Below are 72,089 nucleotides of genomic sequence, written 5' to 3' on the forward strand. Positions count from 1 at the left end.
CCAGGACTAGGTAAACTCAGCTGAGAGCTGCACCAGCAAAATGGTGTAGCCACTAAGCCAGGGAACAGACACTGCTATCTCTCTTACCACTGTGGCAGAAAAATATTGCCAGCAGGACTGTGCTTGACAGCAAGATGTGGAAGTGTAGACACAACCTTTTTCCGTCTTCCCAAGCTGTGTGGGTATATCTGCTTGGTGGAAGGTAGGGCATACAGGGACACCAAGCTCCATGAATATTAGTCTTCAGCTCTTCATCATACCAAATGCCACAGGGGATTGGAATCAAATTGTGAACCAATATACCATAGTAGACCTAAAAACTGATTTCAACTTCATCCTTTCTGATTTGATGTTTTCTAAGGTTTTCAGCATTGGGCATATATTTGTGATTGGATAAATAATATAATAATAATAATATAATAATATTAATATAATTATATAATTATAATTAATATAATTATAATTAATATAATTATATAATTATAATTATAATTATAATATAATTATAATTAATATAATAATATAATATATTTTTAATATAATATAAATTTTTAATATAATATAATATATATTTAAATATATATAATTATATATAATATAATTAATATAATATAATATAATATATTATATAATAATAATATAATTATAATATAATTATAATATAATAATATATAATAATATATTTGTGATGGATAAATAATAAAATTTTATGTTAGGAAGTTTCACTGTTAGTGCACAGTTTTAATACCCATCACATTTTTGTTTGTTTGTTTGTTTGTTTTAGGTAGGTTTCACCCCCAGTGCCAAGCCCAATCCAGGGCCTGAACTCACAGACCTGAGATAAAGACCTGAGCTGAGATCACATCAGACACTTAACCAACTGAGCCACCCAACACACCCCAGTAACTATCACTTCAAAAAATTTTTTTCAATGTTTATTTATTTTTGAGAGACAGAGAGACAGAGTTGTGAGCCGGAGAGGGCAGAGAGAGGGGGAGACACAGAATTCGAAGCAGACTCCAGGCTCTGAGCTGTTAGCACAGAGCCCGATGTGGGGCTCAAACTCACGAACTATGAGATCATGACCTGAGCCGAAGTCGGATGCTTAACCGACTGAGCCACCCAGGTGTCCCCCAATAACAATCACTTTTAATAGCTACTTGCTTGGTTCTCAACTGAAAAAAGAAATTCCCATGCTTTCCTTCTGCAGAGTGAGGTCCAGTTCTAAATAGTTTCTGTGTTGACATAAAGTTACTGAAAGTATTCAAACCTGTATGAAATGCAAAGCAAAAAACAGACTCATAGAAGACAAAAACTTGTGACATGTAGAATGAGGATAAAGTGCATACATGTATTTAGGGGAAAAAAGCAAACGACTGTTTTTCATCTTGATGCAACAGTGACACAATTCTACCTTGTTGGCCAACTTACAACATGACAAATAAAAATTCTTCCTCATAACTTTCTTATGAAGACTAAAAAAAAAATGTATCTAGAAAGTGAATCCTTTCGAGTCAATCATGTAAGATTCTGCCTGTCAAACAGGGCAGATTTAGGTTGGAAATGCTTGTGGCGTCTCTACCAAGAGAGACCAGCTTGAACATATAAATAGTTTTGTGCTCTAGGGAGGAATGTTATTTCTTTCCTTGTGATATGCATCTGCAGACTCATCTATATCCAGAATACCAATTCTTTTTTATTTTATTGCCTTCTATTCTGTATTTTTGAGATGTCTGCTGGGTGCCAACCAATGTGCGATGTGACACAGAAATTCAACAGTAGGATTCGGGTCTCTGGTTCTTGGAAAACTTTTTTTTTTAGAACAATGAGTTGAGATACCCACATTTAAATAATGTGAAAAACTGCAAAATACTAAAATTTATAGTTGGTCTTTAGATAGAAAATAATTTCATGGCGGATTGCTCCTTCATTTTCATTTCATCTTCCAAGCCTGGCAAATTAAAAAAAAAAAAATACAGCTCCATGAGTCTTACTCTGAGAATCTGATTCAGTAAAATGAGTATGTGACTAAGGAGTTTGTATTTTTAAAAAGCTTTTGTGGAGTTTTGCTAATCATCTAGATATTGACCACTGGACAACAGGACGCAAATGAGACCTGATGTCATCTGCTTTGACACACCTGCATCACACAAATCTCTTAATATCAGTCATTGAGAAAAACTACAGAGGCAATTTTATTGGTAATATAGATAAAGAAAGAAATGACATCAACTACCCATGGGTTTTCTCTCCTATTTTTCCTCCCATATGCAAATATTCACCCCCAAAGGGGCTGTGACCAACTCTGAATGCTTTCTAAAAGCCCTTCTTTCATTGTGATCTGATGGCACTGGATGTCTACTGAGGCTTGTGTCTAGAGGGAAGGAATGGACTTTTCAATCACGGTAGTTGCTCCTCATGTTCAGATCTCAGGACTCATGGTGCTTCCTTTATTTACTTCTATTTACCAAAGCATATCCGTGTGTGATCGGTCCATCTTCCCCAGGACTGCTGCATTGTAAGTAGGGGCTCAGTTTTTATTGAGGCATTCATTGTATGCAGCACTCGAAGAAGCACATGTCTTGTTTTGTTTTTTTAATTTTTAAAAAAATGTTAAATGTTTATTTATTTTTGAAAGAGAGAGAGAGAGTGGGGGAGGGGTAGTGAGAGAGGGAAACATAGAATCGGAAGCAGGCTCCAGGCTTCGAGCTGTCAGCACAGAGCCCAGTGCAGGGCTCAAACCCATGAACCATGAGATCATGACCTGAGCCAAAGTCGGATGCTCAACCGACTGAGCCACCCAGGTGCCCCGAAGCACGTGGTTTTAATTGAAGGATGGAGGGGGCAATCAATCTTTCTCCTGTTTATCTTCACCATTTCTCATTCTCATTACTTCCATGGCTTCTCCTCTGAACAACACCTATCCCATTGGAGGTGAGCAGGCCAATGGGGCAAACCCCCAGCAGTGTTACAAAAAGAGATAAGAATCTGATCCTTTAGTTATCTTAAAATTGTCCACTGGCTCCTCCTTTCCCTCAGAATGAAGCACAAACTACTTTAACATGGCTTACAAAGGCCATCCATACCATGTCTACACGGAGAGACAGCAATACACATTAAATATTCCACCTGCTCCCCTACATCTCTATTTCCTTGCAGTCACTGGGGCAGGAGACATGTAACCAGCGCTAGACAATGAGCCATGGGTGTATGTGATGTGTGTCTCTTCTAGGCTGAAATATATAAAAGACACTCATATGTCTCCTTCCCTGTTGGGGTGACGAAGAAAGACAGATATTCCTAGTACTGCAGCCGCATGATGACCTGTCCATCATCCTAGATCCATCCCTAAGTGACTGTGTGCACTGGACCACACCACTCCCAGCCTGCCTCCAACTTACACTGCATACATATCTCTCATGAGGCCTGACTATCATTGTGTCAAATCACTGATATTTTGGTATTTATTTGTTACTTGAGTGTAACCTGGATGATCCAGGCTAATACACATATCTTGCCTACCCTTCTCATTTCATTTTTTGCTATCTTTCTTACACTCATAGCTGCAGCCAGACTGAATTTCAAGTTCCCCGAACCTGCCTACCTCTGAAATGTTCCATTTCTAGGTTGCTTTTCCAGTTCTTCCTCATTTGTCTAAGTTTTCATCCTCTTTTTCTCAATCAGGACATCACCTCCTGCAGGAAACTTTTTTTGATCTTTCAAGTCTGCAGTAGATGCCCTTTCTATAGCAACTTAAATTTCCTTTCTGCTTATCACACGATGAAGTAATTCCTTGCTTATTCTTTTTTTTTTTTTTTCTTTGAGAGAGAGGCCTCAAGTGAGCAATGTGCAGAGAGAAAGAGAGAATCCCATGACGGGCAGAGAGAGTGAAACAGAGAGGGAGAGAGAGAAGTGGGGCTCACCCAAATCAGGGCTTGTGTTTTACCTAAAGTGGGGCTCAAGCTCACATCAAGTGGGCCTGGAGCTCGCCTGATGTGGGGCTCAAATTCATGAACCATGAGATCATGACCTGGGCCAAAGTCAGGTGTTTAATGACTGGGCCACACAGGCAGCCATTGCTTAGTTATTCTTATGTTCCATATCTAACCGTATATTTCTTGACCATTATTATATTCCCAACAGGAAGAATAGTTCTGGCCACATGGTGAGTTCTCAATAAATATTTGTTGAATGAATGATTGCATGAACAAATGCACCCAGGCTGAGTTCAGAGAGCTAGGGCAAAAAGCAGAGTGAGGGAGGCAGCTTAGCAGCAATCGTAAGACTGCTGAACACTTGCCTTCGGGGCACACAGATGATGGTTATCCATCTCTGCCCTACTGCCTGCTCGATTGCTGGGACTATTGCATCCGTCCTGACGCTGCTCTCTCCCTGTTGGCTTGCCATAGTTTATCAAAGATCTGCTAGTGTCTATTGCCAAAGATTAAAAAAATCCAACTGGCTCCTGAATACCAAGTGGCAAATGTTTACTATAAGCCAGATGAAGACAGGCTGTTCCCTTAGCAGTATTTAGCTTCTATGTGAGAGGAAAATTAGTCTAAAATTTGATTGCTGTAATGTCAAAGAGGATCAGTGCATATGTGACTGCTTCGTTTTGAAGTAGCCCTTGCAATCCCAGTAATTTTGTTAAAATGGAAGCAGTCTATCCCAGATTAGAAAAGCTGAAGGCAGGCACCCTACATAGTATGTTTTTCTTTTGTTTCTGTTTTCTTCTGGGTTTGGCAACAGGAACACTTCTTTCTGCTGCGTGATGTTAGGGTAAAACTAATGGCCATTTGTGAATGTATACCATTGTTAATATGCACCCTGTATGTTTTAATGAAAGTTATTCACTGAGAAATCTTATTCCAGCTAGCAAACTGATTCAGACGTGGAGAGTGGATGACCTGATGCAAATAAAATACCAATCTCCCACTTTCCTCTTCATTTTAAGCCTATTTGCTAATTTTCCATTCTCATATTTACAATTCTACTGGGCTCAAGTAAAAGGCAGATAATTAGAAAAGAAATTAAAGAGAAATGCGATGGATGAATGTTTTTTAGAAGCTCAGAAAAGGCTGAGTGTATCCTTTGCCATTTGCTCGGGTCTATTAGGGAGTTATAGTGCAGAATAATGAATCCAAGCATTGTGATTTTTCTAGATGTCGGCATTAGTAGCCAGAGGGCTTGCTCTTCATCAAGACAATCTTCACCCTTCATAAACTTGGGCCTGAATAAATAGAAAGTATTGATTAAGAGAAGTGAGGGTGGGGAATATTTTTGATGTTTCTTCGGTCTCAAATAGTACTCTTGGGTGTTTGTTATTTGCATTGCTGTCTGCTGAGAACCCCAAGGGTGTCTCTCAGAAATGCTCTGTGGTCTGCCTTTAGTAGTAAGCCCTTTGGGTAAGTAAAACAGAAAGAGAAAGCTTCTTCCCTGCCTTTGAGAAGTATATCAATGGTCAGAGAGACAATACACAGAAAATTCAAGCATAATTAGAAAGCAGCAAGGGAATATGGGCCAGATAAACTGGTACAAAGTAGAGTCTGTGGAATAAGGAATCATACATTGTGGGGAGAGACCATGGGATCTGGACTGCTTGGGTTCAAATCCCTTCAGCGCTATTTATATTTAATGTGTGACTTTAGGGAAGTCACTTAACCTCTGGGCAAAATAAGGATACAATGTTCACCTCATTTGGTTCTCAAGATGAAGTGAGACATAACAGAGGACTCTTATTCACAGTATCTCTTTTGCATGATAAATGTAACAGGAGTAGTAGCATAATCAGAGACTTTCAGTCACAAAATTGCCTCATCATCTGTATGAGTTATGTACACATAATTCTTAAAGTCAACAACTCAAGGAAGATGCAGGTTGGAGAGGATCCTCCAGACATCAATGACCATAAGCATAGATTAAAGGGCTTCATCCTGAAAATGAAGACATTTGGGAATACTGTATTTATTCGGCAAAGGAAAGACTAAGGGGAAGATGTGTTTGGTGCTGTAAAAATATGAACTAGGAATAAGCAGTACTTTAACCACACTACTCTCAGGGCCTCTACTTTTCTCCTACCCCTACCACCCTGGACACGAGAAATTACCTTGCCCAATTATAAGGCTTAATAAGACTAAGTGTCATTAGCATTGTCTCAGCAATCCAAATAATTCCATATTTGGCTAATATGTCTTTAGACTCATAAAACATGTATTGTTTTGGGTGCTGGTTCTCATTTATAGGTGCATGTAGGAAAAAAAAATGTTGGTGACTACTTTGGCAGCTGCAGTGAACAGAGAACAATTACTTCCTTCTCTTCTTGGCTCTTTTGAGTTCTTAGGAGGTACAGCAGCAAAATCATCACCAGATGGCTCTAAAGAAGATTGTATTGATTTTTCATCTATGTCCTATTTCTAAAAAAGAAGTTAAGGTAGCTCAAAGTCTCAAATCATTTGCAGAGCAGAAACTTCTTATTATTCTGATGTAAGTCTCCCTAGAGGAAAATGTCATTTTCATTGATTTACAAAGCAAATCTTGTGGTCCAGTGGTTTAGAGATGTTTAGTTCTTGCATGATGAAGTCCTATGAGTTTAATTGCTGTGGCAGGGACCCACCTTAGTCCTGTTGCAAAACACCTAGAAAATAGAAATTATTAGGAGAAAAACATCCAAAATATGTTCTAGATTATGCTCTAAGCTCTTAGAAAAATCTTAGATAGAGACATGCCCACCAATAGTTAACAACGTGCATCGTTGAAAGGGAACAACACGTTGACAAGGATGAGGACAACCAACAAGGAGAAGTTTGCTAGGTTTTCCACTCTGACAGAGCCAGTCTATTTGCCTCATGTTTTCTTTCTGTCGTATGCACAAGAGCTATGTATGATAAAAATCTATGTCTCACAAGTTGGGGCAGCTATATTATTTGTAGGGCCCAATTCGAAATGGAAATGTGGGCTTCTTGTTCAAAAAGCAAGAAAAACAGGGGCACCTGGGTGGCTCAGTCGGTTAAGCATCCGACTTCAGCTCAGGTCATGATCTCATGGTTTGTGAGTCCAAGCTGCACATCAGGCTCTGTGCTGACAGCTTGGAACCTGGAGCCTGCTTTGGATTCTGTGTCTTCCTCTCTCTCTGCCCTCCCCTGTTGCACTTTTTCTCTCTTAAAAAATAAATGAACATTAAAAAAAGTTAAAAAAAAAAAAGCAAGAAAAACACTTTTTCTTCTTTTCCAAGGTTTCTTTCTCTACCTGTCAAAGCTATTTGGAAACTTGCTCCCCCTGGCATGGAGTTACTTGCAGGGCAAGTGTAGACCCTCAGAGGAGCTCAGGGCCCTGCCCTGTGACTTGGCAGGCAAGGCATTTACATCTGAATCCAAGCCATTCCCAGGCTCAGGTGCGGGTGGGAGGCCACAGTGGTTGCTCGTGGGTGAGGAGAGCATCCTTGAGAACTCTTCCTGGAGAGATGGGTAGGTAGGGCCCTATGTGATCCCACCGCCAAGGCTCTAGTGGCTACTCTGTTGTCCCATAAGACCTCGTTTACCAAAGTCAAAATCAAAGACAAAATTATCAAAAGGTTCAAGACAGTGACCACAAAGCAATAAAATTGCAAACAAAAGGCCCATCTGAGTGTGGGACCCCTGGAGACTCTACTGGTCACACGGCCTATTCACAAGTCTTTTTGAGGCAGGTTTTGTTATCTTTATTTGGTAGATAAAGAAGTTAAACTCTGAATGTTCACACCTGCTAAACGACAGAATTGGGCATTAAACCCAGGTTGGTTTGACTTCTATGCCTGTGCCTGGGACACCATGCAAGTAAACCTTGTTACTCTCTTCTGGGATCTACCTTAGGGCACTCACAGCAGTTTGATCCAACTTTGCAATGCGATTTCTTACTTGAGGGAATGTCACAAACAGTTCAAATATGTTTATCATAAACTGAAATTATTGTATTTCCACTATCATAAATGATAATGCCTATAAATCTCCCTGTTGTAAATACCTGGAAGAGAAATGTGGCCTTTGCCTCTTTTTCTTGACCCTTTTTGAAGACCCTATTCCTATTAGTACAGTGTGCTTCTGGGAACAATTCTGTAAACTCGATATACAAGTCTAACAATTTCCTTGGTCATCTCCCAGAGAATAGTTCTTTACTGCATTGACTCTACCTGCACATTAGAATCACCTTGGAAGCGTAAGAAAACACTTGGTCCTACCCTTCACTATTTAAAACCGAATGTCTAGGGGTGAGGATTAGGCATCCGTGCTTGCAAATCTTCCCAGGTGATTCTAGTTTGCAAATAGGGTCAAGAATCCACTGCTCTGCTTATAACCCTAAGCAGCCTGATGTGAACTACATTCTTTTACTCTGGGAGTCTTTTCATTATCAGAATAAATTTTAAGTCACCTAGCATCATTTCCACTTCTTATGTAACATATATCTACATATGAATATGGCCAAGCTAATGCCAAATTGTTTCTCCCATATGTACTTACTAATCGTAATGGACCTCTATTTACATTTTAAGAAGCAGCACGTATGTGTGCAAGTCACACGACTTATTCCATCTACAGATCATGCTGGATGTTTGGTGAAATTACTGGTGGAACTCCCTGAGCCAACCTCTCCAAGTTTTATCTGTGTATGAATTCGTTCAGTATAAAATAGTGTACTTGAGCTGAGCTTCCATTCCTTATTGAGATTTAAAGACACATCCTTGCCTTTTATGAAGACAAATATGAGCAACACCAAATTGAGGGAATGTCTTTGAATTTCCCACAACTATAATTAAAGATAGTGCTCCGTGTTAATTCAGATGTGGCCCACCTGGGACAAGCTGTCAACACTCCCTTAGCACAAATAGAGGGGCTGCTAATTGTGAGTTTAAATGATCATTCTTCAAACATTCATTTTGCAGTTATTCTGTGCAAGGCATGCTTCTCACTCTAGAGGACACTGCAGTAAATAAAAAAGATACAAATTTCTGCTTTTATGAATTTTACATTCCAACAGTAGGAAACAGACAATAAACAAAATAAATGAGTTAAAAAAAAAAGAGGTGACGCTATGAGATTTGGAGAAAAATAATGCAAAGAAAGGGAATAAGGACACTGAGGTGGGAACATGGTGCCCATGAGAAGGTGACATTTTCATAAATATTTGAAGGAGCTGAAGCAGCCAGCCAAGAATGTATCTGGAGAACAGCAAGTGTAGTGCCTGGTGTTTTCCAGGAAAAGCAGCAATACTGCATTGTTGGAGTAGAGGGAGTGAGGGCCAGAGAAATTCTAGTAGATGGTGAAGTTGGAGGTTTTGTGAATGTTGTTAAAGGTGTTGACACACAAGTTAGTGCCTAAATTAAGGACAGTCTTATAAAAGATTCACTATCAGATGAATACTTGGACCAGATAACTTTTATGGGTTCCAATGAGCTCTTACAACTGTTGATTTCCACAAAGATGCACTTTATTCTTATAGGGCAGTTTTCTTCAAATTCCAAACCAGTGGTGGAGGGAGGGTGAAAAGTCAAATTCAGTTTTGCTTTTATTGAAATGTAAACTCATTGAAGGCAAAGAGTTGTACAATTTTATTTACTGCTTTGTCCCCAGGCACAAGAAATGTGTAAAATGAATATTTAGGGTAAAATAAATATCTGTTTAAAGAATAATAATTTAAGTTTACAATCAATCAGTATCCCCACTATTCTTGCTAAAGATAAGTTAACTGAAAAACATCAACTTGTTCAGAGTTAAAAAGAATGATTTGTGGTTGTAATATTTCTTTTACAATCGTGAAAATCTTTTAAAGAACGAAGACGAGGGTCACTTAAAGTTCTTATTTTCAGGAGCAGATATCTCTTCTTTCATTTACCTGCATGCTCCGATTTCTCAATTCTTTGTTCAAATCTCATTTTATTCAAATGTCATTTTCTGTGACCACCTTATCTAAACATGCCTTCCCCCCACCTTTGCCACCTTCAATTTATTTTGTTCTGTTTCTTTTTTTTTTTTTTTCACTGTATAGGTTATGAGTTGAATTGTGTCCCCACCAACAGGTGTGCTGAGGCACTAACTCCCAACACCTCAGACTGTGACCTTATTTATATATGGGGTCTTTGTAGATGTAGCCAAGTTAAAATGAGGTTGTTTAGGTGGGTCTTAGTCCAATATGACTAGTGTCCTTATAAAAAGGGGACATTTGGGCATAGACATAGACATATATGGGAAGAAGGGTGTATGAAGAGACATGAGGAGAGTACCATGTGAACACAGAGAATGGAAGTGATGTATCTACAAGCCAAGGAACGACAAAGATCAATGGACAACCACCAAAAGCTAGGGAAACGGCAAAGAAGATTGCAGAGAGACATGGCCCTACAGATAACTTGATTTTGGATTTCTATTCTCCAGAACTGTGAGACAATAGATTTCTGTTGTTTTAACTCATATTACTTGTAGCATGTTGTTGTAGCAGCTCTAGGAAATGAATATACCACTCAACATTTACCATTTATTTAACTTCTGTCTGCCCCTGGCAGATTCCAAGTTCCATGAGGAAAGAGGCATGGTGTATTTTGTTTATTACGTACCCCACATACTTAGAACAGTCCCTGGCACTCAATAAATATTTGCCAAGTGTAGGGATAAGAAATTTTATTTTTTCCTATTCTTTTCTTTGCTACTATTTAGTCTTTCTTATCTTATAAATCCAGGTCCAGGATTGGAGAGGTAGGAAAAAATGTCAATAACTGTAGAGGAGTATAGAGGAAAAAACTTTACTTCATATTCTATTATGGTTCCCTAAAAAATACTCTGTTGTAGGAATTGATTCTCTGGTAAGGAGAGTCTTAAATATCTCTGAGGATGTCCAGGAAGGGGCTATGACCAAGATGGAGACACCGTCTGCCCAGGAGACTCTGTAGGGTACTTAGGATTAGGATATCCTATGTGTTGTCAGCCTCTTGCCTGTTGTGCAACTCAAAGAAAGTGACAGCAAGTTCTGGCAGGATTGCTCCATTTCCCTTCCCCTTTGCTGTCACTGACCTCTGCTGATGCAAAGCAGCGCCTTCTGCTCACCTTCAAGAGCTGCATTTTCATTGTTCACCAGGAAAACATTCAGTAACAAATCTCATCATTCTGGAAAATAAAAATAACCCCAGGCGTCAAAGGCCACAGTGACTTCCACCATTTATCTCCTAAAATGGCTTCTGAGGTTTGGAAACTTGTCTGTGAGAACTGCACACAGGGTCACAGGTCTTCAACCTTCAGTGTTACCCAGAGAGTAAAGAGAAAAGGAAACTTGATGCAGCTTCCGCCTTCCCTTGACCACTAGATGTGCCTCCTGCAGCAACTTGCTGCAAACTCTAGTTACTGAGGTGACGCTATGGCTTTTTTTTTTTAAAACATGAAATAAAGAGTCCATGCTTCCATTAATCCTCACTCTTATCTAATTCTACCACCTCATCTGGCCAACTCATGGGAGGAAAAAAATATTCTATCCCTTTATTTAGATGAACAATCTAATATGCCTCACAAAGAAAACATTAAGATTAATGATCTCAGTGAAGTCCTTCTGATAAGGCAGCAGCATGATATTCTAAAATAGAAAGAATAAAAACAAAGAATACGTTCATGCATAAACATCCCTCTTAATACATGAGTTTTGGAAAGTCCCATATTTCATGAATCATTAGCCTGTTTTATCTCCGTGTTATACAATCATTTCCAAAACAAGACTGTGGTGATGTTGCCACCTACTGTTTGCCTGGAAATATACTAGTATAATTCACTTTATATAACCATACTCTTTCCTCTAACTGCATTTCTCTTTCTGCAAAGACCATTTTTATCTCAATTCCTTCTTCTTTTAAAATTGTTTATTTAATCACTTACTGTTAAGTACTCTACAAAGTTATCACAAGAAATTCTTCCACTGATATACTAGGAAATCTGGAGGAAGTGGCCTAATTTTCCTTAAATCTTCCGCAATATATTGAAATAATTTTTAGGTTCGAAAAGATATATAGTATGTGTAATTGAAACCCCATTTTATTTATTTATTTATTATTATTTTTTGATCTTTTAAATGTTTATTTATTTTTGAGAGAGAGAGAGAGAGAGAGAGACAGGGAGCATGAGTAGGGCAGGGGCAGAGAGAGAGAGAGATTGGGAGACACAGAATCTGAAGCAGGCTCTAGGCTCCCAGCTGTCAGCATAGAGTCCAATGTGGGCTGGAACCCATGAACTGTGAGATCATGACCTGAGCCAATGTCAGACGCTTAACTGAGCCAACCAGTTTCCTCTGAAACACCGTTTAAAAAATACATTAGTCTCCAATCTAATTCAAAGGAGTTAAGATTACTGGATTGCTGTTAGTTTTAAGATTCAAATAGAAGATATTTATAAGGCAAATATCTGCTTTCCCCCTCCTGTAAATATATTTAGATGTCAGCGATTGTCCATTCTTTTTATTAGGATAAAATACCAATTCTTCTACTAACCAATGTCTACTTTGTAGTTCCTACTACTTTGTAGTAGGTGCGTGTAGCACTATTTTAAGTAGGATGTTGATTCAAACTGGAAATAAAGTGAAAAATTTTAAATCTTCTCAACCCTATTTCAGGCTAATTTAAATTCACTGAGATAATCTGTGGCTTACAGACAAATAACTATTCTAGACCTAGTAATAATCTTAATTAAAATCTGTGAACTGTTTTACAGTATGTAATTTTTTTGTATATTTTAGTAAATTTGGTCCTAGTAACAATACTGTAGAGTAATTAGTATAGTAATTGTTTCCATATTACAGATAAAGGAAGTAAGACTGGAAGAAATCAAGGTACCCGTTGAATACTGCATGGCCCAAATAACTACAAATCCAATTCTCTTAACTCCTGAGCTTATTCACTTATTATTTGTTATAAGTAGGTTTAATTAATTTACAAGATAGGTACTCAACACCTTTTCAACTTTTGCTTGTTGAGTAATTAATTTTAAAGTATTTGCAAAAATCATGTAATTCACCTCCAAATCTTTGGGCAAGTCTGTAACTAACAACTGAAATTTACTGAAATGTATTCTTGTCCTATGAAGCTGACCTGGACAAGCAGGTCCGTAAACACTGCCTTCCCTAAGTATGTGCTGAATACTTGGTTTGGTAAAGAGCAGATCTTTTAAAATGGTAGAAAGTACTATATTTCATTACTTGTGCTGTTTCTATTGCTGCTAGCAAATTACCACAAACTTAGAGGCTTAAAATAACACAAATATGTGATATCACCACTTCTGTAGGTCAGACGTCTTGGCATGAGGTGAGTGAATTTTAGGCTGAAGGTATCACAAGGCTGAAAGCAAGGTATTGGCCAGGCTGAGTTTTTGTGTGGAGACTCTAGGGAATGAGCCACTTCCAAACTTATTCAAATTGTGGACAGAATTCAGTTCCTTTTGTTGTGAGACTGAAGTCCCCATTTTCTTGCTGGCTGTTGACCAGGAGCCAATTTTAGCTCCCAGAGGTCACTGACCTTCCTTGCCATAAAGAGCCTCCTCCGTCTTCAAAGCCAGTAATGGAAACATTTTCCCTTGTTGAGCTCCTCTCATGCTTTGGCTCTTTCTAACTTCCCTGTCTCTGGCCTCGAGGCACACATATATTGAAGGGACTTGTGATTAGGTCAGGTATTCCTGGATGATTTGTCTTTTTAAATTTTTAAAATTTTTAATTTTTTTAATCTTTATTTATCCTTGAGAGGGTGACAGAGTGTGAGCAGGGGAGGAGCGTAGAGAGAGGGAGACACAGAATCGGAAGCAGGCTCCAGGCTCCGAGCTCTCAGCACAGAGCCTGACGCGGGGCCTGAAACCACAAACCGCGAGATCATGACCTGAGCCAAAGTCGGTCCCTCAACTGACTGAGCCACCCAGGCACCCCTGATTTCTTTGTCTGTTAAGGTCAGTTGATTTGGGACCTTAATTACATCCCCAAATCCATTCACAGCAACACCTCGATTAATATTTTTTTTTAAATTTTTTTTTAAAGTTTTATTTATTTTTGAGACAGGGAGAGACAGAGCATGAGCAGGGGAGGGGCAGAGAGAGAGCAAGACACAGAATCTGAAACAGGCTCCAGGCTCCGAGCTGTCAGCACAGAGCCCGACGCGGGGCTCGAACTCACGGACCGCGAGATCATGACCTGAGCCGAAGTCGGCCGCTTAACCGACTGAGCCACCCAGGCGCCCCACCTCGATTAATATTTTGCTGAATAACTGGGAGAAGGTGTGCATATATCAAGGGCTGGGAATTTTGAGGGTCTTTTTAGAATTTTACTGACCATGCTTGTCATCTGTGCAGCTACAAACATTTTCTAATTTGGCTTTTAATACTCCCATAAATTCACATTACAAAATAGGACCCTCAGTGAATCTTGCTTAAATTGATAATAAAACAACCCACACTTTGAAGGTCCCTCATTGTAAGTAAGGGCACTGAAAATCAAGATCTGTGTCACCTGTTTCTCTCTACTTTCCTTCACGCATCATTAAATCGAGAATTCACCCTGTGTGTCCAGTATATGGCAAGCTCAGTGCTTTGACTTCTCCCTCTTTTCCTTGCCCTAATCTTTACAAATCTTAAATGTTGTTTCAAGGCAGCATTCCAATGCTAACTCCTTCAAAGAGCTTTGCATTAACCTTTTCTCCTTTGAATGCTTTTGTTTTATTTTTTTGAAGTTTATATCTCTAGTGTGGTGAGGGCTCCACCTTGGGTTAGGGTAAGTAACAAACTGTAAGGAATAATTGCTCCTACTGAATGGAGAATTCTTCCAGGCCAGATCTGGATTTGGTTCATCTTTGTCTCTCTAAAACACGTGGTAGTACCTTGTAGAGATTTTATGTTGCCTAATGGTTGTTGAGTCATTAACTCAAAATAAAAATAGAAACCAGAGTGGGTCAAGAATTCATAGATCTTCTGGGACGCCTGGGTGGCTCAGTTGGTTAAGTGTCGGATTCTTGACTTCCGGCACAGATCATGATCTCATAGTTCTTGAGTTCCAGCTCCACATCAGGCTCTGCACTAACAGCATGGAGCCTGCTTGGGATTCTGTCTCCTTCTCTTTTTACCCCTCCCCTGATTGTGCTCTCTCTTAAAATAAATAAAAATAAACTTAAAAAAAAAAGAATTCATAGATCTTCATTGTGAGTGCTTAATTACATTTCCACATGTTTGGCAGTTCAGGCTGATAGTCTGTTCTTTTGTGGCAACTATTTTTCAACGTCATTGACTCCAGAGCTGTGGTTTCTCAGTTAGACTATATTCTTCAAATGCCTACCTAATATTGAATGTTCAACTCATTTGTGTTTTCAATTATTATAAATAAATGTTTTTGATATACTGGATAAAAATGTTTTTCTGTTGAAATTTAAGAAAACTTACAAGAGCTAGAGAGAGACTTAGTCTTCTACCTTATTATCTCATTCACAGAATTTACTGTTTTTTAATATTAGTAATATTTCTTTACAAGTCATTCCTTGACTAGTGGACTCTGTTATATGAGTCATGCATGACTCAGCGATTATTTTGGATTTTAAATGAGTTACCATTTATTTAAGCAGGCTTCACAAACATGATTAGTCATTCTGCGATTCAGCTTGCACAGTTCCAGTTATGATTAATTAAAAATAAGAACAGAACAGATATTTACTTGGTAACTTTTCTGAATTTTCAAAGGACTTTGGCATTAATTATTTAATTTTATTTCATAAAGCATGTATGTCATCATCAGCTGTGAAAAATAGTACCTTACCTTAGAGATCCCTTTTAGAACATACTGAAATAAGTGATTTTGGAAAAAAAAAATGAATTAACTTATGAATGGAAAAGTGAATGAACTTATGGAAAAATGACAGATTACAAAATAAACGGAAGCAGAGAAAAATGGACTTTAAGTTGCACATTTGAGAAAATAATCAAAACCTTACAACTTAACTAAAGAACACAAAAAAGACCTAAATAAATAATCATGTCATTGTAATAACAACACTGTGAATAAATATGTCAATTTTCCCCAAATATTCTACAATTGATGTGAATCCAAAGAATCAAATGGATTTTTTTTCTTGTTTGTTTTGGTCTTGTAATTCATCTGTAATGGAAAATGCACACAACTATTAAAATTTTGAAAAGGGAACAATGAAGGAAGATTTGCCCTGCTGCATATGTTTTATTTAATATAATTCATTGTCACATTGGCTTCCATGCAACACCCAGTTCTCATCCCAATAAGTGCCCTCCTCAAAGCCCATCACCCATTTTCCCTTTCCCCCATGCCCCCATCCACCCTTAGTTTGTTCTCTGTATTTAAGAGTCTCTTATGGTTTGCCTCCCTCCCTCTCTGTAGCCCCACTGCATATCTAAAGTATACTTTAAATTTGTTGTAAGTAAAACAGTGCAGAATTAGTGTAAGAATCAACAAATAGGTCACATACTGTAATATGGAATTCAGAAACATACCATTTAGTTCTGGAAATTGAAGTGGGGCCAGAGATTGCTAGTTGGTCCATTCTTCTCTGCTACTTTCGTTATAGAACCCATGATTTCCAGCTCAGAATATGGCTGCCCACAGTAAAGACCATACTTTCCGGCGTCCCTTCCAGTAGGGTGGCTATGTGATTAATTCCAGATTGATGGGCAATGGGCTGGAAGCATGAAGGTTGTACTGTGATCTCAAAGTAAAAGACATAGGCACCTTTGCCTTTCACCCTTCCTGCTGGTTGAAACAAGCACAATATCTGATATCTTTCTTTTTATGGTTATTTATTTTTGAGAGAGAGAGAGAGAGAGTGAGCAGGGGAGGGGCAGAGAGAGAGGGAGACAGAATCCAAAGCAGGCTCCAGGCTCTGAGCTGTCAGTACAGAGCCCGGCACCGGGCTCAAACTAGCCAACCCTGAGATCATGACCTGAGCTGAAGTCAGACCCTTAATGGACTGAGCCACCCAGGCTCACCTATCTGCTATCTTAAAACAGTCTTGGCCCATGTGGAAAAAGCCATGCCTGTAGTTGGCAGAGAAATAAGATAGAGGGGACCGGGATCCATGACACTACGAGTGCCGGCTCGCCTATCTTTAAATCTTATTTTTGGAGGAATATACAATTCTATTTTGTTTGTGCCTCTCTTATTTTGGGTTTCCTGTTATCTCTAGATGAACCCTATTCTATCTGTCACAGATATAAGACTATTGATTACACATTTAAGAAATAAATTTAAAGTTTACAAAAAAGTGGAAAAAAAGAAGAAATAAAAAAGAAACCACCTTACTAAAACATGTTAAAGAGAAAAGAAAGAATCCTCAAGCCCAAGACATATGTTTCTGAGCCTAGATTTTATCTGTCTACTGCTAATGTAATGATTCTTTAAAGGGGTGTCTTTATTTTTGTGGGATAATGGTGTCTGTTCCAAAAGTTAATTTGTAAGTTTCTTGATTAGGATTTGGAATGTATTTTCTCATAGAAGTCAAGTTATGGATGATGGTTGGGTTCCCTATGAACCAGTGCCACAGAGGACAATAGCGGGTTCTGATAAAGACACAAGGACTTGAATCAATATTGATAGTAGTACGTATTTCCAGTCTTCTGTCTTTCTAATGTAATCACATTGTTAAGTTTACAGTATTTTGTGTGTTTATATTATCATGAATATAAATGTTGTGGATGGCTCAGCCAAATATTATACTATGATCATTCTTCCTTTACTTCAACTCTTTGTTTTCCTAGGGATTAATTACAGTTTATTTTCTTCATTTGCTTATGTCTCTATGAACTATCAGTTTGACCCTAAACTCTCAATCAATGGTCTAAACCTCTTCTTAATACATTCAGACCCACCAGGTATTCTTATGGCTCTTCAGATGTGATTCCATCTGGAAGAGTTTCCCTTAGAGCCTTGGACTCTGAGCTTTGGATTGAGAATCCTGGTAGCTCAGCCTGACTGGCTGGGCAGAGGACAAATATCTTTTCCTAGATGAGGTGCATACATGTTAATTGTAGGGGTAGGAATGTGAGAATCTGAGATTTTCACCCTCTGTAGTGAGAGCTGACCTATTGCTTCCACCAAGACTCTCAACATAGGTACTTTTTTCCCCCAAACGCAGGAAGGGTTTTAGATTTTAGGCAGTAAACAACACAAAATAGCACCAGTATCCATAAGGGCTATGAGTAAACAATGTTCACTATTCATCTAATTGAATTGATAAAGCAAGTAGCAAATTGAATAGCTGTACTTTCAACATTCACTGATAATAACATTTAAATGTCCCAGTTTTCAGGTGCCTCTGTGGCTCAGTGTGTTAAGTATCTGACTCTTGATTTCAGCTCAGGTCATGACCTCAGGGTCCCGAAATCAGCCCCTCGGCAGGCTCCACACTGAGTGTGGATTCTCTTTCTCCCTCTCCCTCTACCCCTCCCCCCTCTCAAAATAAATAAACATTATAAAAATAAATTTCCCAGTTTTAATCAGTTTTCTAAAAATTAAATTCCTATATGGGATCTTGAATCATGTTCTGAGATATCTGGGCTATTTCCCTTCAAAATCTTTTGGGTTCTTAAAAAATGATTAGGAGACAGCGAGGGCCTGAGGAGCAGAGTTGCTATGGAGGGATCTGAAGGGCGGCTCTGCCCCTCTCCCCATCAGCTCTGTCACAGTGATATAACAGTGCCCTCAATGCCACCTTATGTTTTGAGATGATTTAAACTTACAGAAGAGTTCCAAAAATAGTACAGAGTCCTAGTATGCTCTTTTTCAAGCTTCCTCTTATGTTTGCATCTTACATAACCACAGAACATTTACCAAAACTAAGAAAAGTAAGAAATTAATCTTGGCACAGTACTACTAATTAGAGAATGTATTTGTATTTCACCAGTTTTTCCAAAAATGTCCTTTATTTATTTCAAATCCCATTTTGCCCTTAGAAACGCCATAGCTTTATTTTTATTTTATTTAATTTATTATGTCAGATAACTCTACACATAGAAATTTTACAGTTCTTCCCTGGCCTAGTCATGCTAGGTGCTTAGTTGGAATTAATTTCCTTGTTTTATTTTAATTTTTTTAACGTTTATTTAATTTTGAGAGAGACAGAGTGTGAGTGGGGAAGGGAGAGAGAGAGGGGGACACAGAATCTGAAGCAGGCTTCAGGCCCTGAGCCGTCAGTACAGAGGCTGACACTGGGCTCGAACCTATGATCCACGAGATCATGACCTGAGCCAAACTGGGATGCTTAACTGACTGAGCCATGCAGGTTTCAACTCCCAGTTGGAGTTAATTTCTAAGATCAGTTTCCTATTATGACAATTACAGCATGGACGTGAAGAGGTTACATTAAACTTGGAATACGCCACAAGGAGCATAAATAAGTGTAGGGGACCATGAGTGTGTCTCCTGTTCTTTAATATTTTACAGAATTACAGAATATTAGAGTTGGGAAGAACCTGAGAGATCATCTTACCCCAATCCTCATTTTGCAAAGGAACCAAGATCTAGAAAATTAAGTGATGTGCCTTCAAGGCTTCATCTGGAACTCGGGTCTTTAATCTGCTGGCTCTTCCCCACTGCAGTAGCAGTTCTCGGTGTGGTCCAGGGACCCAGGGATCCCCACACCCTGTGAGGAGATTATGACATCAAAATTATTTCCATAATAAGATGCTATTTGCCTTTTTCACTCTTATTCTCTCACGAGTATACAGTGGAATTGTCCAGGGGCTGCCTGGCATGTGGTGATGCAGTAGAATGCAGAAGCAGATGTGAGGTTCTAGTGATTTTCAATTTCTAGACACTAACAAGAGTTGCAAAAATATGAAATGGTGTCAAGCCTCTATTACTTTTTTGCGTTTTGGAGAATATGGTTATTTTTCTTTGAAATATATTATTTGTGTTAACATGTACTTTGTTCATTACTATTTTGTTTTGAAATACGGTCAATATTGATTGACATAATCTACATAAATGAAAGGTTTTGGAATTCTCAATAATTTTTAAGCACTGTCCCAGTGTTTGGAAGGATGTCCTTAGTAAGAGAAGAAAACATGGACTGGACAACATTCACTATCAAATTTGTTAAATTAATGGTGCTATAAAAATGTTTTCTGTGACACTCCCCTTCTTTCTCTAAATAGGGCTCTGGCTGTTTGGGAGTAATTTTTTTACTCATTATATGTGATAGCAAGCTCCTTGGAACTAAGATTTCATGCTCCAACATTCATGATTGACTTTATTTAACTTTATGGAGTTTGGCTAAATATATGAATAATGATTGAAAATATTGTATTAAAATGGTTTTGAACTAGTTTTTCATTTTATCAAATCTGCATAACTGTCACCTACTTTTTTCAGGGAGTTGCATTATTTTGTACTTCTTGCCTCATTGAATTTACAGAAGGGGAAGATGACAGGAGAAATTCCCTTTCCAGAGCAAGTGAAGAGGGCAACAACAACAGCAAAATCCTCACATTCCCTGCCAATGTGTGTTTCTTCTCATTCATGAAATCACTAAGCCTCTACACAGCCCCACCCAAACTACTTTTTTTAGTGATAGGTTTAAAATCTCAATCCTGTAAACAGATCTACTGTTTCCTTAGGAAATGAAATGTTTCTAAGCAGAACTAGGGAGAGGTGGGGGCTGGGTAGGTGGAGGGGACTACTGGAAGCTGTTGTAATCAGGAGTTCCAGAACTCCTGAGAGAGCCCAAATATTACTCTTCACAATGCTTGGCCATATTCTCTTCAGTTAAGGGTGTCGATGGCAGTTTTCTGGTTGTCTGTCACAGCTAGACACATATGAAAGAGGAGCAAACCCATGCAGCTTCTAGAACACAAATCTGGAGAAAGATAAAGTGCAAGTATCCTGTCACTGTTGTCATGGCCTTGCACTGACCCTAAACTATGGTTTTGTGATTGATGGAAGTGGTAAGAAAGACTATTCTCTCCTTTGCACTTATCTATTATTCTCACAAATCAGTTAGGCCCTTAGCTCCATTGGGCATGTTCTATCCTATTTCTTCAGCAGTTAGTGTTGGGAAGGCAAGAACTTTGTGTCTTATACATTGTTTTGTAACATGCATACATAAGTGTGAAGTAAAACCAGAATTATTGTGGTTTCATTTTCTTCCACCGTTTCTTGTACAATGAAAGAATAGGTTTAATCTTGTACTTAATTTGCATCCTTTGCTCCTCTAGTCCTGTTAAATAATTCAACAGAAGGCAGTAACTTAGTGGTAAACAACACACTGTTTCCCCTGGTTGGTACTTAGTAAACTTTAGCTCCTGCAATCTGTTCTCAGAGAATGAATCCCATCATTCCGTTAATCATTTTAGTCACTCCTCTCTGGATCCACTCAATTAGAGTACATCTTTTTGGCAAGAGAAGTACTCGAGTTGAACAGTCTTCCCATATGTTGTCTCAGAAGAGTGGTAGGGGAAAGACTTGAATCTTATGTTCATGGCTCAATGACTCTAATCATTTGGCTGATAGAGTCCCTGAATATAGTAGGTATTGAACAAATGCTTGTGAATGAGCAATATTGACTATGGACTTATGACAATTCACTGTTTTTTCCCATCTATCTCTTAAACATTTTACTAACATTCGGTTTCCTGAAAACTGATTTTATAACAGTAAGACTTTTAATGTATCTTGTGCTACTATCACAGATTTGGTTATTTCCATGTATCCACGCACACAAATGATTATGGTAGCTGCATGCATGGTTAGCCTATTTGCCATCCATTGCTGGACTGCAGCAGTATCAATGAAAAGATGAATAAGTGGAATGGCAAATAACCGAGAATTTTCCAAAAGGACGTTAAATATATATACATAAATATGTATAAGTGAAATAATTGACTTTATCATTCATCCAATTTGTTTTTCCTTTAATAGTTTTTAGTTCAAGAGTGAAGTTTAACATTTTATAAATTATTTTCTTCATAGATTTTATTTTATTTTATTTTATTTTTATTTTAGAGAGAGAGAGAGTGAGCATAAGCAGGGGAGAGGAGCAGAGGGAGAGAGAATCTTAAGCAGGCTCCACGCTCATCAAGGAGTCTGAGGTGGGGCTTGATCTCAGGACTCTGGGATTGTGACCTGAGTCAAAATCAAGAGTCAGATGCTTAACCAACTAAACCACCCAGATGCCCCTATAAATGCTTTTTTTTTTTTAATGTTTATTTATTTTGAGAAAGAGTGTGAATGCACAAGAGGGGAGGGGCAGAGAGAGAGCAGGGGAGAGAATCCCAAGCAGGCACTGTGCTGATTGAGCCCAATGCAGGGCTCAGTCTCATAAACCCTGTGATCGTGACCTGAGCTGAATTAAAAGTTGGTCACTTAACTGACTGAACCACCCAGGCACCCCTATAAATTCTTCATATAATAAAATTCCCTGGGTAAAATTACAATTGGTCTTGAAAATTGACTTGATGTCTTGGACTTTAAATAACATATTTTTCAATCAACATTTTAAGGAACAAATCATAAATCATACAAAGGAGGGGTGCCTAGGTGGCTTAGTCAGTTGAGCATCCAACTTTGGCTCAGGTCATGATCTTGTGGTTCATAAGTTTGAGCCCTGCATTGGGCTCACTGCTGTCAGTGTAGAGCCCACTTTGGATCTTCTGTCCCCCTCTTTCTCTGCCCTTTCCCTGTTCACTCTCTCTCTCTCAAAAATAAAAAATAAGCACACACAAAAAGAAAATCACACTGAGGAAAAAAATGTGTATACCTCATAAAAAGATGCAAAGCATATAAGAAGAAAGGAAATTATAGTAAGCAAATAGTGCTTATATTTACTTTTGCTGACCCTAAACAGAATATGAGGCAATGTGCTAAATAAGAATTCTTCCAGAAAATCGGACATTGATGAAAGGAGTTTTTAAAAGCAAAAATATGTTTGTTCCTGTGTCTTATTAAATGTTTTAAGTTTACTTTCAAAATGATATGTGATATATAGAATATATTATTACATATTTTTATTTAAAAGAATGAAAACAGAAAGTCTCTTGAGAGATCACAAAGTATAAATGTGTACATTTGTTGATCAAATTCTCTGTCAGGGGTTGGCAAACTGGTCATATATTGTCTATGGCTGTTGTCATCCTACAGAGGCACAACAATGACCTACAAAGCTTAAAATATTTATTATTTGGATTATGGAAAAAAAGTTTGTTGATCCCCATTCATGGTTAAATACCCAGATTTATTCCTTAAAGTTTATTTATTTAGTTTGAGAGAGAGAGATGTGGGAGGGGCAGAGGTAGAGGGAGAGGGAGAGACAAAGAATCCCAAGTAGGCTCCACATGGATGCGGGGCTGGAACTCACGAACTGTGAGATCATGACCTGAGCAGAAAGCAAGAGTCCAACATTTAACTCATTGAGCCACCCAGGTGCCCCCGCCCTGATTTATCCTTTAAAGTCATCTGTGCATGTTAATTATCTTTCAACAGTTTCTTTTAAACATTCCTTTCCCTACAAGGATTTTCCTTTCTCTGAAAAATTGAGGGAAAAAAAAAATCAAATTAGCAGAAAGGAGAGACAAAAATAATGTGAAAGACCAAATGTTGGTCTCAAATTCTGTGCAAATGCTATTCTAAAATTTTGCCTCTTTCCTCAGCCTTCAACTATCGTACTTTCTACAGATGGAATGGCCTACTTCTACCTATGCAGATTTCCATCTGAAGTCTTCAGTATTTAGGAATGTTAAATATATGATATTAAACCTCACTCCCACAAAGTAAAAAGTACCTGTGCCCTCCTAAAATAGATTGACAATTTAATTTTTGCTGCAAGTAGTCCGATGAGTTCCTACTCACATCAGTCAGTTTTAGAGATCAAAAAATGACGCCAGAGGTGCCTGTGTGGCACGGTCGCTTGAGCGTCCGACTTCAGCTCAGGTCATGATCTCACTGCTCATGGTTTTGAGCCCCACATTGGGCTCTGTGCTGACAGTTCAGAGACTGGAGCCTGCTTCAGATTCTGTCTCCATCTCTCTGCTCATGCTCTGTCTCTCTCACTCTCTCTCTCAAATATAAAATAAAACATTAGAAAAAAATTTAAAAAATGACACCAGCAGAGTTTCCTTTAACCTGTATGGGTCCTGATAGGCTCTTATAAATGCGAAGGGGCAAGGGTTATTGAGTTTCCTGACTTTAGATTTATGCATATGTTTATGCTTTCTTAGGTGCTGTGTTCTTTTAAGCCTGAGTCCTCTCCTGTGTTGCCTTCATGGCTGAGATTGTGGAGTCTGGGCGAGGCTATTAGAGTTCAGATCCTGGTTGTGCCACTTAAGCTGTGGGCTTCCAAAAGATACATAAAGTTTCTGTGCCTCAGTTACTCCATCTGTAAAATGGTGGTAATAATAGCAGTACCTCATTAATTTTGGGGGAGGTTAAATGAGTTCGTATCTGTAAAGCACTTAGACATTCATCTGTACACACTAAGAACTAGGTACGTGTATCTTATTTTATCTATTACAATAATGTAGCAGTGTTAAATATTTGCAAAATTGCTAAAGCTTTTGTCATAATTACAAACTTCTCAAATGGAGTGGAGGAAGCAGTGTCAACACTCCAGCTTCATCTCGGTCACAGTTCCAAAGTAAAGAGATTGCAGCACACGATATAGGCACAAGGCGTTCAGTGAAGAAGCTCAATCAGTGAGCCAAAGAAAGAGATCCTCTTGGACTTTTTTTTTTTTCTCATTTGCTTCCTTTTCTAAAGCATGTTTGCTTAATTAAAGACCCATTACTTTATGGGGCGCCTGGGTGGCGCAGTCGGTTAAGCGTCCGACTTCAGCCAGGTCACGATCTCGCGGTCCGGGAGTTCGAGCCCCACGTCAGGCTCTGTGCTGACAGCTCAGAGCCTGGAGCCTGTTTCAGATTCTGTGTCTCCCTCTCTCTGCCCCTCCCCCGTTCATGCTCTGTCTCTCTCTGTCCCAAAAATGAATAAACGTTGAAAAAAAAAAAAGACCCATTACTTTAAAACTTATGATGCTATCAGAAACGTATTTATTTGTAGTCTGATGTAAAGTATACCAAACAGACATGAAACATATACCATTAGTTTATTACCTACCATCTTTTATAGCGGCCAGCATACAATGGAAATCAAATTTTTCAAATGAGCGTGGGCCCTATTGTTTTAGAGTCTAATATCTTTGTTTTTAAAATATTTTGTGTACAGATGACAATTCTATTTTTTAGAAAACATTGTTCATTAATCATTTAAATTCAAGCAGAAGATACAGCTTATCTTTCTAGGTGGTAAGAATATTGTGTTCAGTTTGTGAATCATTCTTTTTAAAAAATTTTTGAAAATATTTATTTATTTTTGAGAGAGAGCGAGAGAGAGAAAGAGAGTGCGTGAGCGAGCATGAGCTGGAGAGGGGCAGAGAGAGAGGGAGACACAGAATCTGAAGCAGGCTCCAGGCTCTGAGCTGTCAGCACAGAGCCAAATGGGGAGCTCGAACTTACCAACCGTGACATCATGACCTGAGCCAAAGTCGGATGCTTAACTGACTGAGCCACCCAAGCACCCCTGAATCATTCTTTTTTAAAAATTTTATTTTTATTTTTATTTTTTTTAAATGTTTATTTATTTTTGAGAGAGACAGACAGAGTGCAAGTGGGGGAGGGGCAGAGAGAGAGAGGGAGACACAGAATCCAAAGCAGGCTCCAGCCTCTGAGCTGTCAGCACAGAGTCCAATGCAGGGCTCAAACTCACGAACTGCGAGATCATTACCTGAGCCAGAGTTGGAGGCTTAACTGACTGAGTGAACCACGTGCCCCAAGAATCATTCTTAATTGAACAATCTTAGAACGATTTTCAAGAAACCTGAAATAGAAGTAAATAATATACAGTATTTTCTAAAGCAGCAACCTGGTCAGAGAACACTCAAATGTTTGGTATATAAATTATATGAAGGGCTCTGACTTTACCTAAAAAGTAATCATGAATACAAATTGTCACTTCTGGGTGAAGATGTCTGACAGTAGATGTTTTCAGTCCTTTGTCTAATAGAAAGAAAGCACTCATGATAACTTCAGTGGCTATGGTGAGTGACTGCAGCATAGAGGCTATATCACTTGAAACTAAGTCATCATAAAAATTTGATTTAGAATGGCATAAGAGACTATTTGTTTTTTGGCAATATATATTTAATTCTCATAATAGAAGTGTGCCATATTTTTCCTAGATAATAAACTCAGTTTTTCTCATACATCATTCATTCATTTAACAAAAGTATATTGATCTCTTATGAGATAGGCAGTATTCCAGGTACTTGAGTTACAAAATAGAGTCCAAACTCTCTAGGAATTCACAGCTTTGGTGGGAGATATAGAGACAGATAAAATACTCTATGATATGGTAAACACTCTATTAAGTTATGTAAAAGGATTAAGTGGCTAACTGTACATAAAGAAATTACATAAGACCACTTACCAAAAAAAGAAAGAAAGAAACAGAGATCAAGTAAACACAATTGAATGAACTGCTTTTTGAAGAGAGAAATCAACATTTCAACCATCCCCACCCCCACTAACTTTTGTGTTTATTAAAGATATATATGCCCATGGTTTAAAGAGGCAAACAGTTCCTCACTCCACTTCTGTTTCCTCTCCCAAGACATCTAGTCTCAATTTCTTTAGCTGGATCTTTTTGTTTTGACTCAGTTATCTCTAAAAGTTGTACTTACATTACTATTTATTCATCTTTAAGTTTTTGGCATTAACTATTGACTTCTCACATTGGATAAATGAGGATTTAGCTGTCTTTCCTTGCTGAATATACATGTACACTTTCAATTCCCACAGTTGTTCTAATAAAGCATTATAATGTTATTAGGATCAAAACTTAGTATTTACATTATTATGTAAAGCTATTCACAGTTGAGCTGTGTAGTATTATTACATGATTCTTTTTCCTGACCCACATCATTTTTTTCTTTTCCATGATGTTAGCAATTGTCTTTTTTTCCCAGTTGCTTATGTATACGTATCCTATGTAAAATTAGAAATTCAGTCTCAGTTATTCCCCCAAAATTTAGACACAAGAGATGTTTTATTAATTTATTCTTTTTGAAAGTTATTTCTTGAGACTTTGCTCTGAAAATATCTGGCAATACTTTACTTTTGATATTCAGCCGTCATTCTGAGATTTCACCTTATCAGTTTCCTGGTGATTCTCTTTACTCTCCCCCATGTGGATCTCCTGTTACTTGGGCCTGTGGTTTTCTTCTATTTTGGTTTCCTACACTGGAAAACAATATCCTTCATTAGCTTTCTGAGAAAGGGTACATGAGTGGTATGTGAAACATGTCATTAGTTTGTTCATTTGATTGTTAGTTTTGACTCAGTATAGAATAATGGGTTAGGTATTTTTCCACAGAAATTTGAAACCTTTTCTCCATTGTTTTCTATTAAGAAGTCTGGGTTCTTTTGGATTCTTCATACATTGTATATGTTAGTGTTCTGAAATTTTATAATAGTGAGACTAGATATGTATAAATTTTATTCCATTTAGCTAGTTATTCAGTGTAACCTTTCATTCTGAAAACTCATGGCCTTCAATTCTGGGAAATGACTATTTTTGAAGATACCTTCCCCTTTATTTTTCTCTATTATATTTTTCTGAGGCTCTTATTATTCATATATCAAACCTCCTAGATTGGTCATCTTTTTCTTTTTTAGTCTCTTTGACCTTATTTTTTTTACTTTTTGCTTTTTTCTCTTATTTCTGGAAAGTTCTACAGTGCACGCTGCATTGTTTCTTGACTTTTCTCACTGATTACTTAGGATTAGCTTACTGTGGTTTGTTAAAAGTTTGCTACAATTTTTCAACATGCTTTCTACCATCCAAATCTTTTTTCTGTTGTCCTCATTTCCATTTTCTTTTTCCTTTTTCACTTATGCCTTTTAGTTCATTTTTTTTGAAACCAGCAAAAGTAAATGTGTATATTATATCTGACATCTCTCTCCAAAAAGCCTCATCCACTTTTTTTAAAGAAAAGTTTATAAAAATAAAGGAGGTCTTTCATCTTAAACGATCAAGTAAAAAAATATTTGGTTAATCAAGGAAATCAGCTAAAATAAAGTACCATAAGGCATACTTATCTAAATATATATATATATATATATATATATATATATATATATATATTAACTTAAGTCATCTAATTATACACTTATTAGCCAATATATTGATTTTGGATCAATGCCTTGTTTTGAGTATACATCCATTGATTTGAATCTTATATTGGCTCTCTTGCATAAACCATTATCATAGTGCTTCATGTAAGAATAATATAAAATTATTTTAGTTAGTGTTGTAAGATCTTAAAGATGATCACAAGGCAATCCAAAAGAAAATTCTATACTCTAATAAATTATCTTTATTTTCTACAGGCATATTACCTGAACAGTATTTAGCAACAAGTATTATTAGACATATACTGCTATTTACTGAGTCCCCTGTGAATGAGATTAGTACCCTTATAAAAGGGACTCCAGAAAGGTCTATGTGAGGACACAGTGAGGAGACTGCCATTTATGAACCAGGAAGGGGGTCCTCACAAGGCATCGAATCTGCTGGTGTCTTGGTCTTGAACTTCCTAGCCTCCAGAATTGTAAGAAATACATTTTTAATATTTTTATACTACCTAGTCAATGGTATTTTGTTAAGCATAGCAGACTAAGACTTGTATCATTTTTAAATCTTTCTAAAACATTCACCTTAGCTTTTAAGCAATGTTAAATATCTTTCTTTTTATTAGTTTACACAATATTTAATTAAACTGCATATTTGCAAGAACCAGTGCAGTTAGGATAAGCAATTTTGGAAAGAACTACAATTAATTTTTAGTAAGTATACAACTAGAATGGTGGAAGAAGTGGTGGATGGGACTTGTTAAAGTAGCTGATCTCGAGGGTTAGAGTGAGGAGGGTCAAAGATAATTTGATTGGGAGGTGAGAGATGATGGGGTACAGGCTAGTGAGTACAACAGAATTGGAAAGATGCTCAGTGGATAGGTTGTTACTGGAAATTGGAATCTCTGAATTAAGATCTCTCTGACTTACAATGTATGGCTTATGTCACTATTGCAGGTAATACTTCTCTGCATGTGACAGAAAAACTCTTATATATGAATAATGAAGATGTTTTAACAGCCTGGTAAGATTTCATTGTTTATCTTATTTACTCTTCAGAAATGTATCAACTCCCTGTTTCATAATACAACAATATTTTCATTTTATTTTGCTTATTAGAATTAGAATTAATTGTTAATTTGGAGGGTTAAAGAAAGAGGATGAAAACTTCAGCTATAATTTTTTTTACTCTGCCTTTATTTTTAAAATTTTTTAAAGTTTATTGATTAATTTTGAGAAAGAGCAAGCAGGGATCGGGCAGAGAAAGAAGGAGAGGGAGAATCGCAAGCAGGCTCTGTGCTGTGAATGTGGAGACTGACATGGGGCTTGATCTCGAGAACTGTGAGATCATGACCTGAGCTTAAACAAGAGTTAGATGCTCAACCAACTGAGCCACCCAGGCACCCCATGATTTATTAAAGTTTCCAAAGAAAATCAGCATTTGGCTTTGGATTAAATTATGAAAAATCAACCAAAAGTAATTAGGCAAATAGGTCCAGTTTGATTTTTTTTTAAGTTTTAAGAGAGAAATGAAAAACTTTTTAGATATTAAGTTTTGTACTTAAGAACAGAGAACAAAATTTGTCAGCAATATAGAAACTATTATAAACAATGTGTTTGAATTTTATATTATGGTTTGATTAGAAGTAGACACAGAGGGTAAACCGAGAAGACCTTGAAGTTTATAAGGTAGACAAGGGACACAAGGGAGACAGGTGGAAAGATGAGCAAAGAAGCAAAGGAAAAAATAGAGTTGATTACAACAAACATAAAACAATATGCAGTTATGGAAATAGAACAAAAGAGTCAGGCCTGGCTGATGGGCTGGAGTGTTGGCTTGGGCTTCCTCAGTCCAGAGTCCAGAACAGAAGTGATCAGCTATGGAGACTGTACACTCATACATGGAAAATGCTTAGAGAGGATTTGATTTGATTCAGAACACTTCCCTCCTCTCCCCCACCAACACGAAGTCACAATTGAAGGCAACAGAAGCATAATTTCAAACTCTCTTTGAGAAAGCATTCCCTATTCCTCTGAGTGAGTTAGGATTGTTTCTGGACCATGTGGGGGCAACCTGTAGATCATTCTATGTTCCTTGTGGCCAGCTTGGAAGGGCGGGGGTTTGTCAGAGAGTGACATTTGTAAAATTAGAAAGGGTAAATAAAGAAAAATGGTTGTGGCTATATAGCAAAGGACCAGAATTAATTTAGAAGCTAGAAAGGACCCTAGAAAACAAAAGGAGAGGAAAGGAAAGGAAAGGGAAGGGAAGGGAAGGGAAGGGAAGGGAAGGGAAGAGAAGAGAAGAGAAGAGAAGAGAAGAGAAGAGAAGAAAAAAATGGGAATCACAAATGAGTGGATCTTTGCCATTGGTATAAATCTGGGTCACTTACAACTGTATTTTTCCATTTGTGTTTTGTCTGTGGACTGTGATTGCATAGTTGTCTAATAAATGTTTCATCATCTGAGTCTAACAATAGAGTTCATTCTAGAATACAATTGTTATATAACAAAATTCAGTATGTTGGAGAAAAAGTCAATCAACACAGTTTTAAGCTCTGCAATGTCCTTTGTTTGTAGGGAGTCAGGCATAAATGAGCATTTGTCATTCGACTCTTCTAGTGCATTTCCAGCATACTGTGCCTTGGGCATGACACATCAGAGTCTGGTGTTTATCTTTTATTACCTGCCAGACCCCTCTGGAAAAGAGCCTCAATGGAATTCATCATCTGCCGTGTTTGTTTCAGGTATACATATAAATACGTGTTGAACGCATTTGTTGGGGATTGTGGTTTCCAAAGTGGACTTAAATAAAAAAGTGTGAGATGGATGATGAAGGGGACCTTCTACAGGAGGTATGAAGTTAATGGTTAAAATGTTATTTACCAAAATACTGACAGCAAAGCTTTTTATTATTCTATGTGAACTATTTGAGTGCCAGTATGAATAAGGGCAGCATGATTATATTTGTTTTATGTCTGCTTCAGAGAAGTTGGTGAAGACACTCTCTCCTCTACTACACGTTGAGTTTATAAATATAATCAAAACTAAATTCAGAATTTGCATTAGAAAAGCTCATTTAGTTTGAATAATCATTGAAAATAACTTCACTAGGCACTGCATTTAGGAAGCATAAGGATGGTGTAGAATTCTTTTATGCATATTTTGGTTGTTTTTAAGAGCACAATCTTTGTTTTTCTCAAAGCTTTTGTCTCATAATAAAAATGCTTTGAGGTTAAGTGGCTAAAGGTGAGAACCCATTTTCAAATTATAATTGAAATGCATGGCATTTAAATAGTGATAGCCTCTCATCTGCTCTAGAATGTATTAAAATACTCAGTTGTCAACATGTAGCACTTCTCACTAGTTTTTAATGGGTATGTACCCAACTTTTACTCTTGTATTTCTGACAGACCATTCTGGAAGACTGAAAGGTAGACTGGGAGGTGCATTGTGGTCGAATCTTGGAGAATGTGGGTTTTCTTTAGATGGATTTAAGAAAATAAAATACAAGAAGCACATCTACTAAGTGCAAAGCATAGTGGTAGGACAATGCACTGTGTTTGAAATAGAGGCATAGAGAAAATAGACCTGATCCCCCCTCCTCCATCTAGTGGAGAAGACAGCTTGAAGGCTAAGGAAGAGTGGGGTCACTGCTACGTAGAATGAGTGTGAGCTGTGTGCTTTGGGATGGAGACAACAAATGCACTTTCCACAAGGAAACTGGGTAACAGTATGTGAAGAGGGGATTCACTGAAGAGTAGCTGTGGCTCATCACACAGTGTCCTGTCATTGTCAGAGGTGTCAAATGATGGACACATTTAATAGAATGATTTTATCTGAAAGTAAATTTGGAGCTGAAAATAAATGATGACTTCGGGAAAGTAATTAGAATGCACATCATTACCTTTTTAAAAAATTTGTTTTAAGTTTTATTTATTTTGAGAGAGAAAGAGAGCATGAGCAGGGGAAGGGGGAGAGAGACAAGGAGGGAGAGAATCCCAAACAGGTTCTGCACTGTCAGTGTGGAGCCCAATTCAGGGCTCAAACCCAAGAACCGTGAGATCATGACCTGAGCAGAAATCAGGAGTCAGATGCTTAACCAACTGAGCCACACAGGTAACTCACTCACCTTTTCAAATATTGGCATCTAACTATTCAACTTCTTCTTGGTCTAGGTTTTATTACACCTGAGCCTATGACAAAACTGTATTTCCCACCCCCAGCTGTATTCCCAGGTGGCCCAGCTTTTGTGAAAATCTTTAAGTGTCATAGTCTCCCAAGACCAGTCTAGACCAAATGTTGAGTATTCATTCACTCTTAGGAGAATAGAAAAACTAGCAATATGATTTTGAAGTACACAATTTTCATGGCAAGAGACAAACCCTGTGTCTTGGGAAAACGTTCTTTGATAACTGGGATAGAACATTATATTTACTAGATGTAATAAAAGTGAGTGTTGGTGTCCACTTGACCCAACTCTCCTCTGAATAACCCCTGTGGTTACCCTGTGTAGGGTCATATTCTCAGGAAGAGAAAGAATATGGAAGGTGGGAGGGAGATGGTGTGTGACATTCCGTTTCTACTTAACTAATATCTAGAAAAGGACAATGATTTTGTTCCATACCAGATGTTTTGGTAGCGTGAGCTGCAGCAGCATGAGGTTAACTGCAAAAAACACAGCAGCTGAACAAAGACTCGATGAATCAAAAGGGCAGATTGTGCATGTGAAGAAACTCTCCCAGGTGGTTACTTCCCCAGCCTGAACAAATTTTTTGGTAGAATCTTCAGTGAAAATGAACAGTTATTAATCTTAGATCTGGTATTTCCCTAAAGAATATTTTACTGAGATTCTCTATTCAAAACAATGCCATAAAGTCGTGTGTTCAGCCAAATTCTCAGCAGCAGTGAACAGACAATAGATCAAAAACACATTCTTATTCCTGAAAGTAGACCCTGTGGGTGTGTGAAGTTGCAAATTGATGGAAATGGCAGGACATCATAATAATTAAAAGCTATTTATCACAACCTTTCGTGTGGTCCTGAGCTGGGTGATATGCCAAGCGAGTTGGGTAAGATCTGTTCTCTGCCCTGTAAATTATGCATCTGTGAGGTAGACACAGAGGAAAACACCTGCACAGGTAGACACAAAGGGGTGATGCTTCCAGATTGCAGGACGAATGGACCCCATCTGGGTGAGACCAGAGGTTCATCCTACTCTGCAGCCTGTATCGTGTGTGTGTGTGTGTGTGTGTGTGTGTGTGTGTGTGTGTGTGTGTTGGGGCATTAAGTGAAGCTCTGTGGGAAGCTATGACTGACTTTCTAGAAGTAGGACTCAAGACTAGAGATTTCCCTACTCCAACTTACCCTCTTTTCCCTGCTTTATGCTTGTTTGGGCAACTCTGTATAGACTTTCTGATTCTATTTTTATATTTTAAATATGTTTTGTCTCTTAAACATTCAGTTTTGTTTTTAGATTTCAAGGTTTTTAGTTCATTTTATGTTTATTTTTATTTACCTTGAGTCTACCTCCCTTTAGTACCTCTCTTGATGTTAAAAATTAGGCTTGTGTTTCACATACCTAATACACTCCCTGAAACCGGAATGCCTGTGTTTTCATCTTGGCTGTACTACCTACTAGCTGGGTGAGCTGGGACAAAGTATTGGATTTTTCTGTGCTTCATTTGGACATTAATAGTACTGACTGGAAGAGATTTTGTGAGAGATTAAATGAGTTAATACAAGTCCAGGGCTTAGAATAGTGCTCAGAACTACTGAATAACAGGAGTTATTCATCATATGCACTTTACTATGTTGTAGATGACCAGCAGTGTTTCCCTTAAGTTTTCATTTTTATAGCCTTGAGGAGTTTTGCACTTTTTCTTTTACATGGTAGAACTTTATTTACCCTTTTTGGTAAACGTTTGTTTGTTTGTTTATTTATGAGAGAGAGTGGGGGAGGGGCAGAGAGAGGGAGAAAGAGAATCCCAAGCAGGCTCCACACTATCAGCACAGAGCCCAACCTGGGGCTCCATCTCATGAACCGTGAGACCATGACCTGAACTGAAATCAAGAGTTGGACACTTAACTGGGTGAGCCACCCAGGTGCCCCTATTTGCCTTTCTATGTGATAATGATAACAATTACATGTGGCATACATTTATATAAATAAACACATATTGATCCACTTCTAGCCCATTAATGTTTTTCCAGGGGCAGTGACCAGAACTATATTTAGTATTCTAGCCATAAACACATCACATTGTTTTTAAAAGATGGAACTCCTCCTGTCACATTGAAAATATTCTTTTTTGATGAGGCCCAATATTTTTATCTGCAGCGGCCAATTAGCTGATATCTTTGCTGACAGTTCTATAATGTTCTTGGATCTTATTTCACTCTATATTATAGAACTCATTACCATAAATATATATTATATACTACATGTATATTTAAATTTTTCTACAAATCTTCTCTCACCTTTGAAACATATTTGTTTTTATGCCCATCACAGAGACTGCAAAAATTACTTTGATCCTATTTACACGGATATTTTTAGAGACAAAATCTTCATTTCTCAGGTAAATATGGAAATTTATTTTTCAGTAAAAAAAGAAGGCCAGTACTAGCATCAAGCTCAGGAAATTGACCAAACTTTTTGTCCTTTATTATTTTAGCTTCATTTGTTTTTTAGCTTCATATTGTGAAAATAACATGGTGTTAGATGTTTATAAAATCATTTTTCCCCTCTCTGAAACTATTGACTCTCCACACTTTTCTCATATAGAATGTTGTGTTCAAGATCTTACCTGCAGAGGAGAGATTGGCTGTAGGCTTGGTTCTGCTGTTGCATATTTTGCCATCTTGTTGGAATGGAAGTGAGATGCCGAGAACTTCACATCATTTACAGCGTAGGGGCAGCCAATAATTAACATTGTGGCCCTTCTTTCACATAGAGGCTCTTTATAATGATAGTTTCTCTAAATTTTTGGGCGGAGATGGATATATAGGTGGAACAGGGTTCCATCTAACCTACCAACTTGGATCTAGGTTATTTTACTGCAAAAGTGGTGAGAACTGGAAACTATCTGGGTCATCCCTGACAATTGACTATCCAACCCCACCACAAATGTGCTTGAGGATGACAAACCTGACATGTTTCCAAATAGCGCATCCTATTTTTAGCCCATTATAGTTAAGTAAAATTCTGATTCTCTGTAACTTCCAAGGAATGTATCTGTAGTTACCTTTACCTGTTTACCTCAAAAGACAGGGATGCTACTGAACTCTGTGTTAAAATGTGAAGTTAAAAAAAATCAACTTGAATTTCCTGCTGCCTTTTATATAAAACTGCTCAGTGTTTCGCATTCTTAAAGGCAACATTTTTAGTTTTCAATATTTTGTTGCTTGAGGGCACCTGGGTTGCTCATTTGGTTGAGCATCTCTTTAAAAAAATTTTTTTAATGTTTATTTATTTTTGAGAGAGAGAGAGAGAGAGAGTGAACGAGTGGGGGGAGGGGCAGAGAGCAGGAGATACAGAATCTGAAGCATGCTCCAGGCTCCAAGCTGTCAGCCCAGAGCCCAGTGCAGGGCTCAGACTCAGGAATGCTAAGATCATGACCTGAGCTGAAGTCAGATGCTTAACCAACTGAGCCACCCAGGTGCCCCATCCAGCCCCTGACTCTTGATTTAGCTCAGGTCATGATCTCCTGGTTCGTGGGTTTGAGCCCCACAATTGGCTCTGTGTTGATAGCACAGAGCCTGCTTGGGATTCTGTCTCCCTCTATCTTTTGCCCACCACCCCCACTTCTCACCCCCTTGCTTACTCTCTATCTCACTCTCTCAAAACAACAACAACAACAACTCATTATTTTGTTGTCTGTAAAGTTTGTAAATAAGAGGAAAAAATGAAAGAAGAATTTCAAACCACACACTTGGATTCTGCTATTTTCTAGGTGTGAAGTCAGGGGGGATAGTTACTATAACTTTCAAAGACTCAGCTATTGCATCAGCAAGATGGTTCTAGGGGCACCTTCCTCATTCATATAATATACTTACACCACTTTCTATCACATATTATATTTATGTTCCATGGAACAAGTAGCTCATCTTTATTTCTCCTATGGCATCCAAACCAGTGACTGGCCTCTTCTAGATATTCACTAAGTACTTGCTGAGTAAATGAATGAATTTCATACAAAGAGGGTGGCTCCAGTAAGTCTCCTGTCAACAAGGTGTATAAATGTACTATATCTATTCTTTTCAGTTTCTATTTTTGATATATTTCAAAATGTGCTTAGTCCCAATCAGTACTGACACATTAAATCATTACTAGAAACAATTATTAAAGAACTTATATTAGAAGATGAGCCGTTATAAGAGTTATTTGGAGTGGTAAGAAATGACTTTCCGAAAATATTTGCTTGTCAAAAAATCTAAAGTTTAGAGGAGAACAGAGGACTCTTACTGTTTTTAAAATTTTCCATTTTATTTCATGAGCTTCTGACCTTTGAGTTTTTGCAATGAGGATTATTGCATTTGTAATAAAGAACATTGTAACAAAAGTCTCCAGAGATCCATGTATTCAGATGGAACCTCCTAAAATGCAATATAGCTTAAGGATTAAAATTATTTAAAAAATATATAGATGAAGAATTAGAGTTGGAAATAAGTAGATCTGTGGGTAATGTCTCCTTAAGAATGTCTTATTTTCTTTAAGTTGGGAAATGATGGTCATTTGGGTCTTTGTCCTTAATGATATCAGGGACTCTAATTTAGGGTAAGACTACAGTGACTTTGCAGAAACAGCTTGGTTGAAGGAGTGAATCACTTAGTAGACCATAAAGAAGTGTTCTAGGTTTCCAAATAAGTTTCCAAAGGATGGTTATTTATCTGGTTGGTGAGTCAGAGAACTAAAAAGGCAAATACTTTGGACAGGTCTTGAGTAAGACAGGGAACAGATCAGAACTGAAGAAAATATATCTAATGACCAAGACAATAGAAAGCATGTGTTTTATAATTTTCTTTCTTTTTTGGGGCGCCTGGGTGGCGCAGTCGGTTAAGCGTCCGACTTCAGCCAGGTCACGATCTCGCGCTCCGTGAGTTCGAGCCCCGCGTCAGGCTCTGGGCTGATGGCTCAGAGCCTGGAGCCTGTTTCCGATTCTGTGTCTCCCTCTCTCTCTGCCCCTCCCCCGTTCATGCTCTGTCTCTCTCTGTCCCAAAAATAAATAAACGTTGAAAAAAAAAAATTAAAAAAAAAATTTTTCTTTCTTTTTTATTTTCTTCTTTATTGTTCCTTAATGTTTAGAAAATTCTTTTGAAATATCAGCATGTTTTAGTTATGCTATGAGGAAAAATAGGAAATAAGATTTTGTGTATGTCTTAAAGGACATAATCATAACCTTGAAGATAAGGTGTGGCTTTGAGGATAAATACAGTGAGGAAAACCCTAAAGGAAAGGTGGAATTAATGGGGTGAAGGGACAGAGTCACTGCAGAGCAGCTCCCCAGCAGGGATTCCTTTCTCTTAGCTCACCTTGAGAAAACTGAGGGAATCCAGTAACATTTTATCTAGGAAAAGTGTTTTGATTACATCAACCCATTCATTCTATTGGATATCCAAAGATTTCATTTTAAATCACTTATGAAGGAGAGATCTGAGTTGAAGTTCCCTTCTGCCTTATATTCCAACAAAGTAGGCCTTGGTTGCCATTCACTGATTAGAAAATATTTACTCAATTCCTATTTTATTCTAGTCAATATATTCGGCACAAGGATATATATAAAATGCCACCTTCTAAGACTCTCCAGTCCTTGGACTAGGTTCCCCTTGTCGGTCTTTCCTGGTTTCATTTCCCATTTCATCTCTCTTGGATTCCATATCTCATCTTTCTTGCCAGTATCCTTAACTTATTTTTGTTATTGTCTTCCTAAGTTTGTATCTTCACAAAACCTCAATCCTGGAAGAATTTGCTGGAGGAAAAATAATTTACCTGTACAGATTGATGCCACTATAACTTAAAAAATCTCCCATTTCTGTGGGGCACTCGGCACTTTTGTTTCCTGAGTTGGCTTTTTTGAATTCTCTGCTATGGCAATGTCAACCATTTCCATTTTTCTTAAACCTCTAGTCTTGCATTCTAATACTGTCATCTGTGCATCTAATACTGTGCATCTCCCACCCAGAGAAGAAAATTGGAAGCTTCATAACTGGCTACCTTTCTTATCCAAAATAGACAAGAAAGAACAAATGTTTAAAATTAGTTTTGCATCCAGATTCTGCCACTTCCTGGGTGAACTTAATTGTCATGAGGCACAATTATGTCACCTGAATAGCCCTCACTAGATGATGACAATTCCCTTCTTCCCCTCCTCCTCTTAATTTCCCTTTCCTCCTTAATTTTTTTTTCTTCTCTCTTCCTTCTAACATTCTGTCTTCCTTTCTTCCTCTTATAGAGGAAGATATATTAAAGTTAAACCTTTCATTTCAACTCTAGTTTCCATCTTTTCTGCCCCTTCAGGGACCTTGCTTTATCCTTCTTCTTCTCCCTTCAACATCTTCTTTATTAACTCCTTTCATTAAGCATTTAAATATGTGTAAGCCATTCTTCCTAAAAGCAACATACGCTTTTCTTAGACCCTTCAGCACTTCTCCAGTGGTCAAAGTCTCTGTCTCTTTCTTTTGTTATTTTTGAGGTGTATTTTCTGACTGTCTCTGCTTGACAGTAGAGAATATTTCTGTTGTGTTTGTAGTGTGTGGACCTTGGACTAAGCATCTCTCATTCCCTCCTCAACTCTTTGGTGTCCACCTTCTTCCACTGAACCTGCCTTTACCAATGCCTCTAGTGACTCGAGTTGTAAAACACAATGGACTAGCCTTTTTTCCTTTTTTCTTGTTTTTGATAATATGGAAGATGTACATTTATACAACGTATGTTTTTTTTTTAATATAATTTATTGTCAAATCGTCTTACATACAACACCCAGCGCTCATCCCAACAAGTGCCCTCCTCAATGCCCATCACACTTTTCCCCTCTCCCCTACCTCCCCATCCACCCTCAGTTTGTTCTCTGTATTTAAGAGTCTCTTGTGGTTTGCCTCCCTCTCTGTTTGAAACTTTTTTTCCAACCTACCCTTCCCCCATGGACTTCTGTTAAGTTTCTCAAGATCCACATATGAGTAAAAATATATGATATCTGTCCTCTGACTGACTTATTTCACTCAGCATAATACCTTCCAGTTCCATCCACATTGTTTCAAATGGCATGATTTTATTCTTTCTCAACAATGGACTAGTCTTAATATCAACCTTATTTATCATTTCAGTAGTAGGCCTACTGGTACTCCCTTCTTTTAATACAGCTTTTATTTCTTGCTATCAATGAAACCACTCTGTCCCAACTTTTTCTTTCACCTTCTTGTCATTTTTTTTTTTCTCTGATTACTTTTTGGGATTCCATTTCTTTGTTTACTTATTAAGTGTTGTCCTTTTTCAGCTCTAGGTTAGTCCTCTTATTTTCTCAGTCTCTGCTCTTTCTCTTAATGGTTTAGCCACTTTCAAGGCTATGCTCTTTACTTCCATTTTATCTCTTGGATTCTGACCCCTGCTTGCTGTAGGCCTTCAGAAGACACAGTCATCATAGGATCCATATGTTCACAAAACAACCCAGCAACTCCTGTCTGAGGTCTCCTCCTCATCCTGAGATCTCTAGTCAGAAACCTATCACCTTTGACCCTCTGTCTCTTGCACCTCCTATATCAAGTCAATCACCAAATTGTTAAGTCTACCTCCCAAATATATCTGTAGTATGTTCATTTTCCCCATCCCTACAGCCATTGCCATAATCAGATCAACATAATCTCTACCCTAGTTTGCCCAAGTGGATATTGAGGCTGTAAGTACTTCCTTGGTTTATAGTGGCAGCGGTTCTTAATTCTAGAAGGGATGCCTAAATATATCCTTGGCACTTAAGGAACCCCAAAAACTAATTGTTGCCTTGTGGTTTGGAGAGAAAAGTATACAAATGGAAGGAAGCTACTTTAATGATACTGAGAATTATTTTACAAAGCAGAGATTTTTAAGAGAAGGCTGAATATTTTACCAATTGTGATGAAGAAGACAATAATTGATTACAAAATTTGATAAGGGATCTGCTTTCACTGAGGATTTAAAAAAAAAATCAGCCATCTTTGAATGGAGTGGCTACAGCAAATTGTCCAGGGGGTTAATTTTGAGCTGTGACCAGAAGAGTAGATTACATTTCCTTAGGACAGGCTAGAAAACCAATGAGCGTAGGAAAAAAGAAATCAGTGTGGGACAGAGGAATGATAAAATTAGTTTTGAATGGGTGGAGATAAGGTTTGTGTGTACAAATGGCCAGCTATGGAGTCTGGAGGCATTGGTGAGACTGGCCTCTGCAGGGCCTCAGAGAATACTAATCTGAATTTTTCTTAAAGGTGGGGGGAAACTGGCTGCAACCTAAGCAGAGAAATAGTAATACCAACATTGTGATTTAAAGAAGGACCATGGGCCATAGTGTGGAGGATGGGTAAAAATGGAGAATGCAGGGAGGACATTTTGGTAACTCTTGTGGTAATCCAGGTGACAAAGATAGGAAATGGAAACACTCATTTTAAATGGTGAACTCACTGAACAGAATGACCACAATCTGTTCCACTCTTCCTACTTCACTGTGCTCTGCTTTCAAGTGTTTGCTATTATAAAAAAAGTGAACCTGGACATGCATGACTTTATATTTTGTATTATTTTCTTAGAACAAATTGTTAGAAGTAAAACTAGTAGTTAATGGGTATGGATGGTTTTAGATTCATTGATGTAAGTTTGTGATGTGTCTTTGAAGTATCTCTTCTGTAAATATTTTGAATACATTTTCCTCCCTTTTTCTTTGAAGAGCACACTTTAAGGAAACTGAAGACATACTCTTTTCTCCCTGACATATTCTTTTAAATTTGATAATCATTGATACTTTTTTCTCCTTTTTTCTTTTCTTCTAAATTATTTTAACGTTTAATTATTTTTGAAAGAGAGAGAGAGAGAAAGAGTGTGAGTGGGGGAGGGGCAGAGAGAGACACACACACAGAATCTGAAGCAGGCTCCAGGCTTCAAAGCTGTCAGTGCAGAGACCTATGTGGGGCTCGAACTCACAAACTGCGAGATCATGACCTGAGCTGAAGTCAGATGCTTAACTGACTGAGCCACCCGGCACCCCTCATTATTTATTAAAAAAAAAATGTTTATTTATTTTTGAGAGAGAGAGAGAGCAAGGAGGGGAGGGGCAGAGAGAAAGAGGGAGACAGAATCCCAAACAGGCTCTGCATTGTCAGTGCAGAGTTGGCCCTGGGGCTTGAACCCACCAACTGTAAGATCACAACCTGAGCGGAAACCAAGAATCAGACGCTTAACTGACTGAGCCACTCAGGTGCCTCTCCCATTATTTCTCACAGAGGTTAAAATTTGATGAGATTTGTTTTTGGTTTGCTTTCTTTTTCTTGCACCCCATCATTAATGAAGTCAGAGTGTTTGGTAAATGCATTCGTGATTATACCTCAGACTCTAGCCAGTATACAGGAGACAAAACAATGATTTTTAAAGTATTGATATTAAAAAAGTAGCTGTTAGAGAAAATTGAAAGTAAATGAATAAAATCAGTGATATTTAGAATCTAAATAACACTGGTTAATACATTGAAGGGAAACTTATTAGGTCAAATTAGGGTCTAAATTTAATGCTTGGCACAATCCCTTTAGATTAAGCCTCTTTTAGTTAATTTGATCAAGCCACTGGGTTGAAATGCAAAATGACAAACTTTTATTAAGCCATAAAACAACTTTCAAAAGCAACAATTGTGATGAGAGAAACATGAATTATGAAAATTCTTGTAATATGAAAACTTCTTTGAGGCCAGTCCCATGTATGAGACAAAGGAGTCCTCTAATGGAATGACAGCAGAAACATTTCTGAAGTGGGAAAAGCCTCTCTGTTGGGAATGTCAAATCAAGTCAGGATCAACCTACTGTAGTGGAATTTTGAGACTGTCTAAGCTAAGCATGAATTGGATTTGCATATTTATGTCATGTGATCAAAATTAAATTGTGTATCTGTGCTTGTGCTCCCGGTTCTTCCAACCTGCCTTACCTCACCTCTCTCTATCTTCAGCGTATGTATCCCTTCTTCTTTTTAAGCTTGGCCTAGTTTCCCTGGCTGTGTGGAGACTGTTTATAAAATATTCTGCCTATTTAATAGTAGTAGTACTATAGAGTCCAGGCATGAGTATATTCTCGGAACCCTCCCCGAGAATTCTCCGACTGCTTGGCATACCCTCACCTCTCTGAGAAGTTCCCCTAGTTTATTGTTCAGAATCTAGAGCTGTTCAGATAAAGGATTAGGGCCTGACTCAGTGAGAGCCATCTCCCAAGAGCCAGGGGCCCCGGATACCCAGGAGGTATCTTTCCCACTGACAACCCCAGTAATGCAGAGTGCCTAGGGAATAATAATAAGGATTAATGTCTGTTTCAGTGCTTACTACATACATCAGGCACTGCTTGTCCAACATAATGGTGCAACCAGGAGATCTGTAAATTGGAACTATATTGCTGAATGTCTGACAGATCAAGAAAATTTTCTAAACAAGTTGGTAAACAGGTGCTGATAAGAGTCACTTAAGGCTCCCCCAACCCTCCTAACTTCTGTAGCTAGCCTACTATTCCTCTTGGGCTTTTGGAACTTTCATGATCCATCAGCTAAAGAGTTAACATCTCACCCTGCAGGGGCCCTCTAGAACCAGCAATGACGCTTCCCAGCATCCCAGCAATGATGCAGGGGTATTCTGGAGGTGTTCATTAAGGATGCATTAAGTATTTGTAATCTGGAGTCAATGTCTGGGTTCAAACCTTAGCTTTACCAATTATGAGAAATGTGATTTTGAGCTAGTTAATTAGTATTCCTTTGACTCAGTTGATAATATATTTATTGCAAGGGGTTGTTTTGAGACTAAATGAATTAATACATGCAAAACATTTAGAAGAGATGTGACATATAGTAGGTACAATAAAAGTATTTTTTATTTTTTATTAGCTGTAATAACAGTTAGATGTTTTGACCATCATGTCTCAGGACCACATTAAATACCAACGTTAAGGAAGAGATACGCCGTCACCGCTGCTCTCATTGTGCTGGGGGCCTCCAGAACTGCATATTCTGAGCAGCATTCCGGTCTTTTTGAGACCTGGCTGTGTAGTAGTTGAGAAACTTTCTTTTCTTCTTTACTTCCTACCTTATACTTTGAATTAATTGCCAACATTTAAAAAGCATAAAATTTCACAGGTGACTCTTATTAAAATGAACTTTCTCTAAATGGGCGTCTCTGGCATTTGGGAAGCAGAATGGCATTTTGGCAATCAGAAGATGTGTTTGTAAACTACATCTCTCACTCCCTCTTGAGGCCTTGGCAAATTATTCTGGGTCTCACTTTTCTCATTTGTAAAATGGAGATTCTATTACTGTGAGGGTTATGCTGAGAAATGTGCCTGACAAAGGGCTCGATTTCAGCACACTGCTATTCAATTGCAGGTTACAGTTTAAAGCTGAAGGAAATCTTAAAGTCTATCTCATTTGATTTCTTCTATCTGTATATAAGGGATACCTAATGGGTCAACTAACACAAATGTTAGTCTGCTCAATTTTCTTTCATATTTACATACCTGACCAAGTATTTCCTTGTCTAAACAAGACTTCTTAGTAAAGCTGGTCATGTATTTACAGAAACATTTACCAAAAGTACAATTATATGATGTATATTTCTGGCAATGCAATTTTAGAAATGTTGAATACGTACAATAAAGTCAGGATATCACTGTCAGAATTCTTTCACAAGTGTATTGGAAAATATGTAAATAAAATGATAAACTGCTAGGAAAAATTAAACTTGTATATCTCACAATAAGTATCACATCATTCAAATATAAAATTGTCTGGAGTAGAGGGGACCACAATTTTCTAAGATGTGAAATTTTATTTTATTTTATTTTATTTTATTTTATTTTATTTTAATTTATTTTTTAAAAAATGTTTATTTATTTTTGAGAGAGCGCAAGTGGAGGAGGGACAGAGGATCCGAAGCAGGCTCCCCGCCGACAGCAGGGAGCCCCATGTGGGGGAACTCATGAACCTAGAGATCAGGACATGAGCTGAAGTCGGATGATGCTCAACCAACTGATCCACCCAGGCGCCCCTAAGATGTGAAATTTTAAAATGGCAAAAAAGATTGTATCCTATGAAATATACCTTTTAAAACGTAGTAACAATAATAACAATGTGTCCTGGTTACATATAAACACCAACAGGTTGAATTCTGTTTTCTTCTTTTAGCTTTTGGAGGCTGAACTGGTCTTATTGACAAATGTGTACAGCTGTTCCCCAGATAACTTGCTCCCAGATACAGAATCTTTCAGAATCTGCTCTTCAAAAAGACAATAGCTCAAAAGATTTTAGACTATAGTTTTTGACCCTGACCCTGCCACTTATTTCTCCCTTCACACTACAATGAGGAGTTTGTAAAAAAAAAAAAAAAACATAAAAAATACTAATGTCTGCTTTTTTTTCTTATTTTTTTTTTTAATGTTAGCTTTCATGTCCTGGGACTGCAGGGGTGATTCTGCCCACTGTTGGCGCAGAGATGCCCGAGCTCTTCCCCCTTCAGGCCCTGCTTCACTGCCCAGCTCCTTGCTGGGAATAGCCCTTGACAGGTCTATTGAAGAATTCTGTCAAGGATTAGAACTTGATTGTAAAAGTGAAGTTATTTTGTTTTAAAATATTTTTCTTTACATTTTCCCAAGCTATAAAACTGTTTTGAGTATAACATTTGTTCTACCCATAGAAACTAATACGTACAAATGCAACTGCGTTTTTTATTTTATTTTTTATATTTTAATTTACTTTTGAAGTAAAGTAAATATTGATGCAGTAAGGCTGAGGGTAAGAGAAAAGAAAGAATAGAATCTAATTCCTCGGGTACTTGTGCTTTTGGTCAAAAGGTTAGAGATCCAAAAAAAGATAGAAATCATAAAAAGAGGATTTTACGCTTAAATGGGTTTAGGCATGGATAATATAAAATATCCCAGAGTAAAAAATAAAGATTAAAATCTTGACTAGTTGGACAAGATCCCAATTTATTTAATTATATTTCTGTACCAGGTATAAAAGGAGTACAGAATATCCAGCCTGTAAACAGAATATTGGGCTTGTTAATTTTGAATTATTCAAGTGACAGAAGTGACAAAATTTACCTCATTATAAAAGTCTCTTACATTCACTTTAAAACTTAACTATCCAGTCACCATGCTTTCCTGACATCCAGATTTAGTTGTGTGCACAATCTGTTATCTGGTTTTTGTTTATTAATTATTACAGGACACGAGAGATGAAGGTAATGAGACTGAAGCCAACAGGATGAGTAAATTAAGAAGAACAAGAAAGAAAGTTACTAAACAACATCTATTTTCAACTGAAGTAGGAGAAATGGATATATCCAACTCAAAAGGTAACTTAGTTACTCTTATCCCTCAGGAATATGATGTCAATTGCAATCTCTATTTAGTTCTCCTTTTTACAAAACCTTTTCTTTTCATCGAAGGGAGAAACAAAAACAAAGAAATGAAATTTAGTTCTACATAGGCAACACAAAAGATAGCAAATATAAGGGTATAATGAAACTATATAAAAATAACCAATCAAAATATTTAGAATGTAAAGGGAGCAGAACTAGGTTGATAGTGGGGCAAAAAGAAGACAACAGAGAGAACATATGCATAAGCAGGGAAGCACATTTCTGCTCTGAGATTGATTGCAAAGATCATTGCCAAGGATTTGGGAGGCCACGATAAAGATGTGGAACAAGTTTTCATACCACATGCTGGAATTTCAACCAAACTCAATAGATCGGAAACAGTGCTGAAACTAGGAGTTAATCTGGGCAAGAGATGCAATCCAGGAACAGTGGTGTTCCAAGGCAGGGGCACAGGGATGGCTGGTACATGGTAACAATAAAAAGCAAGCAGGGTGCTCATCGATTTTATTATTGCTTTAAAATTTTCTGCAGACCATGTGCCCCCTTATGGCCTGCAACCGGTGCAGACCTTTCCCCTTGCCCCTCATTTGGTATGTCACTGCCCAGGAATAAATTATTTTCTCAAAGATTCCTCTCCATATCATGTTAAAAGACGGTTGAAAACCAAGGCAGTGTGTGTCTTAACATTTTTTCTTTATTATTAAAGAAAGGATCAGATACCAAATGGTGTGCCACAAGTTGGGGGATATGAGCAAACCAGTTGTGGGACCTGGCTCTGCAGACTCTCATCTGCCACAAGATGACAAGGACTCTGAGAATCAGACAACAGTGATAAAACCCTCCCGCCTCAAAACATCAGCCAGTGCTCCTTGTAGCGAATTTAACACAAACTCCAGCCATTCTGGTAAGGACTGGGAAACAAACTCACGTGTCATTCTAGCCACTGCCCCCAAATTTGTATTTGAAATAGAGACAATGTGGCCTTGATTGAGGAACGCTAGTCTCGGAGTCATCGAAGAATTTATATACCTATCATTTATAAAAGACCTTATAGTTTTCTTTAACCACTAGGCTGCTCATCAAGAAAATGGCGGGGTTGCAATGGATGATCTTTCTAGTCTTTTTTTTTAAAGTGAAATTCTTTTATTTTAAGTTTCTGGCTTATTAATAGCTATAGAAGTATTTTGGTCTATCTGTGTATGGGTTAAAAATCTCTGGGATCCAAGTGACAGAAACTAGTTAAAATGAAATATTGGGGCGCCTGGGTGGCTCAGTCGGTTGAGTGTCCGACTTTGGCTCAGGTCATGATCTCACGGTCTGTGAGTTCGAGCCCGCGTTGGACTCTGTGCTGACAGCTTAGAGCCTGGAGCCTGCTTCAGATTCTGTGTCTCCTTCTCTCTCTGTCCCTCCCCCTACCTCATGCTCCGTCTCTCTCTGTCTCTGAAAAATGAATAATCCTTAAACAAATTTAAAAAAGTGAAATATTTATTCCATAAGGGAATCCCTGATAAGAGGGTTGAACAAACAAGGTTTGAAAAGACAGAAATATGACAGGGTGTGAAGTTAGGTTTCCACCGTCGTTACTGACACCAATTGCAAGTTTGAGAATTCCCCAAGACTAATCCTAGTTTTGATAATTTGCTATAAGGACTCACAGAACTCATTGAAAACTATTATACTCAAGAATACAGTGAAAGAATACAGATTAAAATCAGCCAAGGGAAGAGACCCAGCAGGGGGAGTCCAGGAAAGTTCGAAGCATGGTGCCTCCACTTGTCTTCTCCCAGTGGAGTCATGGACAGAACCACTCTTCTGACAATGATGTGTGACAATATGCATGGAGTATTGCCAACCAGGGAAGCTTACCTGAGTCTTGGTCTCCAGAGTCTTTACAGGAGCTCCATAGCGGGGTTCCATGTGGCAGACCTCAGTCTCCAGCTTCTCTGGGGGGGTCAAGCTGATACAACATGACTCAAAGCTCCCATGAAAAATGACATTATTAGATTTTCTAGTGTGGCCCAGAGATCACAAACAAAGACACTCTCGTTAGGCAGGGTGTTCCAAAGTCTTAGAGATTATCTTCCAGGAGCCAAGGGTAAGGAGGTCTCCTTTGGTAAGGTTAAATTCTTTACTACACACAGGTCCTAAGGAGGAACTAGAGCCTGAGAAGTGAATGCTATCAGGACTCCATATGTATTAGTTTTCCATTGCCACCATAATGGATTACCACACATTTAGTAACTTAAAAGAATACAATTCATTACCTTATAGTTCTGTATGCCAGAAGTCAGGGTTGTCTCAACTGGTTTCTCTGATTCAGATTTTGCAAGGTTGAAGTCAAGGTGTTGTCCATCTGGATTCTTATCCAGCGATTCTAGGGAGTTCATTCAGATGGTTGGGAGAATCCATTTCCTTGGGGTTGTAGGATTGAGGTTTATGTTTCCTTGCTGGCTGTCACCTGGAGTGGCCCTTGCCTTCTGGAAGCCTCTGTGTGGTCCTGTGTCTCGGGACTAAGACAATCAGTCAAATCCTTCTCACGTTTGGAACCTCTCCAAATTCTCCTTCTTCTACATCTCTTTTCTCCTTACAGCTGGAGAAAGTTCTCTGCTTTTAAGAACTCACTTGGATAATCCAAGACAATATCCCAATTTTAAGGTTTATAGCCTTAATTGCCTGCAGTTTAACATATTCTTTAGGTTTCAGGACTTAGGATGTGAACATATTTGTGAGGCAGCTCTGCCCACCGTGGCATTTCTCATCTCTGCATTTCTTTGTGCGTTGGCTTTGTGAGTTTCTCCATGAAATGCAGGTGAGCGCTGACAGTCTAGCCTCAGGAACTATTGATGCTAATGCCATAGGGGCCAGGTAAATAATACAAATGAGTAAGGTGGGCTTGTATAAAGAAACAGTGATGATGGCTGTGAGGAACTAGAGCAGAGGTTGACACACTGTGGCCCACAGGACAAATTCAGCCTGCTGGCCATGTTTTGTAAGTAAGGTTTATGTATTGTCTATGGCTGCTTTTGTGCTACGGCGGCATAGTTGAGTGGTTACGAGAGCAGATACCATACGGTCTGCCAAGCTGCAAATATTTACTCTTTGGCCCTTTACAGAAAGCATTTGCCAACCCATGGATTAGAGGATCTGTGCCCCATTTCAGGCCACCTCAGAGCTCCAGCCAGTGGTTGCTATGGAGAAATAATTACCCAGTGGTACCAAATTTAATTTCTTCAAAAGAAGCTTGAACTGAAGATTTTTCTACGCAATTTTCAGATTTTCAAGTGTCAACTATTTTAAATGTTTCCAAACACTGTGAGACAACCAGTGAGAAAACATCTGCTAGCCACATTGGCTCTTCCATGAACAGTTTGTGACCCTTGTTTCATATAGTCTCAGCCATAAAATTGAGATGAAATTTACCATTTCTTAGTCTTACATCAAAAAAATCTGTGGAAGGAATTTGTGTCATGAGCTCTCTTTGCACCAACCGACTATGACTAGGATTATGGGTATCATTATTAACTCAGTTTGGTTCATTCAGAAGTTCCCTCTTTGGCCCCAGGCTAGATTAATTTTTTTATAGGCCCAGAGCACCAAAAAGTTTATAGCTTGCAACAAACCACCATTACAGAATTTAAAGATATGTATGAAAAATCCATCCCCCAATAAATGCTAGAAATTTTAACATGGTGTTTTCTTCTCTGTGATACCACCCTGACTCTAAAAAAAGTTTTTTTTTTTTAAGTTTATTTATTTATTCTGAGAGAGAGAGAGGGCACACACAAGCAGTGGGAGGGGCAGAGAGAGAGAGAGGGAGAGAGAGAAATCCCAAGCAGACTGTACTGACAGTGCATATAGCCTGATGCCTGGGGCTCGAACTCATGAGCCTATGAGATCATAACCTGAGCTGAGATCAAGAGGCCAACACTTAACTGCTTAACTGACTGAGTCACCCATGTGCCCCACCACTCTGACTTAAAAAAATATATTTTTTTCAAAGAAGGCCCCCCCTCCGGACTTTTTTTTTTTTTATTGTTTTTGTTTTTGTTGCTGCTTTGTACTTGGTTATTCTGCCACCTGGGCTGACATGACACTTCTGGAGAGTGGGGTCACATTTGCTCTAAGAGGGTGTCTGTCAGAGAAGCCATGTGGAGGAAGGAGGGCAGGCCCTGGGAACGGAGTGTGGCACATCATCCAAGGCATATTCCATAAGCTAAATGTGTTGCACAGTACTCTTTGGTGCACTTTTCCCTTTTTAAATTGACATTTCTGAAAGCTCAAACACCTATTCAATCTGCCTTTTATAAGTGACCACAGCTTGTTCTCTATAGCTGAAATATGTCCTCATCGTCACTGAACACAGACAACATTTCTCCAAGGCATTTTAGTTGCCATAGAGCTTTGAGGTTTTATTTTAATTTTAATTTTTTTTGTAGTGTTGTCTTATCTCCCCCCCCCACCCCCCCCCCCCCCCCCGCCAAACACTCACAGCAGGAAAACTTCCTCTGTAAAAGCAGATTGATTTAATTTATTAGTCCTCTGAGGGGATAGGAAAGGAGAACATCTCCCAGGAACCATACTGCAAGAAAAACAAATGAGTCCCCGAACTAGCAATTATCTGCCTGCTATTCATCATGTACATCTGGGAAGTCCTGACCAAAAGGTTTAATTGTAACTAACAAGTATGATCTATTTGAAGAAGAGAAATTCAGACAACGATACAGTAAGATTAGTTGATTCCTTGAAAATGAAATTAGATTGCATAGAATTCTCATATTTGATGGAAGAATTAAACTTTTAAATTAAAAAAAAAGATATCAAATTACCAAAACATGTGATGCCAATTTCTACTTCTTAATTAGATGAGGTCAAATCATGCAGGGTTTATTAATTAATTAATTTATTCACACACCCCTTTATGAAAGGATTAAAGGAGTGGTCATTGAGCATCTCTGATATGCTCGTACTGCTGCAGGTACCGGGGATACAGCAGCAAGTAAAGTGTTCTCCTGGAACTGACATGCAAGTGGGGAAAGACAGAAAGTAAACATGTGATTATACAATATGGTGGGTAGTGATAGGGACTCAAGAAAATGGAAATGAGATGATATATTGTTAGGGGTTGAATTGTGTCTGCCCCAAATTCGTGGGTGGTTGGAATCCTATCCCCTCATACCTCACATTGTAACTGTATTTGGAGATAGGTTTTTAAAAGGAGTAATGAATGTTACTCTTCTTATGAGAAGAGAAGATTAGGACACCCACAGAGGGAAGATCATGTGAAGACAGCCATTTACGAGCCAACGAGGGAGGGCTCTCAGAAGAGACCAACTCTGGTGACACTTCGAACTTAGACTTCTACCCTCTGGAAGTGTAAGAAAATAAATTTGTACGTAAGTCGCCTGGTCTGTGGAATTTGTCTTGGCACCCCTAGCAAATGAATACATCTACTTATTGTCCAGCCACAGGTCAACTTGGCAATCTTTGAATGAATCAGGGGTTAGACCTGTCCGCACTGTGATCAGATCTCATAGAATTATTACTCCAGATGATTATATTTTGTTTATTTTCAGCACTTTTAACCATGGTAAAGTATACCACCTTTGCACTCAATGGCATATGTATTGTCTATCGTTCCCCCATTCAATAATATAAAGCTGTATGAGGGCAGGGCTTTTTCTGGCTTCTTCCTAGATATATGTCCAATGAATAATAATAATAAATAAATAATACATGGTAACTAAACAACATATTTTGAGTGGATACATACTTTTCTTATTTTAAAAGAATGCATATTTATTGTAGAAATGTTAGAAGCTACAGGTAAGACAAAGAACTAATAAGATTGCCTGTGATTATATTACGGATGAACCAATAAAATGACCTTCCTCCTTTGATAGGAGATGAATACTGATTTTTTTATGTTGTTAAAATATTTATAGCTTATATATTAATTGCTTATTATTTTTAGAATACTGCTTGTCTGAAATTTTCCATATTTTATAATTTTTTAATGTTTATTCATTTTTCAGAGAGAGAGAGAGAGAGAGAGAGAGCAGGGGAGGGGCAGAGGGAGAGGGAGACAGAATCTGAAGCAGGCTCCAGGTGTCAGCACAGAGCCCAATGCAGGCCTCCAACTCACAAACTGTGACATCATGACCTAAGCTGAGGTCAGCCCTTAACTGGCCCCAGAAGTTTTCCATATTTTAAAATGCTTATCAGTTTTATTTTCTGTAAAGAGAATTGTTCAACCTGGGCAGAACACCCAATACTTCAGGATAGGTTGGGAAGACAGCAACTGCTAATTTAGCATGAAACATTGTAATTGCTACAGCTTAATTGTTTGTGTTAAATGGAAGGTAGTTATAAAGCCTCAGGAGTCTCAGAGTAGCCAAATGTATCAGTGACAGGACATTATCTCTAATATATTTGTAGAGGTGGAACCAGTAATTTGTTTTCCTCATGCTTCACATACTTAAAATCTGCTTAATCTGTGTTTTTAAACTGTCAATCTTTATGCCTATTTTTAAAGCCAATTATATATCAAAAAAGGATATTCAGGTATCACGTTAAAATTATAGCTGCTCAACATCAGTGATGTGACAGATTGATGAGTATTCAGATTCAGACATGATCATGGTACCATTACTAGGGTTAGAGTAATTGTGTTCACTTTATGCGTTTCAGAAGCACTTATATGATGCTTAATGTCTGCCAGGGATTGTTAAATAACTTGTTTAATCGTCACAGCAAGCCTATGAAGAGGGTAATATTGCATCAGTGAGAGAGCCCAGGAACAGAGAGGATAAAAAAAGTGTCTAGGGCACAGGCAGGATTCCGAGGGAGGCAGATAGGCTTCAGTGTGTGTGTTGAATCATCACGGTCCGCTACCTCTCCTCAAAGTTTGGACAGTAGCTGACATGTATGATGTGTATTATGTGCCAGATCCTTTAGATCTATGTGCTTTATATATATTCATTCACTTTATGGTAACAAGTCACCAACTGGGAGTTAAGAGGTCTGGTTTCTAGTTTCAATTTCAGCACTGGACTGAGAGCATGATTTGGACTACCTTACTGTACCTCTCTGGGACTCAAGCTAGACAGTTAGTTGAATTAGGTGATTTATCTCCAAACTCTCTTCTAGCTCTGAAGTTTTAGAATTTGCAGTCTACCTTAAATGCCTTGAAAATATATACATACCTACCTTCACACGCACACACACATAGACACACACACACGCACATTTGGGGTTAGGTTTCTGGTTTTAAAATTGAATACTCTAGATTTTTCCTCTCTCACACACTCATCCTTGAAGAACCCTTTTGTTTGCTCACTCACACTGATTTTAAAATTTAAATCTGACAGTGACATGTAGATGTCTTAGATTTAGATGCCATTATAAAATCCTTTTGGCAAACAAAACAAGAAACACAAAATGGAAACCCGCAGAAAATACACAAAAACCAAACACTTTTGCCTTTAATCATACAGGAACTTCTAATGAAGGCATTACTAGTTAGTTCAAGAAGTTCAGTCTTTTCAGTGATAGTCATCTATATGCAGACTTGTGTGGTGCCTTATTCACATAAGGTTATCTTTCACCTACCCCCAAGTGCTAAACAGTCTCTAAGGCTGTTTAGAGACCATGTTCTTGGGAATATGGTAAAGGCAGGGAAAGAAGGGTAAGATCCCCAATTCTAAGCCAATAACAGTATATGAGTATATGAGTATATGATGCTTTTGTTAACAATCATGGTGACGAAGCCACTACTGTGTAGCTCTCTTTTGCTTTTCAGTTCATCGTGATCTAACTACTTAGGGCCATTCTCTATTTTACAGATAACACCAGAGATGGCACTCAGCTTCCGACCACACCCCATATCTCCTCTAGAATGAAGCACATTAAGCAAGAAATGGTCAAAAATCACCTACAGTTTGTGCGATTTGAAGCAACAGACCTCCATGGTGTGTCCAGATCTAAGAGTATCCCTGCACACTTTTTCCAAGTGAGTTTTACAGGTGGAGTTAAGATTAAATGTAATTTCATGACCATGAGCAAGCAAATGGTCCTAACTAATCTTTCTTATTTTCTTGTAATCTATACAGTAATTAAAGCTGAAAACCAATAATTTATTTTCTTTCTTGCTTGTCCCTCCCCAAACACATTATTGCTCCCTAAGGAGCTGAACATATACTTTCAAGGCCCAAGCAGCAATTCCTTTACCCGATAGAAATACAAAACTAATTAAGACTGGTAATTTTAGTTTTTCTGCTTTGAATAGTTTCCCTCTATAGAATTATCTTTTCTCTCTTGCTGCAATTATGAAGATTATATTTTGTTTGACATGAGAAAATTGCAACAGAAGACCCAAGAGCAAATATCAAATGAAAAAAAAAGATTAAAAAGTAAGAATTTGCTAGATAAAAAGAACATCCCTTTCAGCTTCTAATTCTGATAAGAAAATACCTTATTGTTGTTGGATGACTTAATGAATATGATTAAATTCTTGAAAATAGTGATATTAAGAAATATTGTAGTTTTGGATATGTTTTGAGACTTTTTGAGGTTTTTTTTCCAGTTTATGTCATGTATTTTTTTAATGACTGATTTATTGCATCACTGAAACATTTCTTAGAAGGAAGGGATGTTAGTCAGTATTACATATGAAAGTGTAAAAGTTAAGCATCCTTGAAGTTTATTTTTAAGAGATATCTTACTTTCATCACTTTAATATTAAATTGTAATTTTATCATTTGTTTTATTTTGGGAAAAACTGAGCATCCCAAAAACACTTTTTTTTTTTTACAAGAATTCCAACAGGTTCAAATTTGTTTCTTAAAAATTTTCAACATCACTCATCATCAGGGCAATGCAAGTCAAAACCACAATGAGATATAATCTCACACCTGTCAGAATGGCTGGTACCCAAAAGACAGTAAATAACAAGTGTTAAAAAAAAAAAAAGAAATAACAAGTGTTGGCAAGAATGTGGAGAAAAGGGAGCCCTTGTGCACAGTTGACGGGAATGTAAATTGGTGCAACCACTGTGGAAAACCACAGTATAGAGATTCCTTAAAATATTAAAAGTAGAAATGCCATAGCATTCAGTAATTCCACTACTGGCTATTTACCCTCCAAAAATGAAAATACAAATTTGGAAAGACATATTACCGCTACGTTTATTGTAGCATTATTTACAATAGCTAAGATACAGAAACAATCTAAGTGTCCATTGATAAATGAATAAAGATGTGGAACACATATACAGTGGAATATTTCTCAGCCACCAAAAGGATGAGATCTTGCCACTTGTGACAACATAGATGGATCTAGAGGGTATTATGCTAAGTGAAATAAGTCAGATAAAGAAAGAAATACCATATGATTCCATCTACATGTGGAATCTCAAAAAAAGAAAACAAAGGAGCAAACAAACAAACAAGCTGAAACGGATTCATTGAGAACAAACTGATAGTTGCCAGGGAGTATGGGGTAGGGGATGGGTGAAATAGGTGAAGGCAATGACAAAGTACAAAACTTCCAGTTATAAATACGCCATGCGGATGAAAAGTGCAGCAAAGGGAATATAGTCAATAATATTGTGATAACGTCGTATGGTGACAGATGGTGGACTTTGGTGGACTTTGTTGTGATCCAAATTTCAGTTATTATAGAGATTTAAGCTATTTTGCAAGAATTAGTATTGAATTCCTGGTGATCTATATTGGGGTGTGAAGTTGTTCTAGTGCCTTATATATATACAAGGTAACTTAATTTGTGGTCATGAACATGACATGTTTGTATATATTTATATATTTCCCCCTACTAATAGAGTAGTTTGAATCAGAATGTCCAAAAACGAAAAAAGAAAATGATAGTGTTAACAAAGATTGCTCGGAAAAATACAGATTAAATCGTTTGAAGAATACAGTGTGACTTTTTACTATTCTTTAAATTTGTGAAGGCCTAGTGGAATGAAATGGTAACAAGCTGTTCTTTATTGTTCACAATCAAGTGAGTACAAACAGATTTAAATTGCAGGAACTCTCGGAAGTCTCATGAGTAAAATAATATTACCCCTCATGTTAGATACATACAAAATGACAGATTTTCAAACGAAGAAATTGAAAACTAGGGAAATAATATTATTTCTTACAGTAAAAATTCAAATGAAAGGATTTTATATTAAAGTACTCTAAAATTCCACAATATGTATGTGTGTATACAGGTCCTTGAGGGAGTTGAAAAATTAAGCATGCACTGAATAACTGAATAGTGCTTGACTTTCTCTACTTTATTACTGGCAAAAGCAGATTTGGATCAGCTAAGCCAAATGGCATTTGAAAACATGTGTATAGATGGTGGAAAGTGAAGAAGACAGTGGCTTAAGGTCAAAGGCAGAAGAGGGACCAGTAGATTGCCTCTACTAGCTTTGGCCCCTTTTTGCTACCCATGCTCTTTGGGATTGGAGGTAATATAAGAAACAATTTGGCTCACAGAATGTTAGTATGTTTTATTAACCTCATGATGCACACTGACATTATGGGAACCAGACTTTATATTTAGCTTTCTCTGCCATCAGTGTAACCTTCAACACACGAAGCCTTGTTATACTGCTATGACACTATTTCTAGAAATTGTTTTATGTGTCTGCTCAACTTTATAACCTCATCATGTCCCTGTTGTCTGGCACATAGCAAAAGTTAAATAAATGACCAAATCTATTGACCCCAAGAGGTATATAGCTAGAAAGTGTCTTAGCAATCATCTAGTCTAACACTTTTGTTTCACAGACATGGAAGCTGATAGCACATAGTCCAGTGATTTGCCTAACTTCGCATAGGTAATTGGTGAAAGACCTCGGGCTAGAAGTCAGATTTGGTAGCATCCAGTTCATGGCTGACTTGAAGGCTATAACATTTTGGAACTCTAGCTCACAGGCAAAGTTTCTGGGACTGTGAGGCTGCGAGGCAGTCATTCTTAGTGGGCTATAAAAATGACTGAAGACAGAAGTGCAGCTTTCAGTAGACCCGGTTCCTCTGGTGTTAGGATGTCTGTCATGTGTGTCCTAGAATAGGATAATTGTCATGTGTGTCCTAGGATTGACCCATACTAGTCTCTCTGGGAAGAACTGAGGATTCTCAGTTAACTGTGTGGATTACAATAGAATAAGCCAAAATAAAACCTTATCTGAAGTATTAGCAACTATGCCATAAAATAAAAAGTGCTTTGAAAAGGGCTAGGTTATAATCATTTCAAATAATTTCATAAGGCTTTACCTTTGTTGTTTGTGATAGACATTTTATCATTGTACCTTTTATTTAGGACTGCTACTTTCAGATCCAAGAACATATAAAGCCTTGAAGGCTAAAAAGGTTAACAGTTGCTTATAAAAGTAACTTTGGGGGGTTATTTTTAAAATATTTGAAATTTACTTGATACTAAGCTAATGTTACCCAGCAGACATTAGACACATTTTTTTTTTCCTCATCAGCAGTGTCTCACCCCCACCTCCACCCTTTTGTTTGTTTTCAAGTTTCAAAACCTGATTGCTGTGTCTACTTTCTTTAGGAAAAAGTGATCCATGGCGTTTGCATGCCTCGAGGTTATCTTGAATTGATACCGAATCCTAAGGACGACGAAGTGGATCACATAAGAGCAACATGTTTTAATAGTGACATAGTTCTGATGCCAGAGCTCTCAACCTTTCGAGTGTTGCCATGGGCTGAGAGAACGGCAAGAGTGATATGTGACACATTCACTGTGACCGGTGAACCTCTTCTGACTTCCCCAAGGTACATTGCCAAGAGGCAACTGAGCCAGCTACAAGATTCTGGCTTTTCCTTGCTCTCTGCCTTCATCTATGATTTTTGCATTTTTGCCGTGCCTGAAATTATCAATTCAAAGACCATATCTTTTCCTGCTTCAACGTTGCTAAATAATCATGACCAGCCTTTCATACAGGAACTCGTTGATGGTTTGTATCACACAGGAGCCAATGTTGAGAGCTTTTCCTCCTCTACCAGGCCTGGTCAGATGGAAATCTGTTTTTTGCCCGAATTTGGCATCAGTGCAGCTGATAATGCATTTACCCTTAGAACAGGGGTCAAAGAAGTGGCAAGGAAATATAACTACATCGCCAGCTTTTTCATTGAGACTGGATTCTGCAATTCAGGAATTTTGTCTCACAGTCTCTGGGATGTCGATGGGAAGGAAAACATGTTCTGCAGCAGTTCTGGGATTGAGGAGCTCACGATCACTGGGAAAAAATGGCTGGCAGGACTCTTGAAGCATTCCGCTGCTCTCAGCTGCTTGATGGCTCCCGCTGTTAGCTGCCGAAAGCGTTATTCTAAGGAGAGTAAAGACCTCAAGGACAGTGTGCCTACAACGTGGGGATACAATGATAACAGCTGTGCTTTTAATATCAAGTGTCATGGTGAGAAAGGCACCCGGATAGAGAACAAACTGGGCTCAGCCACTGCGAATCCTTACCTGGTGTTGGCTGCTACTGTTGCTGCAGGCTTGGATGGACTTCAAAGCAGCGATGGTGTCCTGGTTGGTCCAGATGACAGCACGGACCTCTATCAGTCAAAACCTTCCGAGATTCCTTTGAAACTGGAAGATGCTCTTGTGGCACTGGAGGAAGATCAATGCCTGAGACAGGCTCTCGGGGAAACTTTTATTCGCTATTTTGTTGCCATGAAAAAATATGAGTTGGAAAATGAAGAAACAGATGCAGAGAGAAATAAATTCTTAGAATATTTTATTTAGAATAGCACCCTTAACTCTTCTTTCAGAGATGTGATTTTTACTTACGTAGTTGATCTCCCAGAAAGAAAAGATTGGATTTTCATAATTAACAACAAAAAGACTACAAATGCTTTCGCTCTTTTTTGTCCCCATGGAGTATTTGACAGATATGAAGTGGGACTGCTGAGAGATTCTGACAGTAGAAACAAACAATAAAGTTGTGGTGCGGCTGTATTATGCAAATTTACCAGGTCTTGTCAGTCAGTCATCATTTCCTCTGTGTATGTTGACCTACATAGAAATATGCAGTCATTTTGGGCAACAGATACATTCACACAATAAAAGAAGTCTTAAGAATTACAAAACAGAATTTAAATGACTAAAAAACCCAAAGGATTTCAATTAATTTCAATTATACACATAGGTTGTGACTGCCAGAAAGACAAAAATGCTTTCTAATACAATCTCACTAATCAAGACCTCTGGAGGACAGGTGCTCTGTTTCCTGCCCTTTCCCCACCCTTCTGCCATTACCCTTCCTGTTGGCCAACCTGCAGGTGATGTGGCGAGGGTGACACTCCTGGGAATGGAGCCCGCACAAGATGGAGTAACAACGTGGAAGCTGTGTTGTGAAGCAAATTTTGCAAGCATCATTGTGATCTTTCTAAATAAGTTAAATGAGTTTTCAAAAATATGTCATGATGACAAGTTAGCAGAAGTTTTCACCTATATCCCTTCTTTTCACTGTTTTTTTACTAGTTTCTGAAAGGCCTGGGAAGTTCAGGACTATAATGTCCATGAGAAACAAATCCATAAGAAATAAAATTTGGCTGAGAACAATGAGGTCAAATATTTGAAAGTCATGAAAATTTTTCTTTAAGCAATATCTCATATAGAATCCCATGCATAAAACACAGGTGGAATGGGTATGTGTGGCGGGGTGGGGGGGGGGATGGCTGGGCTCTTCATGCTTCGCTCTGTTCTTTGAAGATGTCTGTAGTGCTTTGTGAAGTGTCAGAGCAACTGCCTATATAAGAAGGCTATGCTTGCAGCTTAAGTTTATCTTTAAATGACTGATTCTACTGTCCACAGAGGTTGGTATGTCCCAGAGAATATTAAATGTTCCAGATCTTCATTTGAATGAGATAATTTTGCTAACTATCCCTAAAGTTTAGCTTCATTGGGAGGAAATCCAAAATCCACTGACTAGCAAGTGAAAACCCTATTCTACTGCTTAGGATCAAACAAGAGATTTTATGTTCAATTAAAACTGACAGTGGCCTCAGTTTAGATAGCAAACACAAGAGCAGAGGATTAGACTTGGCTCAGATCCTCCTATTCAAATTCATAGCACCCAGTAGCTTAAACAAAGTCGCCTGTCCATCACTAATTGCTGCCCTCTTTTCTCTGTTGAGCAGGAGAATAACGTTCTTGGTGGATTAAGAGGTAGAGGGCAAGGTGGTGCTGGGTGAGTGGAGAAGGAAAGGAATCAGCCCAGAAACTTCTGAGAATGGAATCCCACACATTACATCATGGGAAGGATGGCAGGGAGGAACCCCATGGCAGCTCGCTAGTTATTTGCCAATATTCATTCTGTCTCTGTTCCCCATAGTAACACCTAAATGTGTCAGTTGGAACGCATGATGGAAAATAAAAATGACATTTCTGAGTTCCACTGTGGCTGAGTGTGGTCATGTGATTAGATTCAGGCCAAAGAGATGTAAGTACAAGTGCTGCATGGAAACTCTGGGAAACTTCTTTAAAGGGCACACTCTCTGTTTCCCGCCCTTTCTCTATCCTTCTGCCTTTGCCATTCCTGTTGGTTAACCTGCAGGTCTTGCAGCTAGAGTAATGCCCTCCAGAATGGAACCCACACGAGATGGAATTACAAGGTGGAAACTGCTCAATGGCCTACACTGAGATTTTTACCTGGGAGAGAAGGAAACTCTCCTCTAAGGTGCAGTGATTTTGGGTCTTTGTTTCTGTGACAAAACTTATCTTCCTACTTGTGTGTGTGTGTGTGTGTGTGTGTGTGTGTGCACGAGTGCATGTGCCTGAGTTGTATGTGTATATATACGTGTGTGGGGGACATTTGGGGAATTTGAGAATGAAAGAATAAAGATATAAGAAACAGTGAAAGACTACTTCCTCAATCTTTCCACTTCTTGAGAATCTGAATCAGAAGGATCCACACGTGTAAAAAAAACTGTACTATCTCCCACCCTAACAGAGCTGTATAGACACTTCTGTCATCCATGGGCCTTCATGAAACATGGCTAGTGTTTTGGCTTGTTTTTTCCACAACATATAGAAGGTGCTATAAAAATTCTGCTAATCAAGTTGTTATATCAGTGTGTGTGTATATATATATATATACACACACACACACACATATATATATATATATATATATATATATATATATATATATATGTTATATCAGCATAACCTAAAAAAAAAAACTACAAAATTCAGGATGGCAATGTGAGGAAATTATGTAACCAGGAATAATACCTTTGACGTTAATTGTACCATAGTGAGTTGACAAAAAATGTTCGGCTGATCTTACAACATAATTTGGTGTGGTAATCTTCACAGAGATTTCCTTTAGGTGTGGGCTGATGTATATTCTTGTTTTTAAAGGTAAAACCAAAGTAACATTGGCCAAGAGTAAAGTTGAGGGTTAAAGAAAAATTGTGATAGATGTAAAAATGGAATGATCTGTTTCTTTTCTATTTCTTCACCTGTTTACATGCTTTCTATTTTTGAGGGGACTTTCTGCTAATGCTTCTAGCTTTTAGGTCTAGGCAAAAGGGCCAGATACTCACTCAGTAGCATTTATTGGGCACATTTTGTGTGCTAACTCTTCTGCTGGGAGCCGCAGTACCAGAGTAGACCCAGAAAAAAAGATGAGAAGACAGTGAAAGTGTTTTGGATCTGTGTATCTTGAGCAGAACAGAATAATTTTTTTTGATAGACCTAATGCTGAAGAAACTATTTGGAAGGCTGCTTTATGGCTTGAAAAGGATGCTTTATGAATCTCTTTACAGAAATTACTTTCTTATTTTCATTAACTATAATTGTTCTAATCAAAGCTTAGGGGAAAATGTGATTCCTGAATTTAAAGTTGGTTATTAAATGAGTATACATAAGAAATGTAAATTAAAAACTATAATGTTTTAAGACCAGAAACTAAAACATTAGTATCATAGTAAGAAGTTTCTATTTTCAAGGACATTTTATGATCTAAAATTTCATTTTACAGTGTCTGAATCATAACGAAGCTTGAAATGATGATTTGAAGGCAATAAAAGATCCAAAAACTTTAATATGAATAAAAATTGAAAGTGCACACACAGTAAGACCTGAACTTATCAGCAACGTGCAACAGTCTATTGACATATCTCCGGTTTCTGTTTAACAAAATAGACTTACCAATATGTTTGTGATATAAGTCTTACGGGGCAATACCTTTCATCTTGGGTTTCCCACTACAAGAGTTAGAACTAGTGTCTCTAAACACTACATATATGTAGAGTGCCCTACATCTTCTCTGTTAACATGCTCCACATGTTACCTTTAGTTATCAGTTCATACGGTGGATTTCCTATGGATGTGAGTTTCAAGAATGAAGGACACAGATCTTATTCATATTTGTGTTTATATTTCCTATTCCTTGTAGATGTTCTACAAGGAATTCAATAAATGTTTAATCAATCCATCCATCCATCAATCAATCAATGTATATAGTGTAAGCATAATGGAGTTCTATGCTTGTCCAGTATCATACTCTTACACATATTCATATACCCAGAGAGAGTGAAAAGTAGAAATGGGGACAGCTGAGAGAATCCATGATTTGTGCTTTGTTATTAGCCCTAAACGTTCTGCCATTAGATGTACTTCTTCAGCTTCTCTGTTTCTAGGAACTCTTGGGTAAACAATTTGATCAGCTTGATGGGGATCTTAGAAAAAAAACAACAAACAAACAAAAAACAAAAAACAGAGAGCAAGGTGGAGTGATCATGCTTTTTGGCCACATTGAACCCTTAAGTAACTTATGTTTGTAGAATTCCTCACTTTTTGTCTCCTGTTGTCCAAAGTAGAAGTTAGAATCTCACCTTTCCAGTTTTTCTTGCAGCCTTGGTGCAGGCTCTGCCGATCAGATGCAATAATTCAACCCTTGTGGACTTCACTCTGGGTAAACCTGAGGAGGCAGCAGTGACAAGAGTCCCAAGGGTAGCATCCTGGGTTGGCATTGGTAGTACTAGTTGCTCAGTGGGAGTGGCTTATGGTCTGTGTGGAACAGTCAGTGTAGCTTCCAAACCTGGTTTTCTGACCATCCCTGATTCTGTGAATTACTTAATATCTCTTAATAAATTCACTTCTGCTTAAACAAGCTCGAATTTGCAAAGATCGAAAAACAGTACGTAAGGATACACAAAGAGCACGAAACTTTGATAAGGGGAAAAGAAGATACAAGATAGAGAGTGCCCTTTATCAGAAGAATAGGAACAATTTAATGTTTATATTAGAGTAAACAAAGGCTTATTAAACTCCTTGTTTGGAGCATACATCATGCTCGTGCTTTCTCATTCATTGCCTCGTTTGATGGTTTCTACAATTGCATGAGCATGGTATACTCATTATTTTAAATGTAAGAGAGGTAAGACTCAGTACTTAAGTGCTGACAGAACTGAGAATCAAATCCAGGTATCCACCCTTGGGGCATCACGGTGTCTGTGCTATATGCAAATGTCATTCCCTACACAGTTCCAGCTGAGAACAACACTGAAACTTAAGCTGCACATTATATTTCACTTTTAAGGCTTTTGGGTACCAAAATGCAAGTAGATACTTAAATAAACATATCTTCCTTTTCTGTTAATGTGTCGACATGTTCAATTTAATGTCGTTTCACTGGGTTTTAGCCAATATGTTTGACTACAAATAAACCTCAGCCAAGCAGATACGGAATTGTTCAGGTAACAAATAGCTGATAACTCTGTCCAAGGCCAGAAAATCTCATCACAAAGGAGTTTCATGTCAGAACAGCATCTATTTCAGAACTTTTCTCAGAGAAGAATAGCAACCCAAGCCTTAAAGAGTTTTATAATTTTTTTGAATACAAAAACAGCTGTTTTTGAAGTTACTGACAGTCCTCGGAATGTGAACTGAAATTATTTTGTTCTGTCTTCAGAAATATCCTTTGACAAGTGTTCAGCATTCACTGAGAGCATAAAAGATTTGATACTTCTCTCTGGCTGCTTAAGGAATAAAAGATAAGAAAGCACATTGATTTTTAAAACAGTCAGCTTACCTGAAAGGAGAAGGTGTAAATTAAGGTGAAAAGAGAATCAGCTGGGAATCTGGCACACAACGAGGGAGGTTTAAATTTTTTCCTTTTTAAGATTTTTCTTCTATTGTAATATGATCAGTTAATCAACTTATAAATCCGCGTAAATCTTATCTGGAAAGGAAAGAAATGTATAACTTTAATTAACAGCTGTACAAATAAAGGGCCTCCAATGCATGATTCATTGAAAACGAATGGGTATCTGTTTACTGGACTCATACAAGGGATTTGCTGAATAAATTGTTACATTGTGGGGAAGTTTGCAAATGTAAGCTAGAGGGCAGCAGCGGACCATAAAACACAGAACTTATGGCTTGGAATTCATCACAAAACCTGATATTAAACATGAAAGTAACCAGATCTTAAATGAATAGAAATTGGAAAAAAAAACGTATTAGAAATACTAACAGCATAAATGCATCTCCAATCACATGACTCGCATTTGAGTATCTTTAGGTTAACAGATATTAAGTAGAGGCTCAATATCAGGGTAGGGGGAAAGGAGAGAGGAAGGTTATAATATTACTGACACTGAAGGGTACATTCAGGAGCCATTAGAAATATGAAACCATGGAAACATTAGCTTCATTATGTGATGCCTGAAATTAATCCAGGTGTTTAAAATTCTGGATGACTCTGCAATGGATTTGGAATAAATAGTTCTGAAAAGGACTAAAGAAGAAATGTTTAATATTTAATAAGCTATAAAAAGAATGATAAAAAACCTGGCTATAATTTGTTACTTATTCGGAGGTCCATTTAAATAAATCAGATTATAAAAGCCTCTCAAACCTCTACAAATTAAAAAAATTCCTCCAAATGATAGTTTTCTTTCTCACATCACTAGAAAACACATAGGCTAAATCACCTTTCACAAGGTAATCAGAAATTAGGATACTTTAGCGTCAGGAGTGAAAAAATATGGTGAGATTTTAGGTGGTTATTGACTTAGATACTAAGCAACATTTCTAATCAACTTATTAAATAATTGTTTTTGAGAGAATTTTGCATGTAAATTCTGAAGAGGAAGCTGCAAAACTGGACAATACATGTTTGTCTCTCACAAAGAATTTTTAACTTAATTGAGAGAGTAAGACGTAATGTTTACGGATTGAGGACAGATACATGTTGGAGAAGACAACAAAACAGCAGAGTGGAGAATGTCATTGATCGAGTAATACTAAAGTCTGTATCTTGTCTATATGTCCTTGACTCCGAACTCATTCCCCGCAGGGGCAGGGGTTATCAGGATCCCTGTCTCCAGGACTTGAAGAAGGAAAAGAGGTGTGGCTAGGAAGGAGAGAAGAAACAGAGGCTGGGTCAGGCTGTACCCCTGCCTTCATTCCCCGACAATGAATGGGCATCTTACTTGAGCTTCTCATCTAATGCAAGAGGCGTCTCTCAGGTGTTCTCAGGACCCCAATCTTCTGGCCTTCTCAGCCCTAATGCTACCATTATGCTACTTCTACTTATCTCCTGTGCGGACCATTCCTGATGTTTCTTTCCATCAGAATTTAAACATGTTGACATGTTTCCAATGTGTATAATACATGTACACACATCCCAGGAAGGGGAAAAAAGCTGTATCCATCTCAAATACCCTTCATACTCTCTTTTAAATCAAATTTATTGATTATGTTACACATCCTTGCTCTTTCTACCTCCTGTTACTATTTACTCCTGACAGCTCCATAGCAATCTACTCCATACTTCTCTCATCAAGGTTGACAGCCATGTCCTCCCCTCTTGTTAAATCCACTGGCCATGTCTCCTTCTTTATGTTTCAGGACTGCTAGACAGGTAGAATTTGACACAGCTGGACTCTGCCTTTTTGTTGAAATGGTCTCCTCTTGACTTGTAAGACAACACAGGTTCTAGGTTTTCTTCTTTATGGCCACTTCTCAATCTCCTGTGAACTTCTCTCTTCTGTCTGATACTTTTTGTTTGTTATTATTTACGATCCTTGTCATCTCTCTAAAAAGTCCTCTCCTCATTCTAAAAAGTGTCCCCATAACCTCTTATCTATTATTAGTATTACTTTTTATTGATTAAAACTCTTGGTTTGAAGTAATGGAAATCAAATTGAACTTGATTAAACAAAAGGGAAGTCTTGGAGTTTTTCTCTGGTAGAGGTAGAAGGTGTGCCTCATGGGCCATAAGAACCTGCATGTGGGTAGGTCCCAGAAATGGATCTAATCAGGGACCAAGGCACTGTAGATGAACCAGAACATCTCTGTTCTTATCTCTGGGTCTCTCTTTATGCTAGCATTATGCCTTCTCTCTTGCCATCGCCTGGATTTCTCTATATCTTTCCCTATACAATGGAAAATGGCTGCTGATACAGCGGACCAGATTTATATCTTTTATGTTCAACAAGCACCTGCCTGGAGCTGGACTTTCTACTTCCAATTCTAAATTGCCTGGTTCGGTTTGGACAATGTACCCACTCTTCATACAGTTAACTGTGGCCTGCAAGGGCAAGACATAGTGTACAACCGTGGCTGTTTCCTCTATCACAATGTGGGTAGGACAGAGAAGGGGGAACCTGTGTGGGATGACATGAAAACCCAGTGAGTGTTCATGGCAAATTCCATCCCTTCAGTTTCCATCTACAAGTAGATGACTTCCAAATTAATGGCTCAAAATACACTTCCACTTGCATATCCCCCAGGCATCTCAAATTAAGTGTCCAGTGTTTAACTCATGACCTTTGGCCTAAAAATCTCCATATCTGTCCTCTGCTATTCTTTCAGTCTTGACTGGTGTCCTACTAGGAGAAGTCCCTTCACCAGGTTACTGAAAATCTGCTGCCATTCATTGTTTAAGCACTGGAGGTCTGGTGAGATGTGTGTTCTCTTCTCTTCACATGGTCGGGACTTCCCCCCGATCCCTCTCACCTACCCACGTTAGTCTGTCTTCAGCTTTTTCCTGTTTGAAGGGCTCACTGAGTCTCAGTCATATCCTCTACCCACTGAAGGATCTACACAGTCCACTGGGCAGCTTCAGCTATGGCTTTACCTCATCCTGCACACCAGTTTGCCTCTGGTCAACTATTTCCCTCTATGCTTTTGGCATGTGATTTTGGGCAAGTAAGCTAATTTCTTTAAGCCACGTTTGTATCATTGATAAATAAAGATATCCTCCTTATCCACAGCAGCAGGCCTGTTGCAATAACTCCCCCTTTTTAGCTCAAAATGTATTGTGCTAAGCTTCTTCGGATATTCCTTTAAAAATGTGACATGAAATGAGGGATCATTTGACTTAACCATCCAACAGTTACTGAAAACTTTGTTATGAGTTAGATGAACAGAAACCTAAAACTGAGTGGAAAATAAAGAAATGTCTTGACTGAGATCTGCAGAAAGCATCTGAATTGGACCCCACATGCACTCACCTTCAAATCTTCTTGGCTTCTCTTTATAGTATGAAACAGCACCCTAAGGTCACTTGCCATCCTTGGAGCTCATGGTACAATAGAATGATTCTCTTCAGGGACACTCATTTTTCATACTCATGTACCCAGTCAAAGAAGCCTCATGCTGTATGGCGGCCTTGCAGGTTGTTTTGGTATTTTGGTCAGGGCACAGTAATTGTTTTCGCATGTCCTGGTTTCCCAGAGCTGTTTTTCCGTCTCACTGATATGAAGGAAGAGAAAAAAAAAATAGTGAGAAACTGAGGCAGCTTTGAGAATCACAGTGGTTACAAGGATGCCCTAAAACAGTGCTGCTCAGCGCTGCTCAAAGGGAACCTTGCAACAGCAGAAGCATCACCTCTGAGATTTTTAGAAATGCAAACTCTCAAGCCCAGGAATATGTGTTTTCACAAGTGCTCTAGGCGATTCCTCTGCATGCTTAGGGTTGAGAAGCACTGACCTTCAAGATCAAGACCTGTCCAGTAGTTCACAGAGATTTCCATAAGCCCCGAATCTAAGGGGAAAACACACAAAGCCTCCACTGCCTTCGAGAAGCTACTTCCATGCTTCTAGTTTCTCGTGCCCCTGGGGCTAACATTTGCTATTCTAAACTGCCACAGAGCCAAACAGCTGTTCTCACACCTAGGATATCTGCCTAGTACTCAAGAAAGGCTTTTGCGTGCTTCAAAAAAAGTATGTTATCTGCTGTGCTATTAGGGCCAATGTGATGACTATTAATCAAGTTTGCAGCTAAGGCAGTTAAAAGCTTCTTGACATGTGAATGATCTCACTTCAGTTCATCACTTACTCCTTTAAGGAAGGAGAGAGGCTCTATAAAGAATAGTCTTTCATTGAATGACTTCCAACTTATTGGGTTTGGGATATTTTTAAGAATGCGATTTTGGCAGGACATTTAACCTTATTGAGCTATCTGTACTCTGTGAAGGCAAAATTCCTGCATGATCAAGAAGTCACATGGTATTTATTTGGTACTAGTTGGGGTTATGCAATGCCTCTTAATTCTCTTAATGCCTCTTAATTCTAATAATAAGCCCATTTTTTTTCATAAGGCAGAAGCAGTTTTTAGGATATACACTCACAATAGGAAACACAGTGTACACAGTGCATTTGTCCACATTCCTGTAAAAGATTCTGATATTTCTAAAATGCATTATGCACATCAGATTCACACACACACACACATACACATACATACACAAACACACATGCATACACAGGAATGAAAGAGAAAGAAGTGTATTTATTCACAATAGATTTAAACCCCTACATAAAGACACACACAAATGTGTGATTTGAAGGACAGCCATTATGCCTATTGGGGAGGTCTAGTGTAGAGTTTTCAATGGTGAAGGTTCTGGAATTAGACTCTGGGTTTGAGTCCCAGCTCTATCTCTCACTATCTCTGTATCCTTGTGAAGGTTTTGTGAACTTTCCATGCTCAGTTTCTGATCTGGAAAAGGAGGCTCAAAATAAAACTTCAAAAGTCAATGTGAGTATTAAATTAGTTAATGCATGGAGAGCCCCTGAATTAGTGCATGACATCTGTTAAACACGCAGTAAATATTTGCAAACAAATTATAGTATTGTTTATTTTTTGTGACAAGAGAAAACATGAATTTCCTTTTACCCTGTCCATATGGTTTGAGACCTTCCCAGCTGGGGGTTGTAGTTTAAAAAAGGAGTTCTCTTGGAGATATTTATGGTGGAGTTGTATAAAGGAAGCAAGGATAGGGGCCAGTTTTAGACTTAACCTTGATGTCTTCAGGCCTCAATGTTTGTTTTCCTCCTTCCCAATCCAAGTAATTCCTGGGCAAGATAAGCACTACTTTATCATGTCAGTGCAGAGCTTGACATGGGGCTCAAACTCACAAACTGAGATCATGACCTGAGCTGAAATCTAGTCAGATGCTTAACCAACTGAGCAACCCAACTGCCCTGCTTTTCTCTTCTTTCCTCCCTTTCTTTCTTTCTTTCTTTCTTTCTTTCTTTCTTTCTTTCTTCTTTCTCTTTCTTTCTTTTTCTTTCTTTCATCTCTCTCCCTCCCTTCCTCCCTTCCTTCTTTCTTTCTCTCTTTCTCTTTCTCTTTATTTCAATATGTATAATTTAAAAAAATTACTTTTTTACTTGTAATACACTTCAGAGGTAGTCTTTGACAGAAAATATAATAGTATATCAAATTCAAGCAGTCCTTCGAACATTATTCTTCACAGTTATATTTTATACACATGTAAGAAGAAGATGACTTTTGCAGATGGAACTTTCTAGAAGAAATCCCATGTAGCATAGATTTTCAACTGCCTGTGAAGTTGAAAGGAATCTTTCTAACATACTAAATCACAGTGTGTTTCTTGAACAATACAAAGGACTGAAATGCAAGCCTGTTCATTCATTTGCTTACTACCAAGTACAATTTTCATGTTAAGTCAAAAAAGAAGTATGCAGGGTTAAGAGAAAGACAAATTTGAGTAATTTATGTAAAGGACAAAAACCTCACATATACAAAAAATAATGTTTGACACTGGGATTTCTTCTGAAAAGAGCTCGCTTTATTAAATTTCAAGGAAAGTAAACTTATTCTAAAGAGTAACAGATTTATAACCTTTTAAACAAAGAATTGTCCTCAATGAGGACATTAAACTTAGAAATTAAATATTACGAATTGGTAACAGTATTTAGACCAAGAAACACACAATTTTGCACACTTTAATTTTTTTACATTATTTTCAAACTTGAAAATCTTGTAAGATTTTTTTCCTGAAGACTTTAAAAAATTATCCCCAGATAATAATCTACTTTATTTTGTGCTACCTCATCTAGTTCTACATAGTTCAAATAGTTATTAATACACTTTTCTAAATAGGAAATAAAATATGAGCAAGTGAAGATAATCACAGGCTATTTCATATAGTATTTATAAAATATAACTAATCTTATGATGAATTATCACATTGTTCTTTCTCCTTTCAAATTTATACTATGAACTTTGGTATTAACAATTTTTTGGTGAGGATAAAATCTTTCATCCTTCTTACTAAAAGGAAGATTAGCGACACTCATCTTATGCCAGAGACTGTTCTCCTGAGGTTGTTTTTTCATGACTTCCACACAGAACACTGTGCTTGCTACTGTTCATGGTTGGTTAGAGCCACATTGCAGCCTACGAAGGGCTTCTACTGAGAAATTCACAATGAATTAATGAAATTTCAAGTTCTGTTACCAGAGAGTGACACAATAAAATCCTCTGAGATCCATATCAAACCAGAGGGTTTCACTGCCAAGTGACTCAGTTGGTTTCATGCTACTGCACAGTGAATAAGAGTCTCTCAATAAAGCCACACCATGAGCTTCTATATACCGTACAGTAAATCAATAGCATTTTACAACAGAATTATATGGTAAGCTTCCCTGTGCTTTACTCTAAATCAATGGAGATTCACAATAGGATTCACCTTTTAGCTTCTATGAATTGCATGGTAAATCAAGTGTCTTTATTTATTTTAAAACTGGGTAGTTGCCATTACATTAGGCAATAAACCTACAGGCATAACATTTCTAAGAAAGAAGTCTTATTTCCAAAACTTGCCTCCAGATACTTAATGAATTTCTCATGAATAAAGGTGATAGCTTCTATGATGTTAAATATTGGAGCCACTTGGACAAAAAAAGAAAAACTTACTGGAAGGGGCAAGACAATTTTCAGAACCACAAACTCATGAAGAAACCGAGGGCTAAGAAATTTTTCTGTTGGTGAGAAGTAGGATGATAGCAAAAAGGATTCAGAGAGAATGAGGAGGTTGTAAGAGGGAAGAGAACAAGATGCTTGTCAAGCATTGACTGAAATATCCCATCCAGCAATTACTAAAAATTTTATTTTGTTTTTTGCCAGTGAGATATAGTTACTTGATTCCGTGGTCTCTTTTAATGGTAACGTTTTAGGGACTGAGGACAAACAATTTCTAGAGAAAATATTTTACCAACCTGGAAATATTTTCTCAATTCTGAAAGCTTCTTGCCTTTTTAGTACAATGCTATTAGTTTTCTAAAGACTAAATTTAAGTAGGGTGAGTTCAGATTGGGTTTTAGTCTGTTGTGGGGGAAATGATTGTAAGTATCAAATTTGATTTTAATTTTTTTTTCAACGTTTATTTATTTTTGGGACAGAGAGAGACAGAGCATGAACGGGGGAGGGGCAGAGAGAGAGGGAGACACAGAATCGGAAACAGGTTCCAGGCTCTGAGTCATCAGCCCAGAGCCCGACGCGGGGCTCGAACTCACGGACCGCGAGATCGTGACCTGGCTGAAGTCGGACGTTTAACCGACTGTGCCACCCAGGCGCCCCATCAAATTTGATTTTAAAGTGATTTTCACTTATGAGACAATCAAATGATGTAAACCTTTCAGACAACCCAAAGTGTGAGGTTTTCAAGTAGATACAGAACTAAACGTTTTAGGAATGTGAAAGATACCAATTATCCCTCACCTTTCTTTTAAGGATGAGGAAGCTAAGGCCCAGAAAATTTTATATAATTTTCCCAAGGGCTGTTAGTCACTGGCAAAGCCAAAATAATATCAGGATCTTCTAATTTCCAGCCTAGTGCTTTTTTTTTTTAATGCTGTACAATGTCATCTTCCTATTATCCCATATTTAAATAGAATTTTTGTGCTGTCACTGGAACTTGTAAAATATTTTTACCCTTGAATCTGCCCTTTTATTTGCGTTTTGCCATGTTTTAAAGCCCCATTGGTTTTCTGCCTAGAGGAATTTTGAATTAAATTGCCTTTTGGGTTCTAAATTTGTT

At 37.9% G+C, this 72,089-nt stretch overlaps 1 protein-coding gene across 1 annotated transcript; it reads left to right on the top strand.

Moving 5' to 3' along the window:
- The first annotated feature begins 30,992 nt into the window (after nt 1-30,992).
- LGSN (lengsin, lens protein with glutamine synthetase domain) lies at nt 30,993-58,522 on the top strand. Its single transcript, XM_047101548.1, has 6 exons — nt 30,993-31,018; nt 34,678-34,744; nt 45,592-45,721; nt 46,455-46,652; nt 53,590-53,756; nt 57,323-58,522. Exons 1-6 carry the CDS (start codon nt 30,993-30,995, stop codon nt 58,520-58,522), a joined length of 1,788 nt encoding a protein of 595 aa, XP_046957504.1.
- Nucleotides 58,523-72,089: the final 13,567 nt, after the last annotated feature.

This window comes from Lynx rufus, unplaced genomic scaffold (assembly GCF_022079265.1).
Source record: "Lynx rufus isolate CCGP_SWC_20201006 ecotype Redwood Valley unplaced genomic scaffold, mLynRuf1.p SCAF_6, whole genome shotgun sequence".
Lineage (NCBI taxonomy): Eukaryota > Metazoa > Chordata > Mammalia > Carnivora > Felidae > Lynx > Lynx rufus.

Coding starts and splice junctions, on each gene's coding strand:
- LGSN (XM_047101548.1), top strand. CDS start 30,993: ATGATGAAGGGGACCTTCTACAGGAG. Junction 46,653..53,589: donor CACAAACTCCAGCCATTCTG/GTAAGGACTGGG, acceptor TCTATTTTACAG/ATAACACCAGAGATGGCACT. Junction 53,757..57,322: donor TCCCTGCACACTTTTTCCAA/GTGAGTTTTACA, acceptor TACTTTCTTTAG/GAAAAAGTGATCCATGGCGT.